The sequence below is a fragment of the Lampetra planeri genome, chromosome 2 (genome assembly GCF_965212315.1).
Source record: "Lampetra planeri chromosome 2, kcLamPlan1.2.h2, whole genome shotgun sequence".
In the NCBI taxonomy this organism is placed as follows: Eukaryota; Metazoa; Chordata; class Hyperoartia; order Petromyzontiformes; family Petromyzontidae; genus Lampetra; species Lampetra planeri.
Window position 1 is genome coordinate 13,044,229 of NC_136108.1, and position 60,225 is coordinate 13,104,453.

The 60,225-nt window shown below is 48.9% G+C and overlaps 2 protein-coding genes across 2 annotated transcripts; one reads left to right on the forward strand and one right to left on the reverse strand.

Moving 5' to 3' along the window:
• Positions 1–7,363: 7,363 nt before the first annotated feature.
• Positions 7,364–15,921, forward strand: LOC144728411 (tubulin alpha chain-like). The gene is made up of 4 exons (XM_078607835.1): positions 7,364–7,569; positions 8,660–8,882; positions 11,221–11,369; positions 14,659–15,921. Exons 1-4 carry the CDS (start codon positions 7,567–7,569, stop codon positions 15,637–15,639), a joined length of 1,356 nt encoding a protein of 451 aa, XP_078463961.1. The 5' UTR covers positions 7,364–7,566; the 3' UTR covers positions 15,640–15,921.
• A 35,729-nt stretch (positions 15,922–51,650) lies between these two features.
• LOC144728416 (inhibin beta B chain-like) lies at positions 51,651–58,635 on the reverse strand. Its single transcript, XM_078607847.1, has 2 exons — positions 57,882–58,635; positions 51,651–53,592 (listed from the first exon to the last, which is right to left on the reverse strand). The coding sequence occupies exons 1-2, from the start codon at positions 58,459–58,461 to the stop codon at positions 52,808–52,810; spliced, it is 1,365 nt and encodes a 454-aa protein (XP_078463973.1). The 5' UTR covers positions 58,462–58,635; the 3' UTR covers positions 51,651–52,807.
• Positions 58,636–60,225: the final 1,590 nt, after the last annotated feature.

Consider the following 60,225-nt stretch of genomic DNA (forward strand, 5'->3'; position numbering starts at 1 on the left):
GGCGCATGCTGGCAACCCAGAACTTTGGAGATGTATGGTGGGTCCTGGAGATGTATGGTGGGTCCTGGAGAAGTCTGGTGGATCCTGGAGATGTATGGTGGGTCCTGGAGATGTATGGTGGGTCCTGGAGATGTCTGGTGGATCCTGGAGAAGTTATGAAACTGCTAAATGCACTGCACTCGTAGGTGGTCAGAAGATGGCAGCACAAGTGGGTTCTCAATCTGTGGAGCATTCAAACACCACGTGACTGGGTGATGGAGGGTGAAGCCTTATAAGGCTTGATATCTCTTATTGAATGCAATTTTATATAGGATTAGGGGTTTTTTTTCGTAACTTTTTTTTACCAAGAATTCGCGTAACAAGTCTTTACAATGTTACATGCTGAATGGTTCCTTCAGATGTGCGTTAGACGTACCATTACCCTGGGATTGTTCATAACATCATGGTGGAACCCCCCAGGGGAGAACAAAGAGTGATGTTGAGTGAGAGAACAAGGGGGAGGGGGTGGGAGAGAAGCGTTCCATGAAGGATAAACGACGCGCGTTTATCTGCCCTATCGTCGACTCCAGCAAAAGTCAGAATCCCCATTCTGTCAGAATACAAGGACGAAATGGGAGTGGAAATGAAAGGGGAAACCAAAATGTGACGATAGTCCTTTGAGCCTTGAGGATTGCATTTGAGACGGAAGAATTGCCTCGTCCGTGGGACGGCTTGAATGTGCGGCCGTGCCTCTGTGAGCAGCAATTAACGCGAGCCAGGCCCCAGCGCGAGTGACGGCGGCAACTGCCCCGTCGCCTTTGTCGACCGCACGGCTGTTGCTCTTTTTGGGAATGCTGAGTAAGCAAACCACAGGCGCTTTAGTCTCGCGGTTGAATCGACAGCTGTTACGGATTATGAACTCTTGGTATTTGAGTGTCGAAGCCGTTCAACTCCCCCCCCCCCCGATGAGGCTCGGAGAGCTGAATTGAGTTCAAAATAACTCGCAAACAAACACTGCTTGTGAAAGACCCAACGCTGAAGATCCTTGGGTTTGAACTGCCACGAAGCTCACGGTCCACCCTGAACCGCATCCACACGCACGCACCGTGGCAGATGCCGATACCTGATGCACAAATGGAAATTTTTTAAAACTCTCCAATGTGCGACTGTGGTCATCCAGAACGGACCATGCAAAACATCTAACGACGCAAGGCCCGATCCACAAATACGGAGACATCACGGCGATACACACCGCTGCTCCTCCTGACACAGTTATCTGGCTTGACCACCTGACTGTGAATGGTGGTTGTTGTTGTTGTTCTGCATCTGCTGCAGCCCGTATGAGTGTCGAAGCTGTGACCTTCAAACCATCGACTTCACAGTTTACATCAGAATATTGTAGACGTGGAAGCACGGGCCAGGCGCTACACTTGAGCACCCGGTTTAAACCGCGCGCCGATTCAAGTGTCGGCTAACTTGCGTGATAAAAATGGTCAGCAATGTGTAAAACTACGAGGTGGGAGTTGGCATGTGGTCAGGATCTGCCTTCGTTAATTGTCAATGACAAGTCAGGTGACTGAGCTCCACAAGAGGGCGTGTGTATTTTGATTATGGCAAGCACAGGCATCGGCACACACCATTGCTAACATCACGGGTGCTACGTTGTCATCGGGAATTGCAAACCAAAATGCATTATTGCACTGTACTATGCTCCAACGTCTGTGCTGCCCGCCTTCAGCAGCGGGCACTGACCAGCGTGGTCACGTGTGGTCAGATAACCACGTGGGTACGTATATCTCAGGGACGGATTGCCTTAGAGTGGGAGTCGTGCGTTTTAAATCTCACAAATCTAAGCCGGATGTACCGGGGCTATGATATAAATAATGCGTACTCTAGTGAACAGTGGACATTCAATCTTGATTTGAAGATTTCGTGACTGCAGGAATCCAGTCACGTAGGTATATTTTATTGTATACCTCCGTGACTTTACCGAAAGAACCAAAGAGTATAGTGGTCATTCAATCGATTTGTTTGTCCCTGCCATAGTAATGCGCCATTCACACCACTGTTAACGAACTTAAGTTGGGAACCACTGAACACTCCTTTGAACTTTGGGGACATTGCACTTTTATTTCTGACTCTGTATAACTTACATGAGTAGATAACGGGTAAGAACCCATCGAGACCAGAAGGCTCTCTCAAGGCGGTACATGGCAGAGGTCGCAACCGGGTACCCGATACCCGTACCCTACCCGATACCCGGCTACCCGTACCCGGCCGGGTACGGTTACGGGTAGCCGTTTGCGACCCTGGTGCGGCCGGATACGGGTAGGCCGTGAGTTACTGGTGAGTAGCCGTTTGTCACTCATTTCGGGTAGGGTACGGGTACAGGTAGGGAACGGCTACCCGTACCCGGCCGGGTACGGGTACGGGTACCCATTTGCGACCCTGGTGCGGCTGGGTACGGGTCCGGGTAAGGAATCAAAACCCGTTTGCGACTTCTGGTACATGACACTGAGGTGGCCAGGAGATGACGGCCCAACATTGGATTCTCCAATTGTACAGGGTGTTTCAAAATTATGGACCCGATTTGAAATCGCTATATCTTTGAAATTGGGTCCATCTTTTTGAAATACCCTGTATATCCGGAGACACATTTGATAGCTACCCCCATGTGTTCTCGTCCATGCCAAACGCACACCGGTGGCCAGGTATCCCGTTACATCACCCTGCTGCTCCGCGAGGTTTCCGAGTGTAAAAGTGTTCTTTGAGAAGGCGTGATCTGAATCTGGTCAGCGATGTAAAGCTGTTTTTTTTTTATATATCGAGTAATCTGATACAAGCACACTTCGGGTACAAGCACGGCTGCCCATGCTCCCGAAGGGCGCGCTTGCGTCCAGTTTCTACCGATTGCCTTCATTTGTCAACTTGCTAACTTTGGCATCTGAGCCTCACTGCAATGGGAGACGACGTTTTGAGCAATGGGCCTTGTTCATCGCAGTTAATATTACCAAGCAAACGTAACAAGTCACCCTCCCCCATTTCTCGAAACATCGCCCATAATGTATGCTCTCATCTTTGGGCAGTTTTACTGACCATTGTGTTGAGTTTATTTACCCCCTCCCCCACACCCCGTTGCGATTGAACGCTGAAAACGAGTAATGGCGAGGCGTGAATGCTGTTCGCTGCGGTCACTCGTGGTTGTGTTAAAGTATCCGTGGCGAGGAGCGCAGCTTCCAAGCCCATACCCCCGGGGTCCCCTGCCGCACTTGCCAGCATCTGCCCGCGTTCTCAGTCCACAGTTGCAACACGAGAACCGCTGAGTGGGGGGCCGAGAGGATGCGGGGAGCGAGGATGAGAGACGTGGGGGTGGTGGTGTTTGATTCATGTGGTCACCGTGAACCCGGTGTCCCGTGGTCACGCGACGCGCGCGTGCTCATTAACTTGTGCCCGTTGTGCAGCGCATCCCGGAGCCCTTCCACTCGGCCAAGTTGTAACTCGGCAGAGTCGGTGACCGAGCTGGAGCCTTTCGCGATGGGGCTGCCCGGAGCTTTGAGATCCCCTTGATGGATTTCTCATGTTCACGTGGCTCGATGGGTCGTCACACATAGCAGGATCTGAGATTTGGCGGAGGTTCGGCAAGGCCTTCAGCCAGCAGTGGAGCGATCATGGAAATATGTTGAACTTCTTTCGCACTGTACGTAGCTAGCCGTGTTGATCGGAGGTGCGGGGGAAGGACAATCTAAACAAAAGCAGTTACATTTTGATTTAAAGCGTTCGTGACTGCAGGGATTCATATTCTTGGTTCTTTCGGTAAAGTCACGTAGAAGGGAAATAAAATATAAATATAAAACAATAAAATTCTCACGACGTTTCGACTGCAACACAAGCAATCATCATCAGGTGTGAAATCCACAGCTGCTGTGGATTTCAACACAAGCAATCATCATCAGGTGTGAAATCCACAGCAGCTGTGTTGCAGTCGAAACGTCGTGAGAATTTTTATTGTTTTATATTTATATAATTTTATTATTTCCCTTCTTCGTGACTTTACCGAAAGAACCAAGAATACAAAAAGCAGTTATGAAGAAATGAATCGAGATTTAAATTTAACAGTCCATAGCTCCAGTGGATTCCTCATTTCGGAAGGACGAGCGTTCCAGATGGCCGCAGAAGCGCCACCATCGTGCCTGTGCGCTGTGAGCACTCGTGTCTGATGGTGGTGGATTCGAAGTGCTGTGTGCAATGTGAGATGATGACGATAATGGAGGCTTGGACGATTATTATTATAATAATAATAATTTAAATTTCATGATATTACTGTTGAATGACAATGGTATTGCGTGGGCGGTCAATGGTGCCGGTCAACAGTGGTATTGGTGAAAAATCTAGACGATGTCGCTTCGACAGTGGTGTTGATGAAAGGCAGTGCTTCACGCTCTTGACAGACAGTGCATGCAACGTCGGTTGGACCTTTGTGTGGGTGACCAATTCTTCTTCTTTCGTTTGGCACTGTGAAAAGCAACAGTTCTTATTTTTTCTTAATGATCGTCATAAATTCATGCAAAGGTTCCTCATCCGGTCCAGTGATGTGGTTGACGCAGCGTGGATTTGAGCGTTGCCGCCAGGATGATGCATGGATGGAGCATTCATTGGTGAACGCTGCGGGTGGCCAATTATGTAGGTGGACGGTTGCTTCGGTGGACATTTTTTTTTTACGTGGACAATTCATTAGGTGGACAATCGTGGAGGGCATCACCGGTGGACAAAGCGCAAATGAGATGGCTCCGCACGGCACTCGGGTTGACCGCGTCGGCCGCGCCAGGCAGACAGCAGCGGGTATTCTAATGAGGCCGCTCCCCCTCCTGCCCCATCATCGTTCTCGCTCGAGGCAACTTGCAGAAGAAGGGAGGCCAGAGAGGCGTTTTTGTGTAACCCTTCCGCCCATTGTGCGCTGTTGTCGGGCGTGTGCGAAAGCGCCCAGCGCGATCACCCAGCCCAGCAATGGTTGTGTCCTCCACAATGGGCAGCAATGGGTGGGGGGGGGGATGATGATAATGATAATCTATCAAAGTCGTCCTCGTCATCATCATCATTACGATCCTTTAAGCATAATCATATCGTGCATTTCAGTCACGGTGATACGGTTTTTAAATATGATACAGTATACGAAATTGTAAATCGAAATCATCCCGTTATGTAACATGGTAGACTTAAAACACACAAAGATGCGCATTGTGTGTACAACAGCACTGGGCTTCATCACGTTATTCTCACATTTGAGCACAACTGGTAGTAATACACACAGTGATGCTATGACCCGAATTACCAAATAACTTATAAGATTTCTCTTAGCGCTACAGTCTTACGCTTCAACTGTTATAAAGCAGTACACCGTAAGTCCTCGTTTAACGCGGCAGATGCGTTCCTGAGAAGTGTCGCGTGAAACGAAAACACATTAAGCGAAAACAATTCACCCATAAAAAATGCAACAATAACGTTTGACAGGATATGATGTGCGCACACGCAGTGAGATGGCGGGACAAATAACTGAGGGTACGCCATCGCGTTACTAGATCATTCCCCGTACGTTATCACTCCGCTCAGCCGTGCAGCTCAAGTACATAGTTGGTCGTCGACTGCTCAGAAACCGCGTTATAACGGGCACGTTCCGTGTTATAACGGGCGCGTTCTGCGTTTTGCCAAAAGTGTTCCCTAAAGAAATATCGCGCTATAGTGAAAACGCGTTGTGTGAACACGAATTAAACCAGGTCTTACGGTATACGCTTTTTTGGCGAGATGGTGGGAGGGTGGAGGGGAGGGGGCTAAAAAAATCCGATGCCCGGGCTGCAGCCTCTACGGCCGCTGCTGCGTTAATCCGACCCCGGTTATCACGTCGAACGAACACCCAGGGGGGGATACCGAGAGACGAGGTTTGGACTGTGCGGCGACAGTGCGCCTGTGCAGTCAGGCTGCTGGGATGCATTTGCTGAAATTACGCTTTTCGAAGCCAAGTCTGCTCGCTAATCTCCTCGCTGAGGGCTGTCTGAGTAGCCCGTCACTCACGTTGTAGACATCGGGTTCTATATAACACTGATTATTTCTAACACTAATTATATATAACACTGGTTATTTCTAACACTGATTATATATAACACTGATTATATGTAACATTGAGTCTCCAGACTCGTTTTTTTTTATCAATTCCTAGAGGACCCTGCCTTAAGTTGTGTAGCCCATGTTTTAATATTGTTCACGTGGACAGATAAATAGTAGCGCACCACATATACGAACCTACTTGCCGTACTGCCAGGGGTGTAGCGTGGTGGTGGACATGGGCCCCCGGTATAGGACATTCAATGGGGGCTTCCTGTGCAATGTGTATCGACCCCTCTTTATAACCCTGCACTGGCACCCTCCGCGTGTCCCAGCGGTGGAGTGTCACCGTCTGCACACTCAACAGCGACGCCGCGGCGAGCGACCATCTGGCCACGTTGCATCCCAGCGGGTTTGAGAAGCGTTCATAGATCGCTACGTTATCCACCAACCCTTTAGGCAAGCACGCCCGGCATGCATTATTGAGCGCGTGCTCTCATTCTGGTACATCTCGCATTGACGAGCCGCACAGTCAATTGCGATCTCTAGCGAGCATGGCTGCGCTTGCAGCTGCCAACCGTGCCGACAGCTGGGTGCTGGGAAGGGCTACATCGCAATCAAAGACAGACCCCCCCCCCCCATTTAGCCTTTAACAGACTGTTAGGGCAAGTGCTGTTAGTGAGCACCTATGAGGACGGATACGGCACACGAGGGGGTGGGTGACCAACACCACGCGCTGACGCCCTTGCCTCCCAGGTGGCGATATTTTACACATCGCACGACGTATTCATTTGAGGCTGAGTCGACCTAGGGTAGGCTCGAGACCGGTTCAGATAATCGTCACTGGGTGCTGGCCGTGTGTGGGAATCGAACTCGGGTCGCCAGGTTTCGTAGCGCAGCGCGCTAACCGTTGCATCACCGCTCCCATACATCAGCAGGAAACAACGATTCCCCGAATAGTCTCAATCGACCCTTGGGACAATCGCTGTTAGCGAGCACCTATTAAGGGCCAGAACGGCGCACGAGGGGGCGGGGGGGGGGGCTGCACCACGCCCAGCCGCCTTTGTCCCCGAGTGGCGATGTCTCCACGCCGCGCCAGGTACTCATTTGACCTCGGAGAAAAACCAGGACCGCTTCAGACATTTCATCACCATCACCACCCCCACCATCATCACACGTTCGTGGAGACAGGGAGGCAGGGAGGGTTGGTGGTCCCGCCAATGAGGGAGACGCTGCCGGTGCGACTCGCGCCGCCCTCCCGGACCGGGGCTACATAAGCAGCCGGTGTCGCACTGCGCCAGATGAACCCAGCGCTCACAGACGCTCATTGCGGCATCTAGTGAGGCAGCAGTGGTAGCGGGTCCAGAGGCGTGACGCCCGCTATTCGCTCTCTCTCTCTCTCGCTCTCTCTCGCGCTCTCCCACAGCCACTCGCTCCCCCCTTTGTTCTCGTGGCCGTTGAAGAAAGAAGAAGAAAGAAGGCAACGCAACAATGGTGAAGTCCGAGGCTTTCGGTTGTCTTCCGTGGTTTTCTTTGTGTCGATGATCGGCGCGCATCTCGGTTTGACTGCGAAGCGGAGCGTGGAATTTGATTTTATTTGACGACGACGACGACGGCGGCGGCGAGGATGATGATTGAGTGGCGTTCGATCAGGCGGCAAGTGTTGCTGTCGGAATGAGAGGAGAGGATAGAGCGGTTGATGACGGTGGCTGTCTGTCGGATGGGACGAATGCAAATGAGGGGCGGTCGAGGATGGAATGACAGACGGTGGGGATGACGATGCTGTTGATGATGTTGATAACTTAGCTTCTTTCTTTTATGGACAGGTGTTGGTTTCGAAATGAGCGTCCATAAAATGATGCTGATGATGATGATTAGGGGACGGTGTAAAAAGCTCACGATTCTTATCACCGGCAGTGGGTACTGGGGATACAATGGGAAACCGTGACAGTGGCGATGATCGTTTTCACTCGTAGGGCAGGAGGAGCCCGGCCTTAAGCCATCTCCGTCATCGGTCTTAGCAGTTCGCTTCCCGTTGAGTGTAGCGCTCACGCCGTTATACATCGTGGCAGGCCAGCTACCGGTGACTAATGCAATGTTCGTGTATGTCGGTCAAAGTGCCACCTATGCGTATCGTCTCATCTGTGCTCTAAGGTGGGCACCAACGTCTCTTCAATGTCTTCTCATCTCTCCCGACTCTATACAACTCAACTAAAACGATATTTTATCTAACCAGGTAAGGCCCACTGAGCTACACTGCCCTTTTTCAGAAATAATCTGGCCACAAATGATAGCTCAACGAAATGGCTTATCAGGTGAGAGATTTAGAGCAGCCAAATACTCTAAACGCACGATTCTAGATGTGGAGGAGAAACCCCGAAGGACCCGGAGAAAAATCCACGCGACCAAGATGAGAACACGCAGACTCCAAATATACAGCAGCAGGCGTCAGGTTCGGGATCGAACCCACGACCTCCTACACACACCAGGCGAGGTAGTTAACATCTCGCCACCGTGGCACCCTCTCACCATCTCCTCCACTTCTAACACATCTCATTCACACCCCCCCCTCCCCGTCCCACAGCGTGAGTGCATCTCCATCCACGTGGGCCAGGCCGGGGTGCAGATCGGCAACGCCTGCTGGGAGCTCTACTGCCTGGAGCACGGCATCCAGCCCGACGGGCAGATGCCCAGCGAGAAGACGATCGGAGGGGGGGACGACTCGTTCAACACCTTCTTCAGCGAGACGGGCGCAGGCAAACACGTGCCCCGAGCCGTGTTCGTGGATCTGGAACCCACGGTAGTCGGTGCGTGAGCGGCTGCGATTTTACATGGTGCACCCAAAAACACACACATATGCTACGCGTATTTCAATCGGCTGCCACAAAATTAAGGGTGGCTGGGAGGGGGGGAGGGGCACCGCCACGCCCTGGAGCGTGCGTGCTGTGAATCTCAGTGGTTTGTAAAGAAAGGCAAAGCTGATTGACGTTTTTTTGCAGAGTGCACCCATGCAGCAGACAGCCACGCCTTGTCGGGGCAGTGCATCGTAAAGTCGACCCATTTATGTAGCGCGAAGCTCGGTGGCGATTTGCAGAGGGCACCCATGAATGAAAAAGCCACGCCCTGGAGCATTTGTCAGAGTGTACCCAGCGATATATCGCCAAGCCTGGTGTGACATTTGTAGAGTGTTATCCAGTAATAAGGGGTCAAACTTCGTAGCGATTTTCAGTGAACCCAGGGGTTTGGAGGAGATTGAGCCCGATTGACATTTTGAAGAGTTTATCGATTTATTAGACATTCACGTCCAGTGCCGTACTTCAGAGGGTACCCATTGACATTTATATATAACCAAGCCTGACAACCGGTTGCAGGCAGGGCCGGATTAAGGCTTTAGGGGCTTTAGGGGCTGTAGCCCAGGGGCCTCCGCCAGCTGGAGGTCCTCCAGAGATGAAGTGAAACGTTATTTCATTCGTGAATGCCGAATTTTATTTGTTGTTAGCCTTGTAAAAGTAAATTGTATTTTCCTTTAACTTTGTTCTCCTTCTGAAAATATTACTGGGGGCCTCACAGTACCTGTAGCCCAAGGGCCTACAACATCTTAATCCGGTAAAGTCACGTAGGTAAAAAATGAAATTAAAATTAATAAAAATAAAATAAAAATCACGACGTTTCGGAGGCAACACAAGTCTCCGTCATCAGGTGGGACCGTCACAGCCAGATTTGCTGCATCTTGAGAGACGGGGACTTGTGTTGCCTCGGAAACGTCGTGATTTTTATTTTATTTTTATTCATTTTAATTTCATTTTTTACCTACGTGACTTTACCGAAAGAACTTAGAGTATGAATCCTTGCAGTCACGAAAGCTTCAAATCTAGAATCTTAATCCGGCCCTGGTTGCAGGGTGAACCCGGAGCTGACAAACGTCGTAGCGTTTTGTACCTAAAAACAGAGTCACGAGGACGTCTGTGAAAAAAGACCTTTACAGCTCATCGGATTCCTCCAGTGTAAATACACGTTCTGATTCGGAGTCGTTCCTGTAACATTTTACACAAGTGCACCCACACAAAAGAAAATCCTCCACGCCCAAGAACATGCGGAGAAATATAAAATTGCCCCACCCAGTCGAACGCGATTGGATGAGGCCCGCGAGGTTGTGCGTTTGGAACATGGCTCCCACGGTTTTGGGTGCACTTTGCAAATTGTAAATCGGACAAGGAAGCCGACACATTAATATCTACAATCATATGTATGATGCAACGTGTACAGCGTGTATAGCACGTTGTGTGTGACAATATACAAGTCGTTCACATGTAAATTCCTCGTGTGTCTGTATCCAACCGGTTCACAGTTGAAGCCACCGCTTTAAGTCGACCGGTTCTGTAATGGTAAACATGCATTGGCAAGATTTAATTATGTACTTTGGTAGACATTGTTCAAATGCAGGATGTTCTTTCACTATTTGTGATTGGTGTGTCTTTGTACATGACCCGGGCCTCTCCTAAGTTGACTTGGCCTCAAATGCGAATGGAATGGTCTGTGTAAATATCGGCATTGGGGGGATACATAGACGATCTGGAATGGTACTGCCACACCACACCCTCATGCATGTGTCAAGCCAGCTCGCTAATGGCACTTGATCTTACAGCATGTTGAAGGCTATATGGGGGATCTTTGTCTTTGTGGGAAGTGTTGGCGCAGTGGCAAGCACAATGCTCACGACATACACCGGTGACGAATATCTGAACCAGCCCTGCATCTCCCCTAGGTCGACTCAGCCTCATATGAGTACCTGATGTGGTGTGTAAACATCGCCAAGAGGGAGACAAAGGTGGCCGGGCGTGGTGTTGGCAACCCACCCTCTCTTGTGCCGTGCCGGCCTTCGTAGGTGCTACTCGCTAACAGCACTTTCCCCATTAGTCTCTCTTTACTTTGACGTGTTCCTGCATGTTGCTTACGGGTGTATATCTGGGCGTCCACCAGCGCGATGGTTGTATGGCGAACTTCTTCCACACCGTACGTAGCCAACCACGCCGATCGGAGGTGTTGCGTGTGTGTGCACGTGTTCCTCCTGCACGCGTGCGTGCGTGTGCAGCACAGTCTGCTAAGGCTATACGGGGTGGGGGTCTTTGTCTTTGTGGCGTACAGACGAGGTGCGCACGGGCACGTACCGCCAGCTGTTCCACCCCGAGCAGCTGATCACGGGCAAGGAGGATGCGGCCAACAACTACGCGCGCGGCCACTACACCATCGGCAAGGAGATCGTCGACCTGGTGGTGGACCGCATCCGCAAGCTGGTGAGCGGGAGCCGCACCATGCAGCGGGTGGGGGGGCAGGGCAGGTGTGGTTGGTGCACCGGCGAGGAGTTGTACACCTGCCAAACCCGCCGGGCTGCAAAGTGGACTTGGAGTGGCCACGCGACGATCTGGCCGAATTTCTCGTCGTAAGATGCCTCCGCCACCCGACAAACGCACTGAATTGTCGCGTGTGGCGGTGCCGATTGTGTAACCTCTCATGCAGCCGCGTGGGATGTTTGCACACAGTCGCCCGGATCCTGCTGCACGTCTTCCGTCCGTCATTTGACCTTCCATCTACGTTGTGAGCAACACATTTACTCATTGGGGATGGGGGGGGGGGCTGGAGCAGTTTTGTCTACGCACTGTGCTGTGAATCTCGCAACCAGATTTTGATTGCTCGCCACAGCTCTAACATAAGTGGCAAGCGTAATCCGAACCAGTTATGGGCCCCTCCATCACTAACTCTCGCTGAGCGGCGCGGTGAGGAATGGTCAAACAATCCCCCCCGTGACTGACACGCTGTGGGGAGGCTTTCATCCGGCAGTGAACATCTGTGTAAAATGAGCTTTACAGTTCATCGGATTCCTCCAGTGTAAATAAATATTCTGATTCAGTAAATTGACGGTGGGCTGTACGGTTTGTAAAAATTCGCAAAGGTGCGCGTTCATATCCCCCGAGTGAGCTGCTCCTGGAAAAAGCGGACGCTTAAAATTCCACATTTCCCCGAGTGCACACAATCCCTCGCCAGATGCCGAGACACATCGGAGCCGTCCGCAGGAACTCGTCGCTGGCTCAGCACAGATGGATGAGACGAAGCGAGTGATGTCCTGCAGCGAACGCACGGAACACAGCTGACGCTACAATGTCTGGAATGTGGGGGAGGGGGCAGGGGGGGTTAATCGCATTGGGGGCTTCGTGACTGATGTCCCAACAAAGGGGTTCAGTGTCCTTCCTGCACCCCTTCGCAGCTGAACGCAGCTAAGCAAGAATTCAGGCACATAGGCACGTGATGTTTTTAGAGCGCTAAATTAAAACATACGAACACAAGAATGATTAGAAACGAGAGGGGGCCCATTCGGTCCATCTAGCTCGTTCGTTTGTGAATAGCAGATCGATTCTGGAATCTCATCGAGGGGTTTCTTGGAGAATCCCGGTTAATCAGCGTCCACGCCATGTTTGGGCAGCTTGTTACACACCCTCCCACCCACCCACCATTCTGCGTGTAAAACACAATCGCCTGCCGGACGTGGTTCCTAAACTTTCCCGCCGGGCAGCTGCCCCCCTTCGGTCTCTGGTTTCTCGTCTCTGACGTTGAGCTCAATCCACTGGTCTTGATCGACTTGGGTCAATAATATTTACGATTTTGTAGACCAGGAATTAATGATCTAACATGCTCAAATGTACCCAAGGGGTAGGCGTTTACCGACGTATTTACTGGACGTTAGTCTTTAACTTTGTCGAATCGTTACAGTTTTGCAGAGAATTATACTCATACAGCCACGGTCTATACCCATAGAGTTACTTATGCATTATTTTAACCAAATGTGTTTTTGGCTTAAATACCAAATTAAAATAGGCACAATAGTTTGTTATATCATGGGGGGGGGGGGGCGTTGACAATGCTTTTGTGAAGCCCTCTTCGTGCAAAATGGACTAATTGTACGGCCTTACCATTGTCTGTCCTCGTGAAGTTTCGCGAAAACCATGGTGTACACCATTCAAAACCACTCGCGCAGAACACACCCACGGTCAAAATCATTGTGGTCGTCGATTGACAAACCCAGCCCCTGTGTAACACTTCCTCTTATATCCGTACACTCTTAACCGTAACCACGCAATAAGGGGGTTGACAGGTACATTCTGTCCCCTGCCAGGGAAGTGTGCGTGTGCGTGCCAAGTAGCCATGGAATTGTGTGTGTGTGCGTGCAGACTCCACACCGCTGACACAGTCGCCGCCGACGCTGCAGCGATGTGGTACATCAATGAGAGTGAACTGTGACGGAATCACCGATCTTGCTGATATTGCCCAATCAAAGGAAGGGGGCGCGTCACACCGTTGCTCGATCCATTGATCTATTGGCGGTGAATCGACCCAGCGATTAACCCGCAAATTACGATTAATCCGGTACTGTATTGTTGATTTTTGTTTACTATGGATCGACTGTGATCGGAATAGGTACAATTACTCTCGATTAACGATCCACAATACCATATATGGGCAATACACGCCCCTACCGCCAAAGCCACGCCCACTTTTCCCATATATGGGCAAATCTCTGATCGGTAATTTTGTCGGGCGAACGCTTTAATGGTTTTGCAACGCGCGCTGCTTGACGTCGCTATGTGACGGCCGCTGCGCAAATGGGACAGCCGATCACGTCACATGACACTGCACGAGATCCAGAGCTTCCTGCGGTGGCATCGTGTCTACGAACCGATCTGGAGAATGGCCACGATGGTTCAGCGGACGTCAATTAGGGAAAGGCATTTGTGTGTGCGCAGAATGTCACAGCTCGCTCGCTCTTGGTTTACGTTGCTGCGAGTTCTCCCTCGAGCGGTGCGATTACTGGTCGCACGCGGCGTCCGCTTGTGCTTTCCGCTTGCCACGCACAGCGCACTTTACACGCGGCTTTTGGAGAACTGAACTTGGTGATGAAAAGCAGCGTGTGCCGGTTGAACGAAGAACGTTTTCAATTGCTCCGCGCAGCCTGCGAGTGACATGTGGATCTGACGTCGTGGACGCGGGCAAAGAGCATGCGACAGAAGCTGAAATGTTGCTCGAATAAGCTTGAAGATGTGCGCACGCTTGGAGAAACACGTGGATCAGAGAACAAATGCATGTGAGAGACATCATACTGACTCTTAGTGAAAGGGGCTTGAGCAAGATGCATCGATTTAAAAACAAGTCTTGATTGAAAACTCATTTCTTTAGAACTGCTCTTTGTGTTAAGTTTGTTGTCCTTTTCCTGCATCTCCGATTATCATGGTTGGCTAAGTATGGTGCGAAATATGTTCGACATTCATACATAGAAGGGATGATGGCCATTGGTCGAGACTGGTGGCAAGGGATGGAACGTGACCTAGAGCTTCAGGAATGAGATGGAATGTGGCCTCACATTATTGTGTGGGATGTCAACGACTTGAGGGGGTGGTTGACCTGCACTAAATAGATGATGACCAATGATGATTATGTCTATCAGAGTGAAAGCGGTTGAGAATCCCAAACGTGTTTGACTTTCTTGTCCTCTGCCCGGTTTTCTTTGTGTGCATGCGTGCACTCGTGATGCAGGCGGACCAGTGCACAGGGCTGCAGGGATTCCTGATTTTCCACAGCTTTGGGGGCGGCACGGGCTCGGGCTTCACGTCCCTGCTCATGGAGCGCCTCTCCGTCGACTACGGCAAGAAGTCCAAGCTGGAGTTCTCCATCTACCCGGCGCCACAGGTGTCCACCGCCGTGGTGGAGCCCTACAACTCCATCCTCACCACCCACACCACCCTGGAGCACTCGGACTGCGCCTTCATGGTGGACAACGAGGCCATCTACGACATCTGCCGCCGCAACCTGGACATCGAGCGCCCCACGTACACCAACCTCAACCGCCTCATCGGCCAGATCGTGTCGTCCATCACGGCCTCGCTGCGCTTCGACGGCGCCCTCAACGTCGACCTTACGGAGTTCCAGACCAACCTGGTGCCCTACCCGCGCATCCACTTCCCGTTGGCCACGTACGCCCCGGTCATCTCGGCCGAGAAGGCCTATCATGAGCAGCTGTCCGTGTCCGAGATCACCAACGCCTGCTTCGAGCCCGCCAACCAGATGGTGAAGTGCGACCCGCGGCACGGCAAGTACATGGCGTGCTGCATGCTGTACCGCGGAGACGTCGTGCCTAAGGACGTCAACGCGGCCATCGCCGCCATCAAGACCAAGCGCAGCATCCAGTTCGTCGACTGGTGCCCTACGGGCTTCAAGGTGGGCATCAACTACCAGCCGCCCACCGCGGTGCCCGGGGGAGACCTGGCCAAGGTGCAGCGCGCTGTCTGCATGCTCAGCAACACGACGGCCATCGCCGAGGCCTGGGCTCGCCTGGACCACAAGTTCGACCTCATGTACGCGAAGCGCGCCTTCGTGCACTGGTACGTGGGCGAGGGCATGGAGGAGGGAGAGTTCTCGGAGGCTCGTGAGGATCTGGCCGCGCTGGAGAAGGATTACGAGGAGGTGGGCGTCGACTCGGTGGATGGCGAGGGCGAGGAGGAAGGAGAGGAGTACTAGAGAGGTGGAGCTCGCATGACGAGCCGGAGGAGGCAAAGGAAAGAAATGCCACATGCCACATTTCTCGGACCGACAGTAAACCTGGCACGAGCGACGTGCCCAGTGGCGCACGTGATCATGTCGCTGTTGTCGGCGCCGCGCCTCCGCGCGGTTTCCGTTGTGCACCGTCGCTTGCCGTATGTCCAGAGTGCCAGGCTGACGTTCGTTAGGCGTGAGAAATTGTCATGTGGCTGGGCTCGACGATGTGAAACGAAGCAAGTGAAATAAAGAGAACCAATCGTTTGTTTGTCTTGTTGCATGCGCGTCCTCCGTTATTTTTCTCGTGGGCATTTTTGGGAAACTGTGGTGATTATTCCAGAATTCGGATTCAGGTCGAGTCCAGGAGCATTTTAAGGACGAGCGGGAAGTACCCGGCGTTGCCCGGACGAGAAAGACACACACACATCGACTTACACACACACAGACATCCACCCACACACACAAACACATGGACTCACACATACATAGACTCACACACATTGACCTACACACACACACATATGCACTTACACACACACACATTGACTAACACACACACACATGGACTTACACACACACATGGACCCACGCACACACATCGACTTGCACACAACAACCGCCATTCGCCACTAAGTAGTGGTGACATCACCACGACGCTTGTGCCAGGCTATGTGCACCTTGAGACCACGTGAAGTGTTGAACGCCCGCTGGCAGGAGGTCACGGGGCAGACCCAGGTGCCACGGGTCGACTGACTGAGATGACTGGCTGATGCACCACCTGTGCCCCCTACTGTGCCAACTTGCTGTGCTTTAGCCACCCGGCGTTCCGCTCGTTGTTGTGAGCGTCGCTCCTCCGCCCCCCGTTGTTGTTGGAGGGCGACTGCCTCCAGCTACCCAGCAGCGTCTTTCACGAGCCTCCTCCACAGAGGCCGATCTTGACACCGCTGGTACCAGTCATCGGCAAGTCCACTCAGCTCCACGTCCTCCTGTACCAGGCGCCGCGTGTCTCAGGCGACATTGACGATCTTCTCGACCGTGAGTTAAACGAAGTTGTTAATAAAGCCGTTGTTTAAAAAAACACTTTTTGAAGGAGTTTATTAATAAAAGTTTTCTCCTACAACATTAGAATGCAGCGCCACATTAAGTACGCACTACAATGACAATCGTTTAAAGTGATTTGAAGCGTGTTTTATTTGCAAAATGGAAATATGGTTTTGGAGGGGGGGGGGGGCAGAGCTTGGTGACGTCATATTTGAGGGGGGTCTGACTTTTTGTGACGCGTGTGACGAGGGGGGGAGGGGGGGGGGGTCAAAAGACGGCCAAAATGGCGTGACGTCATTTATGGACGGCCCCATACGCAACTGCGCACAATTCTGAGTCGCTTATAACTGGACTCAGACTATTGTCCTATCATCGCATAGAGTCCCTGGCACGTAATAATATGCTACTCAGTGGCAGTGGGGGTCGTAAAATGCCGATTTGTTACTAATACACCCCAATGATCCGATCGAAATGAGGGATTTCGAACGCGTGCGACTTGGTAGCCCCCCCCACCGAACGCGTGTCAGTTGGTAGGGTGGAGCATGCGCGAGCTAATAAATAACCAAAACAGCACTGAATCGCTAATTAAACTACTTTAGAGGTGACGGACGCGAAATCGGAATAGCGCTGGTTCAGCACGGGGCTTGTGGCGTGGTACCTGGATACTTCGTTTTAAACCCCGCGGTTTGCGAACCAAATCCCTCGCAAGTTTCGGCCACACAGACACAGGCAGACACACAGACACACACACAGACAGACAGACAGACAAAAAATGCCTTTTGTAGGTAAGATTTAGTTCAATCTTGATTTGAAGCTTTCGTGACTGCAGGAATCCATACCCTTTGGTTCTTTCGGTAAAGTCACGTAGGTAGAAAATAAAATAAATCACGTTTCGGGCGCAACACAAGCATCCGTCATGCTTTCCCACCTGATGACGGACGCTTGTGTTGCGCCCGAAACGTCGTGATTTAATTTATTTTATACCTACGTGACTTTACCGCAAGAACCAAAGAGTAAACATTTAGTTAATCGTTGCATGACTGGCGTTCACGATAAAGAATTCTCTGCTGTGACGTCACAGAGAAAGTTGTGACGTCAGAGCACTGAGCACGCTGTGATGTCATAAGTGAATTGTGCACGCTGTGGCCTCGTTGCAAAGCGCGCGCGCGCTGACACGAATGACGTCGTGCGCGTGCGGGACCAGCAGAGGGCACTCGCTGCCAGCTCACGGGAGATGGGGGCCGTCCATAAATGACGTCACGTACCTAGGGGGGAGGGGGGGGTCAGACATTTGTGACGATGTGTGACGAGGGGGGGGGTAGTTTGAGAAATGTGACGTCACATCAAAATGCGCGACTTTAAATAAATGTAGACAACGCGTTCTACTTAATTAAATAGACTTTTTAATACATGTTTTCTCCTACAACATCAGAGTGCAGCGCCACATTAAACATGCACTACAATGGCAATAGTTTATAGCGATTTGAAGCATGTTTGATTTTTAGGGGGGGGGGCAGAGCTTTGTGACGTCATATTTGAGGGGGGGTCTGTCTTTATGTGACGCCGTGTGACGTGGGGGGGGGGGGTAAAAAAAATCGTCCAAAATCGAGTGACGTCATTTATGTACGGCCCCTTAGCAATAAAAAACACAATGCCTAAGTTCCACATTTCTCTCCTGCAGCACCTTCTAAGCCGCGTTGGCTCAATTGCGCGCAGAGTGTGTGGACTGGCCGTTCATCGTTCAGTGTCTCATTGGGCAGAGTCGGGGCTTTGCTTGAACCCTGCCCGACGTTGGTTGGCGAGGAGCCTTCACCAGGAGGCGGTTTTCATTCACAACTTCACGACGGCGGCGGCAGCAGCAGCAAGACGACGACGAACCTGCAACGGGAGCGCAGGTCGCCCTGGCAGTCAGCCCCCCCCCCTTTGTTGGCGATGGGGGCATCGGCCACGTTTTGGTAAAAAAAAACGTTGAACGAGACGGCGCCATGGATGTCCGACGTTTCGCTTCGCGTGCCGGCAGCTTTTATTCGGCAAAGTGAAAACACATCGGAGAGCTGTGAAGCACAACCGCGATTTAAAAAAAAAACACGATGCAGTCGGGATAATGTGAATCAGGTGCGGTGTCTGATTTCTGAGGAATGCCTTTGTTTTGTGTGCCATCTCATGCGAAGATTGTGCACAGGCAGCAGTCGCATCTGTGAGGGATGGCGATGACTTTGGACGACTCTCGTTCAGCGGTGGGATCGATCAGAAAACCCGCACGAAAGTTTCCCGTTTGCTAAATACAAATTCATGACGAACCACATTTGAGTCGCTCTGCTGCCCGGGTGACGCTAGGAAGTAGGTTCAAGTGCATTCGGTTGGCACCACATGCGTCATCTCTGGCACAATCCCGCAGTTTGCTGTGTCGGTAAACCGCGCCCTTGATGCGGTGTCAGCGATCTGTCTTCTGCACGATTGGTCCACCCCCAACACGAGAAACTCCGAGGGCAGACTGTAGGGGCAAGTGCTGTTAGCGAGCACCTATGAAGGTCGGAACGGTACACGAAGGGGTGGGTGGCAAGCACCACGCCCGAACGCCTTTGTCTCCCCAGTGGCGATGTTTACACACCGACTATTAATTTGAGGCTGAGTCGACCTAGGGGAGGCCCAGGACCGATTCGGATAATCGTCACTGGGTGTTGGCCGTGAGCGGGAATCGAACCCGGGTCGCCGGGTTCATAGCGCGGCGTAGCGTTAACCGCTACACTACAGCTCCCCCAATGCGATAAATTCCGAGGGCAAACACACACACCTGATGATGATTGCTTGTGTTACAATCGAAAGGTCGTATGCTATTATTTAATTACATTTTTCTTTCTACGTGACTTTACCGAAAGAACCAAAGAGTATTTAGTCAGTGTCTGGTGGACAAATTCTTAAACACGGATGGAGGAATCAATGAGTGACGTTCATGGGAACGGTTACCATGGGAGTAGCGATACAAACGTGATCAGGTGGCAGCTAATCGTTGGACTGCTTTACATGACAACGGGATTACAACTTTGGCCAAATGTGTCTTTGGGTGACTTGTATTAAGAGTATGCTTTGAGGCAGAACTCAGGGCTTTGGTTCACTTGGTGGCTGAAAGTCACTTTACAATCACATTTGGTGGAAAACAGCCAAAATCCAGTTTTTTAATTTCGTATTTTCCATCGATTTCTGCCAACACCATCCCAGAATTCTCCAACTGTGCCCGGCACAAAGCATAAAAAGTGTGCGTGACCTGAAAATAACAACGAGGAGAAAAAAATGGTGGTAGTAGTGCTCACATGATGATGGCAATGATGACGATGATGTTGGAAACAACGCTTTCAGCTCCCAGTCGTGAAACGAACCAAAGACAGACGCGAACGATGTTGAGGACTCAGTTCAATCGATGATGCAAGTCTGTCTGGGTTGTTGCAGCAGCCTACCTTCCTGCACAAGGTCACTTAAGGGGAAAATATCTGCCCGTAGTGTTTGCTCATGCGGGGGTATGTTGGCACATTGGCGTGTGGCTCACAGCACACGGTATTTATCAATGTCCTCACAAGAGAGGGCATTTTTTTTTGTGAATTGTGCAAAATCACCGACTGTGCGAATTCAATGATTTTCGAACGCACGTCGGCAGGTGAACGTGTTCCGACATGAACGCGACACGCGCGCGCGGGCAGTCGACGACATGCCCACGGTGCTGTTGGCTCGACACATCCCCTCGCTGCAGGCACGGGCACGAGCCGCCACTCAATTATCTCCGTTCCGGTGGGGCGTTCCAGGGGTTTCGAGGCTCGGCCGAGCCCGCGAACCAACGTGCGCGACGGTGGTGTCACGAGGGGCGATGATGACCGACGGTTAAGAACAAGGGTTGAGCGCCAATGGAGGGCACGCATCGCCTTGGAGGCCGTTCGCCGAGGGAGACGGAGCGATGAAATTGGCTTGTGTGCGGCTGCTAAGATGGATGTTACATCGCAGCATCGTGGGGGGGATGGGGGGGGACGGCTTGGAGAAGCCCTCATCCAGCAGTGGATTGATCATGGCTGATGAAGATTTTCTGTTCGGTGGAAACGGATGAACTTGAGTCGTCTTGCCCCTTGTCATCTCCCTGGCCGCTTAGCACCGTGGCCACATTGAGGGCTTCGTTCGGTCACATTTATTGTTGTTGTTTCGCACGTTGTAGACTTTAAATATGTTTTTTAATGAAGGCCCCACTGAGACGGGAGGGACACGTGCCAGCAGGACACACGTCTGAGTCTCTTGGATAATGACCCATGCTACAGAGAGCACCGTCTGTGTACGGAAACCAGTGCTGCATTCAAATCTGGTGCCAGAGCTTTGTTCACGTTACAGGCACGCTCTGTCTAAATTCTAACTTAAGGAAAGGTGCATTTTGTATGATAATTTGCAAATGGGCTATGAGCATGATATTGAACAGAGAGTTGTACTTTAATAAAAGTTAGGAAAATATGCATTTATAATCTAAAGGTCCCAGACATCTCCATATAAGATATATCGCCAATAAGAACAGTACCGAACATTTTGGTATTGGTTCAAGCAAGCTTGATTGTTGCAACTGGTCTATAGTTTAATTGTGTTGAACCGTGCTCTCAGAAGGTCGTGTGGCTATTGCGACGTGTACCAAACATGTTCTACGTGGAGGGACAGATACGTGATGGAGGCGAATTGCCTGCTCAATAATTTGAATCCATCATTGGGTGATTAACCAGGCCATTGTCATGGATCCACCTCTAACAATCGCAGCAGAACTCTCCCAGCCACTGTGTGCTCTTCCTTCAGATTCCTGGCAAAACCAGAAACAGTAACAACCATCACGATTGTATGGATCGGTATGGGTTGGACTCAGGGATATCATAAGCGCTGCTTAGGACCTTGACAGAGACATCGGCCTCCTGAGTCACTCAGATAATGTGTAACGTTAGCCACGTCTATCTGACCTTCATCTGTTTGGCCTGGTCGTGATGCCACACATCATTTTCACTCATAATCGCAATATTTTGCGTTTGTATATCGAGTCACGGCCACCATCTCTCATCAGATGATAAAGTGAGTGCCACTTTGTGGCAGACTGGATTTCACTACGGCAAAGTTGATTTAAAAATAATACTGTCGTAATGATGCAATATATAACGTGCACAATATTTCACGAACTTAAATGACCATGACTGTGAGTTTGCAGACCACCTCCCAGTGCTTATTAGAGCATGGAGTCGTTTTCACTTAGACTGACGATCTTGATACTATGTATAGAAACACGCAAGGAAGCCACACACACATGAGTCACAGTGAGTGACTCTCTGTATGGTTAAAAATATATCACAGATCAAACAGTGCACTCATATGTTGTACTTTGCAATATCTTTGGTGACATGGGGCGGAGGTGGAGGGGGCAAAATCTAGTTCTTAAAATGAAATCGTCATCCATTTCTCCACTTCAGCAATTGATTTGGGTGTCAACTGAGTGTATCCCACACGCACACAAGATCGCAAATGAATTGCAAGCGTTACATTCATCAGAAAATATGTCATTGGGCCGGGATGGGGGGGGGACTTAAATTGCACTCGCAGTGAAAATGAATCTCATCAGGACCGCTGATAAATTAAAATACCGGCCGCCAGTCAAAGGTTGAAGACCCCACGACACACGATTGGTGACCCCGAGAGACAGGTGGCGGGAGCGTGGCTCTCAGCAAAGCGCGACGCTTCGTGAAACGTTGGGTCGTTATTTTTAGGTTTGTTATTAAATCGTGACCCACGCTCTCCCCCCCCACCCCCCAATGTCACGTTTCTGTGGCAAAGGCAACGGTCACAAACCTCTTCACGTACCTCGCACAAAGCACGCGATATGCCGCGGGCTCTGAGCAAACAGTGATAGCCTGCTGCCTTGCTCTTGGCATGCCCTCGGCGATGGGAACGACTCGTTGCGAGTGCCATGTGGACACTCCGTGTTGCCATGAAACGTGAAAAGTTGCACGTGCACCATTGGAACGTCATTTGCCAGTAGGAAAATATGATAATAGTTTTTTTTACCATTTTTTCTGGCAACAAAACTGACACCTTTTTTTACAAGGAGTCATGTTTGCATAGACCACAATACCTGCAGTCGGAATGCAAACAAAAAACATAACTCTGATAGTGTATGCAGGGTAAAAAACCAATTATCATATTTTTCTACTGGCAAATGAGGTTCCAATGGTGTAAATGCTTACCCCGAGCTCTCATACTCTGATGGTGCATTGTCTTTCAGTTGTGCGCCTTTTGGCGTCATCTGGTCCAACACCATGTGAGACTAGGCTCTAAGGAAAGCTGTCTCGGGTGTGGACTAATCAACGTCAAGGACATTGCATACATTATCAGAGTTATGTTTTTTGTTTGCATTCCGACCGCAGGTATTGTGGTCAATGCAAACATGACTCCTTGTAAAAAAGGTGTCAGTTTTGTTGCCAGATAGAAGGGTAAAAAAAACAATGATCAAGTGGCACGTGGTTTGGAGGCAACTCTGTTGGAGTCCACCCGCTCTTCAACTTGACACACGCACGCACCGACTTTCGAATTTTATTCCCCCCCCCCATACTCAAGTGAAACATCTATTGTTGAAAATGGTATACGTCGATTAACTCATCACAGTTAGCCCTTTGTCATTCCACTGCTGGATGAAGGTTTGTCTGCCTCCCGCCGTGTCGATCTTTCGCGAGTTTTTTTGGTTGGCCATAACTTTTCTGCACGAGGGTTACCGGGACCGTTTCAGGTATCACTCGCCACTGACGTCAGCCGTGGTCCGAAATCAAACTCGGGTCGCTGAGTTGATGTCGTGTGTATGTTGAACTTCTGTCGCACCGTACGTAACCAACAGTGCTCATTGGAGCACTACACCATTCTCACAATAGCGTTGCAATTAAAACACATTCCTGCGGAGGGAGCTGGTAGGAACGTTGGGTTGATCGGTCAATGGCCTGCAGGGTCAACGGCGGCGTGGTGTATTCCGCAAATATGCCCGACTGTGAGGGCGGGCACAAGCCGGCGTGAGTAGGTTAAACGTTGAGTTTTATAAGGGCACCACGGGGTGACCAGCCCCTCCCCACCCCGCCCCGCCCCACCACTCCCACCCCCCACCCAGCCCCTCCCCACCCTCCCCACCCAGCCCCTCCATCCCCACCCAGCCCCTCCCTGCACGACGGACGGACACAATAATCCCCTGTGGGCTGGTGGAACCAGTGGGTTCCTACCAGTACAAAGCATACCTTTAAAAACTGTTTGGCTGAAGACCACTACGCATATAATATTTGAAACACCCCCTGACTTTTTAGAATGCTGAAAATCACTTTCACCTGCGTAAGTGGAATAATTTCTCTTGTAACCCCTCTCAAGCATGGGGATGCGCGAAATCGTCGAACAAGCAAGAAAGTTACGTTCAGCGAGTATTGTCGATTTATAAGGCAACGAGTCTTCTTTAAAACCCTAACACAAGCGTCGCGGTGGGACTGCAGCTATGGTGGCCACATCTGAGGTATGGGGCATATCACGAGAAGCGGAAGATCTCACAGTGGCAGAGGAGGGGTGAACTTCGTGAAAGCGCATTATCTGGAGTGATGGATTGTTACGCAGCTGACCAAAGCCGGAACGTTTCATGTGCCCCGGGAAGACTTACAGATTACCAAGGACAGCTTCCTCAAAGAGAGGACGATCCTGGGAAAACCATGACAGGTAGCAAATCTTAACTGCACATGTGACAATGCCTGAGGCTTGTTTATGGAAACAATTTTGTCTAAAACTCCGTATTTTGCTTTCAACCCGCATTGAGTAGAGCGGGCGGAATGCAGGCAAACACAAGGATGGCTTTGAAACGAGGGCGACCGTGACCTCACCTGACTCGCGACTCTGACAAACCCAGTGTGTCTATGTGCAATAAAGAAGGGCCGTTGCTCCAACCGTCTCCCATTTTATATTGCACATTTTAAGGCGGCGGTGTTTGTTGACGAATCGTCCTTGTGCACCACTGCCAATGCAGCAGCATTAGCAAAATAATAACAGCATATGGAGCAGACGCCACTTTCTGTCTCCGCACCTAGGCCTCACTTCTGGAAGGCAGTCAGCAAGAACATGCAATTCATAATGTATAGAGTGTGCAATAAGCTGGCACACACACGCACAAAGACCCCCAGTATAGCCTGAACAGACTGCTGGGGTCAGCACTGCTAGCGAGCACTGCTGAAGGCTGGTACACGAGGGGGCATCACGCCCGGACGCCTTTATCTCCCCAGTGGCGATGTTTGCACACCTCACCAGGTACTAACTTGAGGCTGAGTCGACCTTGGGGAGGCCCAAGAACGGTTCAGATAATCGTCACCGATGGTGGCCGTGAGCGGGAATCGAACTCGGGTTCCAAGGTTCGCAGTGCAGCGCCCTAAGCGGTTGCACCACCGCTCCGCACGCAGACACACGCACACGCACTCATGTGCACACGGCACACAAAAAGAGCCAAAATAAATAAACATTGAATGTGTCAACAAAAGCCACCTTCAATGGACTGCTTGGACGAGCTTGTTAAACATTTGATGACCTAGAGTCCATAGGATGAGCCAGCACCACTCGTGCAACATTACATCACACCGGCAGGCATTCCTGCTGTGTCAGCAGTCCGATCGGACGCGCTATATATGGAAAAGCTCACTGCTGCTAGCCCAGCCGCCGTGGCCGTCACCACACTGACACCAGCGCTTCACTGCCTCTGCGGGATTAACTTCGATTGTCGCTTGCTTGTCCACGTGGCCTCCGAAACGCGATCACATAAAACCGACCAGGTCTTCGTGCCTTATTTGTATTAATATAAATCAAGAGACCGCTGCGACAGCTTAAATGGGTTTCACGAAATACGTGCGGGTTATTTTAAAACACATTGCATGTAAAAATGTTAAGCAGTTTTAGATTTCTAGATTTTTGTTGCTATGTTGTCATAATTAAGATATTGCTGGGAGACTTGCGACGATAGGCTGATTGGCAGGCCAGTTACTCGACAAGTAACTTTATAAAACACTTATAGGGATCCGTAGGCAAATGTGACTATGCTCAACCGATCCGTACACATTTCCCGTCCCACTCCTCGTGATACAGCAACCACTTCACTCTGATTCACTGCACATGTGGGTGAAAGTTCACTCACTGCGCGAGGAAAGTCGTACATTAATTCCCTTTCATCAGAGCCCAGGGTAGAGCGGCAGATGATCACAAACCACATCTGGTTTAAAGCCTCGCTGAAGTTTTTTTTTCCACTTGATAAGTTATCAATTTCCAGTGTTGGATCGCATGATCGCATCCCACCGTCAGCAGATAACTATGGGGGGTAAGGGTCGCTTAACACGCATTCCGTGAGTGCGGAGGCAGCTCTTGCCAACGCTGTGTTTGGGCCACACACTGACAATGTTATTCATTAATCCATGTATTTATCTAGCTCCTGTCTGTCTATGAAATCTAACAGATTTGGCGGTCGATAATAATTATTTTTACTGTCTCCCCACAGTTGTGGCAGAAGTGTCCCCTTCACTGTGCAATGGGTCATCGAGGATATTATAATATTGCTTACAAAGAGTCAGGCACCATCGTTATCATCATTAACCATAGTCATTCCACCGCTGGATGAAGGCCATCCCAAGCCACACGTCCACCTTTCGTGAACCTGTGACGTGGCAATACATCTTGGCACCTGCACAAGAGCGCTTTGTCAAAGTCCCAAAAATGGTAACAAAAGTCATTACCATCCCGACAGAACGGGTCACGTGTAATTTTGTTTCCAAAGGAGATATTAGTGGGTTCTTGTTTAGTTAAATGATGGATAATAATTTGGCATTGCACATGTGGTCCTCGTGCACTAAACTTGTTCTTTTTTTATTGCAGGATAGAGATGAGCTAAAAGTATCGATATATCGGTAACATAGATGTTTTGGGTCGGATATAAACGGCGTTTTGACATCAATTTTGATCCCTTCGATAAACATCGGAACGTCGATGTTTGCCTTGTGATGTTTTCCATTCGATGTATTTTTCATGCCGTCAAAAAAGTGGAGATATACAAAATATTCCGACGCCAGTCCAGCCAACTTAATGTTCGGCTCTTTGAACGTGAAAAAAGTCCCTCCACAAACGTCGTTGACACGCGCAGTAGGTTATGTACTGCAGATAGATCAACAGTTCATGTTCAGCAGAGTAGACCTACGTTTGCTGTTGGTTTAGTGTCCTGACATTTGGGCCACCCTGTATACACTTGGCAGGTGGGGTTGCCGATGTGGCGATGGGGACGGCGGGGGGTGACCACTTCAGGTCTGTTATGGAACAGGTCACGTTGCAATGCATAAGTTGATCAATCATTCAAGAGAGTTACCTTATCGCATCATTAATTTTGCATTGGCCATATAAATAAATGCATAAATCATGAGCACGATAATTTACCCAGAAAATGTGCACCGTTGGGCCAACATTGGCATGCGATTGAAACCGTTGGACCATCCTTGGCTCCACGATGGCCCAACGCTCCAGCACAGATGGAACTCACAAGTATTGCAACATTAGCTCAAGGATTCAAGGGAGATGCTTGCATTTTGTGTGGGCGGGGTGAGGCGTATGGGAAAGGGGGGGGGGTGTCACCTTGGCGGGGGGGGGTGGGCGATGTCGAGCCCCCCTATTCGCCAGGGGGCAATAGTGAGCTGGTGTCACTACAACGGAGACCGCTCACAAACGCCGCTACCATGGACAGCGCCCAGACGCGAACAGGCCCCATTCGTTGTCGAATCCTGCACCTCAGTACATCATCTCGTCGTCGTTATTTATTTATTCACCAGGCGGCGTTTCGTTGACGCTCGCGACGATTAACCCAAACCTATTCCATATGCAGTGCTAAGTTAAACCAAAGTGACCAATATACCACCGGCTCCTTGCTCAAAACAGCATTGGGGGCAGAGGTTGGGTGGCTGCTCCTCTGAGATGGCGTTCCTGAGCCACTGATGACGACGTCACGTTCGTATAGCGGGGCTAGTAACTTCAATACGTGCTGCGGTTCATTTCTCATTTGCTGCATTGCTGACATTGGCTGAAGTTTATAAGCATCCAGAATTGAAAAGCGATTGGTAAGTAGCATAAAGCGTACATTCACCCGTAACAACGCGTGGGCTACGGTGAAACTATTTAAGGGAATACATGCATACTTACATCTCGAGAACGCACCGATGTAGTGTTGTATTGGTACAATCGCTCATTACGGCAGGGGTATCCAGCCATGGGTCGTTGGACTCTTGTTTGTATTTACGTTGAATGCATTGAACACCGTACTGTAAGTGCTAATCTTAGGTGCGATGGAAAGACATCACATTTAACACAAAAAGCAATTCTAAAGAAATTAGTTTTCAATATAAATGTATACGTGCATAGCTCCAGTGGCTTCCTGATGTCGGAAGGAAGAGCGTTCCAGACGGCCGCAGAAGCACGCAATGCAGCTTCGATGGTTAGCCAAAAGCCACAGCGAGGCTGACCGAAGTTTGCGTGATAGTTGATGCTCATTGGCCAGATCGGCAAGCTATTCTTCATTACGGCTGGGAGTATCCAGACGTGGGTCTTTGAGTAGCGAATACAAGCTTAGATGCACTGTTGAGGGAGTACACTCAGTGGTGAGGGGTCAAGAAATCAATATTATGAAAATGGACCGGTATTTTAATTACAAAAACAGTGGTCGTGGTAAAGACATATTTCACGAGTGGAACAGGCAAAAAGCATCGATCATTAAAAAAACTAAATATTTTAAGATTGTGGCAGTAGGCGTTGGAAAGTGTATCAATGGAAAAGCACGTGCATCTGTCGATGCGATTTTGCGTAAAAGTCATCCAAGGTGGCCCTAAATCAATTCGAGCAGTGCTCTGAGGTTTGCGTCGTAAGTAAGTTCTACGTATTCCCGTACATCGGAAGGGGTCACGATGCATACACATGTTCGGCTTACACCGACCAGGATGGCCTCATTCCCTGTGAACTCTGGTAACATCTCCTGGCCGCCTCACAGCCCTGCAGGTTATCATTCGTGTGTGATGCTCCAACGCCTCCACTCCGACATGCCGCACTACAGACGCATCACCACCGAGACTCCTCCACACCCTGACAGAGTCGACTTTCGTGATTGAGGCGTTCGGGAGGAATATAAGTTTTGATTCTCGATTTAAAGCTTTCGTGACTGCGGGGATTCATCTTCTTGGTTCTTTCGGTAAAGTCACGTAGAAGGGAAGCAATAAAATAATAAAAATAAAACATAATAAAATAATTCTCACGACGTTTCGGCCACAACGCAAGCAGCCGTCCTCAGGTGAAGAAACAGGTCTGTCGAGAAGACAGCATCTTCTCGACAGACCTGTTCATGGTAGCTACCGGGGGTACGATCTAAAAAAAAAACTACAGAGCAGACAGCGTCTTCTCGACAGACCTGTTTCTTCACCTGAGGACGGCTGCTTGCGTTGTGGCCGAAACGTCGTGAGAATTATTTTATTATGTTTTATTTTTATTATTTTATTGCTTCCCTTCTACGTGACTTTACCGAAAGAAACAAGAAGACTTTTAATTCTGTTTCTCTTTGACATTGTTTTTTACCTGAGCTTCATGGTAACTACCGGGGGTACGATCTAAAAAAAAACTACAGAGCAGACAGCACAGTCTCTCCCTGAAGACCACTCGAAATCGTCCACTGGCTGATGCCCATCCAAGATCCAAGGGAAACCTGCGAAGAGCAACCCTCTGAGTGAAAACGCACAAGGACAATCTTGAGGTCATGGTTTGGTCACGGTGTAGCCATCTGTGAAATTTAAAGATCAGAACTGGATTTCATTCCTGTTTGTTCTGCCAATGTGATGTTGACCTTGTGAAGACATCCAGAGGTATATGGATACCTAATTAAGGCTGTAAGTCACCTAAATGTTCGGTCCTTAACATTCTCGATTCACAGCGCAAGTCCAGGAGAGGAAATGAACACAATGCTAATTTGTTTTCCAAATTTAATTTTATTCTCATGTCATAAGTAAGTGGTGCACTTCACCTCCAGATGACCATCGAGATTTGTTTGGACAATTAAACAACTCTGATAGCATTTGCAAAGATCAGGGTTAGATTTGAAAGTGGCACGAGAAAATATTTTACAATCACTGGAATTGAGAAATGAGGGCATAATCATACATTGAGATCGCATTTTCATCTCTGATTTGCTGATGATATAGTCGTTATAGCAACCTATTACATCAATGAAACTTAACCCGAGGACATTATTACACTTTGCGCATTGAAGGTTGCAAAGATGGCCTCAAGATAAATAAGTACAAAAAGACAGTCACGTACAATGAGTTTGCGAAACCAAAATAAATAATTAGTGCAGTGGCACAAGAAGGAATATTTATACCGAGAGGGGGTTAATAGAGGCACTGGGTCTGTACAACAATTGGAAAAGGGTCAAATGACAGCGGGATGGAGTGCTTTTGGAAAACTAATTTTGATTATGAAAAGAAACGTAGCAATGTGCCTAAATAATACACATTTCACTTGCTACATATGACCCTTGGGTTTCGGCAGAAAGAGAGAGAGAGGGATGCACATATTAGAGATATACTGATGACTGTTAACGACATTAAGTGGGCTCGGGTGGGACACATGATAAGGGATGATGAATTATGGACAAACTGGTGACAGAATGACAGCTAAAGGAGAAAAAAAGACAAAGCTCCCCCGTATAGCATTTCCATACGTTTTGGGACAAGAGCTGTTAGCGAGCACCTGTGAACGCCTGCACGGCACACGAGGAGGTGAGTGGCCAGTACCACGCCCGGCTGCCTTTGTCTCCCTAGTGGCGATGTTTACCCATCGCACTCAGTACTCATTTGAGGCTCAGCCGACCTAATCGAGAACGCACCCAAGAGGACACCCACCGTGGAGATGAAGCAATAACATAAGCTGATGTGAAAGATGGTGATGGTGTGGGCAGGCCTTCATCCAGCAGCGGATTGACCATGGCTGATGACGACTCTGAATGATATTTGAGTTGACTTATATTCATTGAAACGTTTCAATGAACTTCACAAGAGCGTGGTTAAGAAAACATGATTCCTATAACAGAGTGGAAGGGTTGTGGAGTGGTTTGGCGGTTATTTATGGTGATGCATTATGGGCCGGGTTAACCTCAGTGGTAACTGGGAAACGAACCGGTCCTGTGCCCCCGCTTCGCCAACACGCACTGACCATTTTGGCAAAGTATGGTTAAACAAACCTCGTGACTAATATAGCGATGTGAGGCCTTCATCCAGCGGTCAATTGACAGATGGCTGAAAATTAAGTACTTGATACAGTTTAACAGAACAATTAAGAACTTAATTATTGCTTTACGCAACAGATCGGATTTTAGCACATTATTAACAATGTACAGTCCATTGACGAACCACTGCTGGCTGAAGGCACATTGGCAACCCAATAGTTGCCGCTGTATTTTGTATTTGGAAGTTTCCTGCTCGCTCTGCCATTTACCCATTTGCCCCGAGTGGAGACTATGATGACACACATGTGGATGTTTAATTTGGCCCGAAAGCAGCATTAAGTGAATACATCGTGTGCCTTAGCCTCCCCATCACTGCGACTGCTGCCTAACCACAGTGACCGTGCTGATCCACGGGCCCATCGAGAGTGAGTTTCAAGACGCAACGTTGGCTGGGCGCACCATCCCTTCCCAACCCCCAACGCAGTCGCCAAAGGGAACTTATCTCCCCTTGGCCCTACAAATATAGATAGTGTTTCTTAAAATTGCGACACAGACTTGACGGAAACTTATTTCATCAGTGAAATAGGTGGCTGAGGTTACAACCAGAATATCACACTTACATGTACCACGGGTACCCGTTCCCTACCCGAAATGAGTGACAAACGGTGACTCACCAGTGACTCACGGCCTACCCGTACCCGGCCGCACCAGGGTCGCAAACGGGTACCCGTACCCGTACCTGGCCGGGTACGGGTAGCCGGGTATCGGGTAGGGTACGGGTATCGGGTTACCCGGTTGCGACCTCTGGGCGTCACTCCCGACAAATCAACAGCAGTCACGTGACCGAATCTAAATACTTTTTTTCGAATAAAAAAAAGCTTAAATTTGCTGCTGGACAGCCCAAGTCACAACCTAGCTACAGATCTACAAAAGAGCTGTACGCGTGTGTCTGTGTTTTTTTTGGAGCTGCTTTCCTCGTGCTCCATAATAGCAGCGACTACAGATGAAGTCGTTTTCAGTATTGTAAGATCTTGCTGCATTTACGCTTCATTTCGTCCAGCCTTTGGATTTACTTCAACACGTTCATTCTTGTCCAAAAACAGAGGCCAAATCCCTCTCATGTGCTTTGGCTGTAGTGCTACGACGATGTTGTTGCTGTTGTTATGTGCACATTGGCTGTCATGACTTCACTGTGAGGGGAAAGATGTTGCGTTCGGACTCGGTATTTGTCATGCATGTAGTTGCTGTTAATAACCATAAAACACAACATGAGCAATTGACGACATGAGTGACAACATGTACGTGCTTACATTTGCAGCAACATCATTATCCTAGTGAAGAATGAGCGTCGTGGTTTTTACAAAAGCTTTCATTGCATCCTCTTCCAAATCACACTCTTTAAATTCTCCCTCGAAAATATCCTTGGCAGAAGGACCTTAAGAATATAAATACAATCCTTACAATCTCCGGAAATGGTTGTGCACGTTGATTTGACATTCGTTTATGTAAAATATGATGGAAAGAGAGATGAACCACTCAAACATATTTGATTATAAACTGCACATGGGCAGAGGACTAATTTTAACTTCAAAGCCCCTCAATTCAGCTCAAACTTGTATGCAGATATCTTCATCAAAGAAGGCGCTGCGACCAATTTTCCACCGGTGTGAAAAATGTCTAAATGTCTGCTTCTTAATGTCAGCTGTCTGGCTAAAAACGAAGATGAATCGGTGATATGCAATAACAAAACATCGTTTCCAGCGCTGCTAGGCATATCATAGTGCACACAAATCATTATCATCATTATCATCATCCATTCACTGCTGGATCAAGCTCATCAAAAGCTGTCACCATGCCGCACGTACTTATTATGCAACAATCCATCTAGCTCCTGTCCACGAGATGATGTCATCGCTGCATCCACCTTCGGTGGGCGTGGTCTCATGCGCGTCCCCTCCTGGGGCTGCCAATCACGACCATCGGACATTGTCCCTTCGAAGTGACGCGCCCTGCCGAAGCCAACTTTTCTCGACAGCCAATGTGATGTGATTGCAGCCGGCTCGTGGGTTCGATCCCGATCCTGACGCCTGTATATTTGGAGGTGGCATGTTCTCCCCGGGGTCGCGTGGATTCTTCTCTGGTCTTTCCCTCCACATTTAGAAAACGTGCGTTTAGAGTATTCGGCTGCTCTAAATATGCACATGATGAAGCCAATAATAATAATAGGGGTTTTCCTCTTTTTTAAAGGTTTCAGTTTTGTTGCCAGAAAAAAGGGAGAAAAAAAGGGGAAAAACCCTATTATTATATTTTGGTACTGGCAAAGGAGGTCTAATGACGATGAAGCCACTTCGTTGAGTTATACTTTTTTGACCAGGTCACTTTTGAACAAGAGCTGTATAGCCGAGTGGGTCCTAGTTTAGTTTTGATTTAGTTTCGTTTAGAGACGTCTCTAACATGTGTTTGTTTTACTTTGTTGTCCTGCCCCCACACCACCGATTAACACGGTTGGCTATGTACGGTGTGACAGAAGTTCAACATATATACATTTGTTAACTGATCCACGTGTTCCTCATTCTATATCCCGATGTAATTCCCGGCATGCAACTGCTCAGTGCTTCTTTGCGCACTCTTCAGCCTTTGTTACATCTTCTCTGCCAATGTCCACACACCACTTCAGGTAATGTACACTGGTTAACAACGAATTTGTTTTGGCAGACCGATGGGTTTTTTTTTTTATCACGATGTTCAGATTCATGGAAACACTCAAACCTTACCTGCCTCGCCGTGAAACGCCGTGATTTATTATTTATTTTCTACCCACGTGACTTGACCGAAAGAACCAAAGAGTATGAATCCCTGCAGTCACGAAAACTTCAAATCAAGATCTTACCTGCCTATTAATTGCACCCTACATGTAATAATCTGGTGTGTTTTTCCAGTTGTGTCCTTCCAAAATAATTCCTTCAATTGTTTTGCTTGTTGTACATGTTGGGTTTGTCTTTTAAATCTATGTTTTTCTGTAGTTCCATGCCGTTCATTTGCATTGGGTTGTCAGACATGGTTCATATTTTCTCTTGTGCTGATGACATTATTTCTCAATATTATGATAGAAAAAGTTGTCTGTCACTGAATGCATCTGGCGAAGGCACGCCTCTTTGTCCCACTCTATGTATCTATTATGCTACTTTCGTCATGAAATCTAAGTAGAGCTGTTCAATTTTTGTGAATTTCTTGTTTCCCCTGTGACTATAATTCCTTCGTTTTTTTTATTCCAACTTCAGATCATAAGAGCTTGGATGACTGCATCCATTTCCACTGAAGTAAAATGCATTTTCTTACCATACAACGTCTAGACCAAATGGTTTTTGATATTCATTTCTGTTTCCCAGAATCCGATTGATGGAATTGTACATTCAAAACAACAAAATATGAAAATAATTATTTAAAATAATTAATAATTATGATATAATCTCATTTGTGCTTGGCAGTTTTGTGCATGGGCTTAATCCCATCACATGTGCTGTGTTAGCAAATGTATTCTTACACTACTCACATGTGTGAGTGTGTGAGTGTGTGTGTATATATAGAGAGACTTGTGCTGTGAAGGACTCTTATAGATCAGCCACCAGGATTATTTTTGCTCATGGCAAAATGCACTTTAATGGGCCTGGCCTTTTGACAGCCCAAGAAGCTGGCAAATATGGTTTTAAATAAGTGTCTATTGCACGGCATGTGGAGCCATCGTTTTATAGATAAAACCAGGGAGAAATTCGAGAGACAACATTTTAAATCAAAGCCTTGACATGCCTTTCACCAGTCTCAATGCGCGTATTACATATATTAGCACTCTCTTGACACACGTTGTGCAACTAACAGTGCCATTTGCCTAAACTGTTAAAGCACCCGTTGCGTAGATCGTAATGGGAAGGGGGTAATTTGCATGTAAGATCGACACGTTCAACAGCGTTGATTCGAGGGAGGCTGATTGCTGGCGAGACGCTGTGTGTGGAAACCGGTCCAAAGTTTGCTTGTCCTGAAGCGATGTTGCTGAGACGACGGCCGTGCCGACGGTGGGTCGTGTCGTGCATATTTGTAATCACGTGGAGAGATGGTTGTGCGAAGTAGACATGTTGTCTGCATATTCTTGGCTCTTTCGGTAAAGTCACGTAGAAGGGAAATAATGAAATAATACAAATAGAAAACAATACAAATTCTCACGACGTTTCGACTGCAACACAAGCAATCGTCATCAGGTGTGAAATCCACAGCAAGAAAATTTGAAAAAAGTGGCGGTGTTTCAAATTTTCTTGCTGTGGATTTCACACCCGATGACGATTGCTTGTGTTGCAGTCGAAACGTCGTGAGAATTTCTATTGTTTTATATTTATATTATTTTATTATTTCCCTTCTACGTGACTTTACTGAAAGAACCAAGAATACGAATCCCTGCAGTCACGAAAGCTTTAAATAAAAATGTTGTCTGCGTGTTTATTTATTTTGCTTCGACGAGGGGCATTGGAATCCAGCGGGGCGCCTCAATATAGATCACCCTGTGTACATCTTGCGAGTGTACCATGGCACCGAAGGATCGTAACCTTATCGTGGTGGTGGGGTTCGCGGCTTCCAATGACCCTCAAAGCTATGTCGCCTGGAGTCTTGTACTCCTGGTAGGGTGTCCCTTGGCGAACAGGTCTGGGGGGAGGTTCCATACAAATGTAATAAAGGTCGTGGAAGAAACTTCTGGAATCAGGTTCTTTATTTCTCTTTCGTTCACAGCTCTCTTCGTATAACTCTATCACTGTCTTACTCCTTCACGCTGTTGACCGACAGCGTGAGAGGGAGGGAGAGAGAGAGAGAGAGAAACTCCTGGACCCCCACTCCCGCGTGGCCTCCTCCTTCGTTCGTTCCAGATCTGACCACGTGTTGCCCGTCTCTACCCCTTTTAATACCCGGGTCACGTGGTACCTTTCCACCAGTCCTGGGTAACCTCCATGGAATCTTCCAGATCCCATCCTACGATCCCAGGACCACGCCCCTAACTCGTCCCCCCATTGGTTGTGGCTAAAGCCAGCAGATCCAATCATCTACTTCCAGGTGTCACCTTCCCATTACGTCAGGGCCACACCCCATTGGCTATGGGCCAGGACCGGTAGAGCCAATCATCATAACGAGGTGTGATCAATCAACCACCCGGATATACCCTCACATTATATAAATAACGGTCCATAAAATAAAATCCCCTCATAAATGGTTCCTAAATACATAAAATCTGAGAAACCTCGCCTGGACAAGGGATACCGGGACACACCCCTGTAGCCAGGCCTTGGGGTGGTGCTCGCCGGAAAGCGCCTGCAGGTGGCCGGGTGACCCGGTCGGGCCCAGCGCGGAATGGTTACGTGGCACCGTCCTGTGTGCCCACCAACCGCAGGACGGAGGGTGAGGGGCGGGTGCAATGCCAGTATGGCAGGGAGAGCGATGGGCTCAGACGGACTGGACCTTGCCGATGGACACTAAGCTAATGGGACGTGGAATGTCACATCACTGGGGGGGGGGGGGGGTGGAAGGAGCCCGAGCTCGTGGAGGAGGTGGAAAGGCACCGACTAGATGTCGTCGGTCTCAGCTCCACGCACAGCATTGGCACTGCACCCAAACTTCTCGATCGGAGGTGGTCTCTCTCCTATTCCTGAGTAACCCCTGGTGAGAGGCCCCTGGTGAGAGGCCCCGGGCGGGTGTGGGAATACAATCCCCGGCTGGGCGCTGGTCAGTTGGAGTTTGTCCCAGTGGATGAAAGGGTCGCCTCAATGAGACTTCGGGTCTCAGAAAGGAAAACTCTGACTGTTGTCTGTGCTTATGCACCAGACAGCAATTCAGAGTATTCGGCCTTCTTGGAGATGGTGGGGTGCATTGCTCGAGGGAGTGCCGCCTACCGACTCCACAGTCTTACTGGGCGACTTCAATGCTCACGTGGGAAACGATGGAAATACTTGGAGAGGTGTGATTGGGAGGAATGACCCCCCCCCCTGATCTGAACCCCAAGGGTGAGATGTTATTGGAAACCTGCGCTTGTCACGTAATGTCAATAACAAACACCGTGTTCGAACACAAGGATGATCATAAGTGTACGTGGTACCAGAGAAACTTTGGCTGAAGGTCAATGATTCACTTTATAGTTGTATCATCGGACCTAAGGCCGGATATTCTGGACACTCGGGTGAAGAGAGGGGCAGATCTGTCAACTGTTCACCACCTGGTGGTAAGTTGGTTCCAACAATTGGGGCACTGACCAGATAGGCGTGGAATGCCCAAAGGAATAGTGCGGGGTTTCTAGGAGCGTTTGGTGGAAGACCCAGTGCAGAAAGATTTCAACTTCCACCTCTGGGAAAACTTCCCCTGCACTCCCAGGGAGGTCGTGGACATTGAATTCGAGTGGACAATGTTCAGGACCTCGATTGTGGATGCAGCTGCGAGAGGCTGTGACCTGAAAGCAGTTGGTGCCTGTCATGGAGGCAACCCTAAGACCCGCTGGTGGACACCAGTGGTTAGGGAGGCTTTCCTCTGAGCTATGCTCGTAAAAAGGTCTCCTGACTCGATTGAGAGGTGCCGGCTTGCCAAGAGGGCGGCAGCTGCAGCAGTCGCTGAAGCGAAAGCCCCCGGGGGGCATGGGAGGAGTTTGGAGAGGTTATGGAGAGGAACTACTGAGCAGCCTCAAAGATGTTCTGGCAAACCATCCGACGCCCTTAGAAGGGGTCGACGGGACCTGGCCCAGGCTGTTCTCAGTAAGGGTGGCATAGCATTGAACTCAACTAAAGAGATACTCGAGACGTGGAAGGAACACTATGAGATGATAGGACAATAGTCTGAGTCCATAATTGGCAATAAGTAACGGCAAAGCGGTTATAAGTGACTCACAGCATTGTGCGCAGTTTCGTATACAGTTCACGACTTCCCTGAAAGCAAACACCTTCAGCGAGCGCGATGCCGATCACACAACGCGGTTCGAATTCGACCCTCGATCGATGGCTGCGCCATTGCCGCACACGCGTCGAATAAAAAGCAAGGGACAAGTCCTTACTTACTAACAACTCCCCCCAACCTGAAAAATCCTGGCTCCGCTATTAATGGAGAGTATCCACTACGGGGGCATGGAGATGCCATCGCTGCTTTTTGCAGACGATGTTGTCCTCTTTGCCTCGTCAGTCTGTGACCTCCAGAGTGCACTTGAAAGGTTTGATGCCGAGCGTGAAGCAGCGAGGATAAGGATCAGCACCTCCAAATCTTAGGTCATGGTCACTCCCGGGAGATGGTGGAATGTTCTCTCCAGGTGAGGGGGGAACAGCTGCCCTCAGGGTTTCTTTCGCGAGTGATGGTAATTGGGAGCCGGAGATCGGCCTGCGGATCGGTGTGGCATTCGCAGTGTTGCAGGCGCTGTACCGATCCGTGGTAGTAAAGCGGGGGCTGAGTTCTCGAACAAAGCTCGCGGTTTACAAGTCGATCTACATTCCCGCCCTCACTTATGGTCATGAGCTTTGGGTAATGACCGAAAGGATGAGATCGTTGGTATAAGGGGTTGAAATGAGGGTTCTCCGCAGGGTTGCTGGGCTCACTCTCCGAGATCGGGTGAGCAGCTCGGGAATCTGGGAGGGCCTCAGAATCAAGTTGCTGCTCCTCCGGTTCGAGAGGAGCCAGTTGAAGTGGTTCGGGCACCTGGCAAGGATGGCCCCCTGTAGACTCCCGGGAATGTCCCTCTGGGCGAAGACCCCGGGGCCGGCCCAGGACACGCTGGCGGGACGATGTCGCTCTGCTGGACTGGGAACGCCTAGGAATTCCCCAGGAAGAGCTAGAGTCTGTCACCAGGGAAAAGAGGTGTGGACCGCCCGACTCAACATGCTGACGCCACGACCCTCACAAGGACATCCGGACTGAGAAACGAACGAACGAGCATTGTATTGCAAATAAATTTAATACTGCTATGTAATGTCTGTTTTGAGAGATGCCTGTTAATTTTGTTTGGAGACATTTATAAACACAGCCTGCTCCATCTCCCCTAATATTCATTCAACACATTCCTAAACTTAATCACATGTCAGTACACTGCTGGATACATCAGAGTACCCCCCCCCCTCCACGTTACGCTGAATTGTTTCGTCCGTTCCTCACCACGCTTACAATCAATCAGGGCGGATCTGGTGAAAGGGGGAAGGGCCAGAAACAGCCCTGAGGGCTCTCGACACTGAAGTTAGCCGTGTCCAAGCATCGAACACCAAACCAGGTTCACCGGGTTCATGATGCACTGCGCGTCATTAGGCTAAGGGGAAATTTAACTAATTGTGTCTTTATGCAGCCATTCTCTCCTTCTGTCTGATCTCTGGAATGGCCAACAGACTCGATACGTGAGGTCGCTTTGCTCAGTATTGCTGAACCGACACGTGTTCCAGCAGATCCAGTTTGCCTATTGCACTGATCCAACACAGCGTGAGCGTGTGCATGTTCTACAGAGTACCCACATTGTGGTTTTCCTCATATGACGTCAACGTCTCGGGAGTACGGTATGTTTAGGAACGTCAATGCATCGTGTTGGACACATGCCTTGTGAAAAGCATGCAGGGATCTTGTTGCAGCCTGAAATTCGCTTTCGATGTGTGTGCAAGGGATCTCATTGGACGAATAACGTATACGGCACTTAATTAAAGCATAATCTTAGGGTTTTTTCGGTAAAGTCACGTAGGTAAAATTTTTTAATTTAAATTAATAAAAGTAAAATAAAAATAAAATAAAAATCACGACGTTTCGGAGGCAACACAAGCTTCCGTCTTCAGGTGGAACCGTCACAGCATGATAGCTGTATCAGCATGACAGCTGTATCACTTGATACTGCTACGTGACTTTAACGAAAAAAACCTAAGAATATGAATCCTTGCAGTCACGAAAGCTTCAAATCTAGAATTAATTAAAGCAGGCGACGTGGTGGTCAATTTCATGTCTCGCAGTGATTCTTGGCCAAGGCGTGATGTAAGCGCTCAAAACTCGCCACGGGGCAAGACTAAATGGCATTAAGCACACGAAGCGACTGTAATTGCCAGTTGTCCGCCTTTTGCAATGACACGGATATCAACGCTTCTTCTGATCAAAATCATTATTAAGCTATACTCAGATTCTTTATTTAGACTGGAGGAATACAATGAGCTAATGCGCTCTCTCACCCGGGTGTCCAGTAAAGTACTGGGCTGATGTACCTGACTCATTCATTACTCCTACTTTGTTTAAGTTCAAAATCTTCCGAATCTTATTATAACATGGTTAGCCGAATTCGCTGTATGTTTTATGCAATCAAGAATTATTGCCTCTTTGGGGAGATGCTTTTTGAATCGCTTTTGCCAACGCACCGCAACAACAGATTGGATCCAGGTGGCATTCCCCATTCACTCCAGGGCCCATTTCTCCCTTCTCTTCTTTCACCCCTAAATTCCATCTTTTTTGGTCCATTCCCAGCAGCCGAACTCCTGACCCCCACCCCCCTCCTCCTCCTCCTCAAGATCTCTGCAGACTCAATCTCTCTCCGCCTTTCCCTCTATTCCTGGCCACTTCATGCACCCCCCCCCACCCTTGCCCTAGCCTGACTCTGCTCTCTCCCCACCCTCTCCTCTCCCCCCTCTCCCCCTTCCAGGCCCGGCCCTCCGCTGGCAATCCTGCAGGGCACGCGGGTGTCACCGCCTGAACACGCGGCGCCGCGTCACGCGCGGCGTGCGCTGCACGCGCCCAGCACGCAGCACGCCCAGCGGCGGAGAAGGCGAGGAGGGCGAGGAGGAGGAGGCGACCCGTCGGAGGCCGTCGGATTGCGAGAAGGGCTGCATGCAGAACGAGAGAGAGCGAGAGAGAGAGAGTGAGCGAGAGGTGGGGGTTTACATAAAGCAAAGTTTAAAAATGTAAAAAAAAAATACGAAATGACGAACGAAGCAAAGTGTCGAATACACCGAGCATCTTCTTGTTTCCACTGATTGTAAAAAAAAGGGAGGCGGGGAGACACTGACGGAGGCCGGGCTAGGGTTAGGGATGGGCCTACGGGTAGGGCAGGGGGTCTTCTAAAGACTGCTTCGTGACGTGAGTCATGAAGACCCGCCGTCTCGTATTCGCCACGTGCATTGCGGCGCTTGAATGTTTTTTTTTTTAAACCGAATCTGGAAAAAATGGATTTTCTTTTTATTTAGTTTGCCGACCCCTTGGCTAGGATTAGGGCTCTGGATGGGGCTACGGTTATGGTCTGATTTGCTTATGTGACCGCTGTAGTGTGGATTTAAAGCTTTCGTGACTGCAGGGATTCATCTTCTTGGTTTTTTCGGTAAAGTCACGTAGAAGGGAAATAATAAAATTAAAAAAATAAAACATCATAAAATACAATTCTCACGACGTTTCGGCCACAACACAAGCAGCCGTCCTTGGTGGTGCTCATTCAGACGCTGTCTTTCCGACAGACCTGTTCTTCACCTGAGGACGGCTGCTTGCGTTGTGGCCGAAACGTCGTGAGAATTGTATTTTATTATGTAGAATTTTTATTATTTCCCTTCTACGTGACTTTACCGAAAGAACCAAGAAGACGCTGTAGTGTGGTTAGCGTTACAAGTCTGGTTGGCTCGTGTTTGTTCGGGTTAAATATAAGGGTTAGGTCAGATAGACTAGTGTGGTCAGTGTTCTGGTTATGGATAGGGTCTACTTTCCCAGTGTCATTATGGTAAGGGATATGCCTATAAGGTCTGGCTAGTGCGGTTAGGGTCAGGGAGTACGGCTAGCGTCTGCTTGGCTAGTACTGAAAATTGGCAATGTTCTCGGCCTTGGTCAAAAATCCGAAGCCAAACAGACCGAAAAAATGCTACCTCTAGAGCAGGGGTGGGGAACGTCCGACCCACGGGCCGTGTGAGGCCCGCGAAATCATTTGGTCTGGCCCTGCCAATGCAACCGCAGGCGGGACTCGAAATTCAATAAATCTAGAAGCAAACCTGGAAAAGCAGTTGCGAGTGGCAGCAACATCATCAACACCAGCTAACATCACACGCCTCGCCAAAGAGAAGCAGTTCCAGCCATCACATTAGGGGTGAGTTAATTAAACGTTTGACCAAATATAGCAGGCAAATCTTTAAGTTGATCATTTTGTATGGCCCGCAGATGATGTTATACATATCCAAATGGCCGTTGGCAGAAGAAATGCTCCTCGCCCCTGCTTTAGAGGCTCTTCTAGTTGCAAGGAGCAAGTGTTTCTACTCTGCCACCCTGCCACTTTTCATAAAGTCAAGTCTTATTTTGGCAGTGTAAGGGAACAGACTGGATACATATAAAATCATTGGCATGAATTTTCAATTCCAACAATATCTTCAGCCTATTCTGTTCACAAAACTCTTCATTTATAAAATAATAAAAATAAAACATAATAAAATAATTGTATTATATTTTTATTATTTTATTATTTCCCTTCTACGTGACTTTACCGAAAGAACCAAGAAGAGGAATCCCTGCAGTCACGAAAGCTTTAAATCGAAAAAAATATTCATTTATAATTATTCCAATGGCAATAGCCATCCACGGTAAGGAAACAGTCACAGAAATAAGTTGTTTTAATCGCTTACATCAGAATATGTCACGATACAGATGACGTCCACATGACAGTTTCCATAACTGGAAAAAACATTCCATAATTGGGAATGTTACCCCTGGCCCCTTAATCACCTCAACACTTAAAACGATTTAAACTATTTTTAAATCCTTTATATTAAGTTCACTTGCTTGCTTGCTTGCGTGCTTGCGTGCTTGCTTACTTGCTTGCTTACGACCGTGCAAATCTTTCGGTAGTTTTTTAACCCACTTCCCGTGATCCAATCGAGCTGACATTTTGCACACAGACTCGTTGTGCGTGACAATTAATTTTCGTGAAAAAAAAATTCCCAAATTTTACACTGTTTAGGAAAAATATAAATTTAATTACCAATTGCTTAATGCTGGCAGACAATCATCTGACCCATAGGTGGCAGCCATCTCAAGCCAGAGGACGAGAGGACTTTAGCCGCCCCGATGCCACGCATATAAAGGATTTATAGTGAAAAACTTTGTTTTTACGGGTTAATTTTTTACTTTACCAGGTAAGGCCCACTGAGTTGTATAGCTTTTTTTCAGAAGCGACCTGGTCACAAATGAAAGCTCAGCAAAGTGGCTTATCACGTGAGACGTTCTAGCAGCCAAATACTCTAAACACATGTTTCTAAATGTGGCGGGAAAAAACGGAGAACTCAGATAAAAATTCACGCAACCACGGGGAGAGAGACACACCAAACTTCGGTTTAATCTCCAAATGATGCAATTTTCTGTGCTGATTATAGACAAAGATGTAACATACCTTGGAGTTCAAATCACTCATAACCTTTTGCAACATAATATTTACGTTCATATTTATATTTCGGGAAACCGAGATTACTCTTTCAGCTCCCCTGATTACATCGTGCCAAGTTCGCAACGACTTCAGATGCAGATTGTCCCAGATGTTCCCAATGGACACAATAAACACATGGCCACGCTTGTTTGCTATACGAGTGTGGTTCAAGTCAAGTCCCAGGCTGTATGCTCACAGACAAGAGTTTTAATCCTGGGATCATACCAGCAGCTCGCCTATTTTTCAACACAGTCTCCATTCACAGCGCATCACTTTCTCTCAGTTATGCACACGTGCCTGAATGCCTGATGCAGCAACAGAAGGTGGTGTGAACCATTTCAGGACACGTCTTAAGGCACTGCGCTTTTTTTGGAAACCCATCTGACAGACGCCTTGTTCAAGTGCAGGTGGGAATGCATCCACAGTTTCAACACTGCCAACGCTCATTGATGTTTCTGCTGCAATGTATTGCAATTCTAGATTTGAAGCTTTCGTGACTGCAAGTATTCATATTCTTAGGTTTTTCGGTAAAGTCACGTAGGTAAATTTTTTAAATTAAAATTCATAAAAGTAAATATATACCCCCCCCCCCCTCAACCAGTATATATACGGGGTAGTACCTCTTGGAATCTCTCATTTACTTGATACAGCAAGCGTGCTGTGACGGTTCCACCTGAAGACGGAAGCTTGTGTTGCCTCCGAAACGTCGTGATTTTTTATTTTTATTTTACTTTTATTAATTTTATTTTTTTACCTACGTGACTTTACCGGAAAAACCTAAGAATTTATTGTAAATTGCACGCACGTCGAACAGCCAGATCCAGGCTTTCCACTCGCTTAATATTGGCATCCGTCAAAAAAAACACTCAGCTCGGACCGGCGGTACTCAACACGTGTCGCATACCAATCAGGCACTGCCGATTGTCTGAACTGCGTCCAAACTGTGAATCCCGGCTGGCTCGATGCCTTTCCCGACAGAGGCGTAGCTAGGGGGGGGGGGCAGGGGGGTACATATGTCCCCGGGCGCCAAGGTAAAGGGGCGCCAAAATGAGGGTTACAACTTTACATTATAACTTATTGCGGCGGGCGCGTCAGCCTGAAACTACTGCACAAATCTACACCTCAACCTAAAAGTTCATATATCCCGCCACACACAGCCTACATGTCATGTAATTACATTTTGGTATGTGATTAAACGGTGGGGGGGGGGGCGCCAATTTTATAGTTCGTCCCCGGGCACAAATGATCCTAGCTACGCCACTGTTTCCCGAGCAAGCAACATCATAGCTCGGCTCTCCGTTGCGCGACTGGGGTAACCCCTCGCCACTCGTCATCCTTTCCCACACGCCACGTCGGTGCTCCAATGGACCTCTGCCGCCCGGTGCCACTTCTCTCCAATGCCCCTTGTGCGCTAGTTATCACTCCAGCCTTTTTGGACGCATCAGCTGCCAAGGAGGTCGTGTGACTCATCGCCCCACTCTGTCGCAAGATCTCCGCGAGGACGCAGCGTGGAGGCGTTTCACTCGCTGCTCTCTGGAAAACCACACCACCACCACCACCGCCGTGCACGGGCTGGCGGGGACGCGGGCAGAGATTGGCATGCCTGCTTGTACGAATGCGCTTATTGGCCCTTACATAATCGCCGTCTAAACTGCGCATGGTGAAATATGAATTCCAATTGCACAATACAATAAGAGAACACATTGCATGTGCTGTGTCTGCAGATGGGTGTCATAAAAACCGCACTGGATTACATTTGTCGGCTATGATTCACGCATTTGTAGCATTTGATAATGATAACAATAACACTGGTCTTTTTATTTGCCCTTACATTTATTCTGAAGGAATGCCTTGATTTGGCTTTTACAGAGGCAGGATTTCCATGTTGCATTTTCAGCACCACGAGCCAAGCAACGATACATCTGCACCACACATCATTTGGGTCACGCTGCAGCCAGCACTTGTTCATATGCGTATGAATACACACATCAGGAAGTGTATTCACTGATTATAAATATCATTTGGTGCTTTGGCCAACTGGTCCACTCAACGTAGGTATTTTGAATTGGCACTTGTGTCACAGCTACGCTGTGGAGGCAGGGTGAGTGAATCACACAGAGGTGATCTCATGCTAACAGGTGGCCAGCATTTCATTAATTAATAACACTGAAATAATAAGCTAATTCCATAATACATTTAAATTGCATTTTATTATACTTCTTATATAATATAACTATATTCAGTAATACTTATTACTGAATAATTATTACCGAATACTTATATGGGTGTTCTCCCATGCGGTGAAAGTTTCTATAAATACATATGCACACACACGTACAATAATACATATAATTCGTATATAACTTTATAACTGCATGGCATGACTGTGTAGCGTGTGTTTCTGTGAGAATGGTTTTCACCTTTGCTCTATTTATGGGCGTCATTCATGATGTGACATTGCCGCTGGGCTGTTCTGCTGTGGTATTTGTGGCTTAATTCGGGAACCCGCACATGCTTCGTGACAGCGCGTCTCCATAATAGATGCCACATGTGAAACACTTCAATGATTGCAGGTTTACCACTTGGCCAGCCCTCTCAGTTGATCACTCAGCCAGCGACTGCATCATTTACCCAGCCAGCTACCCAGTCATTCAGCTAGCCATTCATCCAACCAGCCAGTAGTTCAATTATTCCACCAGCTGTTTAGCCAACCAGCCACCCATCCACTGAGCCAGCCAGCCGGCCACTTAGCCAATTCCACAGCCAGTCAAATCACTCGGTCAGCCACTCAGTAAACTATCCAGCCACCAGCCATGTAGCCCACAATGAGAGTAGAGTTACCGGTGACTGTAAACAAGGCAAGTTAGAGGACAAATCTTCAATTTCGATGTAAAGCTTTCGTGACTGCAGCAGGGATTCATCTTCTTGGTTCTTTCGGTAAAGTCACGTAGAAGGGAAGTAATAAAATAATAAAAATTAAACATAATAAAATAATTCTCACGACGTTTCTGCCACAACGCAAGCAGCCGTCCTCAGGTGACGCTGTCGCCTCGACAGACCTAATTTTCACCTGAGGACGGCTGCTTGCGTTGTGGCCGAAACGTCGTGAGAATTATTTTATTATGTTTTATTTTTATTATTTTATTACTTCCCTTCTACGCGACTTTACCGAAAGAACCAAGAAGACACATATTCAATTGCATATATTTTGTATGAATGGGATTGCCGTGTTCTATTCCAGCTATTTATTTGCATGTGGAAATAGCAATTTTGTATTGGCATATTTAACGTTGTCATAAACAGAAATAGCTAAGTAATAGATAGGTAATTAAACAAAATAGGACTTAGAGTAGGAATGCCTGATGTATTCTGAGAATACTTGAAAGTGTTTATTTGGCAAATAAGATTACAACATTAACTTCAACTAAAATATTTTCACAATTATCTACATTCACACGTAATGCTTTGTGATCTCAGCCAGTGTCTGCTTAAGGGAGCACACAGAGATGACAGGTTGGAGATTCCAGGAGTAGATGACACCAGATGGTTCTTCAACATTGGATCTGGCACGGAAAACTAAAAATATAAATATATAAACGATCGACATACAATTTAACACACGTTACAAGTTTTTTTTTTATTGTATTGTAATGGTTCTCACATATATGACAAATACTTATCCTTTCTATTGCCAATATCTTGCCTTATCAATGAACAAAGCCTAATTACTAACTTTTCCCAATGAGACATGGGTAAACTCGAATTTTCTATTCTCCTGCATCCAGTAGTGGATTGAGAAAGGATACAAAGTATGATTACAGTATTCTTATGTATGTGCGTGTGTGCCTCCACTTTTCGCCCCGCGATGCCTTTTGGTACGACGTCTTGAAACGAATTTTGCATCTATAAGCCACGCGAATCCCAACTGCATTGCAGCTGGATTGATTACTATTATAATTTTAGCAATATATCAATCACGCGGGCAGACGGGCGTGCAGCGGTCGCAGGAGACGGACGGGGTGATGTGGGTTTGTGTGTTTTACGATTTTAGCTCCAGGTGAGCGGCAAAGGGTGGGTGTGAGGAACCCAGCCACCTGTCACGCAGCGCACAGAGCCGCGGGGGAGGCGTCTCGCGAACACGGGAGTCTAACCGGGCACGCCCATGCTTCAGCGACATCTGATGCAATCGTGCAACAGGATTGAGCTATTGCACGATGCGACAAACTGCCCGTCTCGCTTCGGTAAAATCACCCACGCAACTGTCACGCTCGGCCCTTCCCAGCTGCCGGAGTGAACCTGGTGACACCGTCTCATTTCATGTGGTTTATTTTTAAATGTATGTATGTGTTAGTATTATCATCGTCGTCGCTATCATCACCGTTGTCGTCGTCGTCATCATCATAGTCACCTGTATTTCTGATGCACTTCCCCAGCATCGTTTGTGGAGGTATAATTGGCCCTCTGTGCTGGAAAGCGTAGAGGACAGTCTCAAGACTCATTTGAATGAGGGTCCTGCTACGTGATGTTTGGACAATTTAATCGCGAGTATCATCTAATCGCGAGTATAATCAGTCATCCAGAGTGACACTTTGTGGCACAGCAGCAGTTGTCGTATGGATAGACTGTCCACCGGCCATGGGAATGTGGAATTTACATTATTGGCTCAGGGCCGCCTATGGTGATGATTGCCAACCGTGTTGTGTTTCAGCAAGAAGGCCTCTCGAGCTTTGACTTCATCACGTGGCAAAGACACCAGAGTGCCCAGGGAAACCCCACAGACATGACGAGATAGCACTCGAAAGTCCGCTGTACTGCCATGCACTGGGCTACTCATTGGTGTCTCAGATAGATGATGACCTCTTCATGATCCACCAAGCTCTCATCCAAAGTACCGGATGCTGGGTGTGCGCCACCACTGCTGCCTGCGACAATGACCTTGCTTCTCTATTAGTCTGTTATATGACCCCCCCCCCTCCCGAGTTCACGGCCTGCACACTACAAAGACGAAGATACCGCTATAGCCTCAACAGACGTTTTGGGGCAAGTGCTGTGAGCTAGCACCTGTGAAGGCCGGCACATGTGGAAGCCCTATCCCTAAGCCTGAATATCCTTGCAAACGAGTTGGTCCATCTCCAAGGGATCATCCAAGTAAGATGTGTAAATAAATAACTATATATTTGGTAAACGTATCATATCACTTGTTCTATCCAACAGCCACCCTTGGTATGACTCTCTTGTTCAAGAAAATGCCTCTGCAAAATGATGTCTGCGTGTCTTAAACCATCCCATTGTGTTGGTCAACATGGGCACGAAACAACCAAACCAGATCCAGAAGAAGGTCAATTTGGAGCCATTAGAGCAGGATTGGTGATGAATGGGTGATGGATGGGTGATGGACAAGCACCGACAATGGGAATTTCTGGCTAAGTTTAGGCCCTTTTGATCCAGCAGTCCCACCAACAAGAAATTACCACAACTTGGAAGTGAATGTGGCTTCCAGATCAAAATTCTGAACGCGGGATTTTTGTTTTGTCGAGATTCCATATTAATAGATTTGTGGTGGTTTAATTTTTTTTAATAAACGACACAACAGTTATTTGACCTCAATATGACTATATTGACTAAATTACTTTACGTTCTATGTACTATGGTAAAATGAGCGTGACTCAAATGTGTGCCATTTTATAAATGTTGAACTGTTTTGCTTGCTATCAAAGGAAGCTTGCCTGTTAGAGTTTTGAGTTATGGTGCATTTTTAAACCATACTTTACCAGCATTCGCCCTCTAGTGGATAATGCCACATACACCTATTATAAAAGCCTCGCGTTCCGTTCATCCGTTTGTCCATCAACTAAATTGTGAGAGACTTTCAGAAGGCCTGAAACAAAAAGTTATAGAAAGTGGACTGCCCCAGGTGTGCGGGTTAAAAAAGTTGATTCAACAGGTTACCAAAAATCGTCGACCCCCCCCAAAAATGTTTTTTCACTCTCCCAGCCCCCCTAAAATACATTTATTTTGTAGGCAGATATGCCAACATCTGCCCCCCCCCTTCACCACTGTTCAGACATGTCTCAGTATAACTTGTCGGTTACTTTTGGTCAGGGCTGGTGGTAAGCAGGTGTTGCTCTTTTTAAATAGTACTGTGCATAAGTACCAGCGAATAAAAAACTTCACAGAAAATTTAAATTTGCATCAGACGCTTCAAAATTTAAGGAAATCAAGAAGACCCATTTGGTGCTTGGGAGACTGACTAATTCCACAACAAGTACAATCAACCTCATGATTCTTGATTTGAAGCTTTCGTGACTGCAGGAATCCATACTATTTGGTTCTTTCGGTAAAGTCACGTAGGTAGAAAATAAAATAAATCACGACGTTTCGGGCGCAACACAAGTTTTTTCATTTCATTTCATTTATTAGGTATAGCCCTGTGAGCCATTCGGCTCTTGAATCGGGTGCAACCGCAACAAACAAAACAAAAACATGAACAAGAATACATCTTAAAGTGACTACATCTTAAAGTGACTATGTGCAAACGTCCGTCAACCTTTTCAAACAGTCTGCCTCAGCAGCAGGCCGTGCTTTCCCACCTGATGATGGACGCTTGTGTTGCACCCGAAACGTCGTGAATTATTTTATTTTATACCTACGTGACTTTACCGAAAGAACCAAAGAGTATAACCTCATGATTGTTTCATCCATTATCCAGAATTACATATTTGACATTTATTGAGCATTTATTTAGAGTTTTGATAGTTGCGGTCATGGAGGGAGGGTGAAATAAAAACATATCTAATTAACTTTGAGGTACACCCCAATAGTGTGTCTACACACATGGGGGGGGAGGGGGAGAGGACATCAGTGGTGGCGACGGGGGAGCCGTGAAGCGCAGAGAAGCCCTCCGCAAGAGTTAGAATAAGGTGGCCAGAGGCAGCCGTGATTTCAGCTTCATGAAAACGAGACTCTCATCCATACCACTGTGGCTTTCAAAGGAACACGATACAATAGGCAATGTTTTGGGCAATGGTCCTTCTTCATAAAACATGGCCCTTCGTCATAGCACATACAGTAGCACACATCACCGATGTGTATTCTGTTCTGTAAAATCCTTAGCGTTTTGCTGTTTAGCTACAAATATAATGCAGATGTATCAGCCTTAGCATGGCTTCCTTGAATAAGCTTGGTGTCGAACATTAACAGAACTTAAATTCCTGGTTACCCAAGAAATCTAAAAATGTTGATTCCTATGCAAATGACAGAGTGTACATTGCAAGTTTCAAGTTAATTTTGTTTAGGTGAGCACTAAATACACTAGGATGAGTCTCATTTGCAGGCATAACCTATAACAAGCAAAGGATGTGCTGCTCACAAACAGCAGGAAGCGACGACTCCCATCATGCCTTGCGTGTGCATGTCATGTGACCACCGTATTGCATGTACTATGCTCTAAGCCTTGTCTAGATCACCAACTCAAAAAAGAGCTGAGCATTTGGCCATATTATTGCTTAAATCGCCACCCTAAAATAGGTTAAAGGTTGACCGTCGCTTCAGGATTTGCCCTTGTTTGTTACAGGAGGAATATGGGCCTGTGTGGGAGGCATGGTGCGTTTTTATAGGGCTGTGAGCTTGTCAGCAAATGAACACATTCCTGCGGAGGGAGCTGGTAGGAACGTTGGGTTGCTCGGTCAATGACCAGGGTCAACGGCGGCATGGTGTATTCCGCAAATATGCCCGACTGTGAGGGTGGGCACAAGCCGGCGTGAGTAGGTTAAACGTTGAGTTTTATAAGGGCACCACGGGGTGACCTGCCCCTCCCCACCCAGGCCTACCCCTCCCACCCCCCACCCAGCCCCACCCTCCCAACCCAGCCCCTCCGCACCCTCCCCACCCAGCCCCTCCCCACCTCCCCTCCCCACCCAGCCCCACCCCACCCAGCCCCTCCCCACCCAGCCCCTCCCCACCCTCCCCTCCCCACCCAGCCCCACCCTTCCACCCAGCCCCTCCCCACCCTCCCCTCCCCACCCAGCCCCTCCCTCCCCACCCAGCCCCTCCCCACCCTCCCCACCCAGCCCCACCCCTCCCATTTTTGGATGCACGACGGACGGACGGACACAATAATCCCCCGTGGGCTGGTGGAACCAGGAGGTTCCTACCAGTAATATTCAGCATCTGTATCCAAGCAATGAGAAGACGTGTAATATATCTGTGCGTACCAATAAACACAACCTCGCGTGAACAGTACATCTTTCTTTGTTTTTTATTAAAATATTGTGCGATACACGTGATCAAGTATAGACGCTTAAGTGTAAAATGCCCACAAAAGCAAAATAACAAACTTGCATTGTGTAGGCGGGCTTGCTGGTGTGAGCACGTGGTAAGATGTCTTACACATTGTTGTCACGCACAAGTGCCATGGTGTCAACGTTATGAACAAAGTTATTACATATATATAGTTATATAAAAACAATCTTGTACTTACGCATTTGAAGATTGTAATATATACTTAGCAAGAAATACAAAGTAGCGAAGTATGTGTTCATTTTCAATGAACCCAAACATTGCTCTCTTTTAAATACGGCCTGTACAAGGTGGCTTAAGTGAGCTAGCGCTCTGCTATAACGGAACAACTATAGTTACTAGAAGGACAAATGCATAAGTTACAAAAAAATCAACCATCTACAATATTCAACAGTTTCATCGGTGCCAAATGTTGCAAATTGCTTTCAAGTGTTATCAGCTCGAATGTGGCTCAGCCTAGACAGACAACACAACCCAAACAACGCGGCCCTTGGATTTGTTAAACGGCTACCCAAAGGCGACGCGTCGCTGGCTGTTCGACCGTGGCCTGCAACTATATTGATGATCAAAACGTAACTTATGGTAACGTTTACAGAGTGCTCTTCTCGTGTAGTGAATTCTAGACGTTTGATGACCCCACATCACTTCGGCGAAAAACGCTCGAGTGCTGTGAATGTGCTGCCGGAAAGTCACTTTGTCGGAATTTATTTCCGCGAACGAAACTTTGTGCTTGCGCTGGGGATGCGTGGCATGCAGCCTGGGTGTGCACTTGCGTCTACAATATAAGAGCCGTTTGCTTTACAGTTTGCGTCCTTCCTTTAAGTGATGCACGCAGCCAAAAACCCCTCGTTCAAAGCACAGTCCAGGTGCAGTGCCGGTGAGGTGGGGTTCATTCAGCCGGGTTCCACCCATCAGATCCCACCCGTAGGGTCCTAGGAGTAGGGGTCCCTGTTGTGAGATCCCACCCATGGGGGTCACTGCCACGGGGTGCGGGCACGCGTGGGTGCCCCACCACCCAACGTGATGAAGCCGCCGCTTCGCTCTCCACGTGCCCAGAGCGGCGTCGCAGTCTCTCGCGTCAAAGAAAAGAGTCGGCGCCGCTACGCGCAGCCGCATTCTTCCACCACCATGTCGGGCACGTCCTTCTTGATGATGTTGTTCTGCTTGTCCAGGTACAGCATCGACATGGAGGTGAGGCGAGTGGGCACGCAGCACGGGTTCTTGGAGGCCATGGGCTCCACTCCGCGCAGCCTGTACTGGTTGATGATGGCGTTGTGGAAGGACGCGGATGCCCCGGGCGTGCCGGCCATGTAGAGCGGGCACTTGCCCAGGCAGAAGTTGCTCTGGTAGCCGCTCGGCTGGATGATCCAGTCGTTCCAGCCGATCTTGTGGAAGTCCACGAAGAAGCGGTGCAGGCAGCACAGGTCGGAGCGGTCGTCGCACTGCAGGTCCCGCCTGCTCACGCGGTGTGCCGCGTCCGAGCCCATGTGCAGCAGCAGGAAGGGCCGGTAGTCCGAGTCGGGCGAGTCGCCCCACCGCGGACCCAGGGTGGCCCTCACCCCGCCGGCCCCCTCGCAGCCGTCGCACGTCACGCGCACGCTCAGGCCCGCCGCGCCCCGGGACAGCGCCGCCTGCACGGCCTTCGTGAGCGGGAAGGTGGTCCAGTGGCTCCGGCTGGAGACCGCCACGCGACGCTGCACGGCGGCCGTGCCGGCACCGTGGCGCTCCCGCACGTGGAAGGTGGCGGTGCCGTTGCCGCTTGAGCCGCTTGAGCCGCCGCCGTTGCCCGTGTGCACGTAGAGCCACAGGTCTGCGCGCAGCACAGGAGGCCTCTGCTCGCCCGACTTGGAGAGCGCAAAGTGGATCTCCGATGAGTGGCCGCCGTCTGCAGGGAAACGCACATCGCATGAAGTCAGACGCAACGCCGCAACGGAGCCACGTGTTGCTGTGACGTGCGTGTGGCTCGTTCGCCTGCGTGTGTTGTTTTGGTGATATTGCGCTCATGTCTCCATCACAACGGCGGTGTTTCACGGATGTAAGTTTGACCCAGAGCGTCTTTCATGGCTCAAATGAGCAATGGGGAGGCGCTCGTTGACTTTAGTGGTTCTGAATCAGTCGTGAAATGTCCACGTTGCTATGGCTGGGACCGAATCCTATTAAAGGACACCCATTTTCGGCTTCCGACGAAATGAACCTCGGTTTGTCAACCCTAAACAGGAGTTGACTTCGTGGACCTTCAGATTGTCATTCAAGCTGAGCTGGATCCGTCAGTTGAAACACGATGATCGTGGTGGGTGACTTTTGTGCAACGCGACAAATTTCCCAGGGCGATGCCTTTGCTTGCACACAAACACATTACTTGTGCCAGGTGGTGTGTGGTCGAACACCTGACTCGTATTTGGAAAATCGTGATTTCCAATCACACTCAGGGGGTTGAATCAGCTCGTCGGCAGCCTTCCAGGGTGGATATCCTGAGCGGCGCCTTTTCAAGAGCTCACAGTGAGTTTTCTAGGGCCCTTGCCATAGGAATGAGGAATTTCCACCACTGGTTCATGACCGCCATCGGACATGAGCGCCGCGCTATGCTTGTTTGAGTGTGGACACTCTCTGAGTGTGTGTTACGGATTGTTTCTTCTGTCTGTGTTCTCGTTGGTTGAAGGTTTGAAGTCGCTACGTGAATGGTGATCCATGAGGATCGTAATAAAGATGCAAAACATTGTCAGTGTCTCTCAGCGATTCTATAACCTCTAAGAATGTTCCTCGACATTGCACAAGATAAATTATTAAATGTTGCAGTGTTCCACAAAAATGAAGAAAAAGTATTTAAGCAAGAACAAATCTGCTTAAAATACGGCTATTTTAAACGAAAGTCGCACAAAAAATGAACGCCCATTTTTTTGCATGCGGTATATCTTGGATGACTTCGCTCAGCCTCGTCAGAGACCACAGAGACGTCTGTCATCACTGCCACGACTGTGGGTTTATTGCTTACAGTAATGGAATTTGTGTCAGGCCACGTACCATGGGTAACTTTGGTGGAAGTGTATCCCCTAGTCTCACTCCCTTTCTAAAATGTATGCTGACCCTTCATGCAATTGGGGAGGCCTTCAGCCAGCCGTGGATAGATCCAGCACTCACTAATTCACTCCAGCTACTCGTTCACCGGCGGTCAGTTACATTCTATCGTTAATCCCATGGTCAATGCTCCCATGAACTTCACTCATTGACTCCTCCACCCGTGTTGAGGACTGGGTCGAGCAGACTGACTGCTTCATCCCATCCCGACTGTGTTCACACACCACACTGCAGGTCACAATTCCTTCTTTACTTGCACGTCTCGACTTGGCAATTCCCTCCCACTACCATCAGCATCATCATCATCATCATCTCTTTTCTCAAGTTCTCACATTAATCTTCTTGGTTGTTTCGGTAAAGTCACGTAGAAGGGAAATAATAAAATAATAATAATACAACATAATCAAATAATATAATAACAAAATTGTACAATTTATTATATTATTTTATTATGTTTTATTGCTATTATTTTTATTATTTTATTATTTCCCTTCTACGTGACTTTACCGAAAGAACCAAGAAGATGAATCCCTGCAGTCACGAAAGCTTTAAATGGAAATTCTCACATTAACCTTGCTCGATTCAAGAAGCGTATCGACTCTCATCTGTTACAACCTGAATCGTGCTGGTTGTTGCTGGCTGCTTGGCATTCTTGGCCTCAGGTCCTGTTCTCAGCAACCGTGATGAACAAAATAAGATCACGGCTGATTTCTGGTGATGACATGTGATGGGAAGCTGCGCCTGTGCAGTGGATGATTCCTCGAGCCCCCAACCCACGCCCACAGCGGTTTATATGTCAGTCCTGTCGAGATAATTTTATCGTAACTCGTGACCAGGCACCCCAAGGTACAAGGAAGTATGGTAATCGTGTTAATGACCCCAATTAATTAATTGCGAAATAAATACCAGCGTGGAAGTCATTCCACGAAACACACATTCAGCAAAATTAAAACTTCCACGAATGTGCCTTTCTCAGATGTGTCACAATTCGCTGGCATTGTGTAATAGGAAAATGCCACCAGAGAAATGCACAATAATTGCCACCAGGACACCCAGTCACGTCGCACGGGCATTTCCGTCTGTGCTCGTGACATCCGTTACATTGCAATCACACGGGTGTCAAGAGAATGATGTTTCTCTCCAAAATGTGATGTCTATTAGTGTAGCTATGTCAATTCGGGGTAGCTATTGTTCGATGCCGCGGATGCACATTTTTTCAATTAAAATCGTGATACTCAGCCGAGCAATATCATAATGCAGGAATGCAAGGCACATGGAGTTTTTTTTTTGCAATGTAACGCAGATTCTCAAGACTCATTTTCACGAGGGTTCCACTAGAAATGTGTGGCCAATTCATTGAAACTGGAGTGCCCAGAGGAAGAAAAAAGCACTTTCTGAGATTAAAAAAAAACCCTTTAAGGTTAAGGTGCATCCCTGCACTTGCTTGCTCACGTCACTGCCGACAAAAGGGCCTTCGCTTGAGAAAGCTCTACAATGTATATTTTTGGCCTACTCTTCCATGCTGGCCAGACGTCTTGGAAGAGGTTGGAGTCCCCACACTTTGCCGCACCAGCCACCATGTGCCGAACAACTAACTGTGCTATGCCCATTTATACGACCCTGCTGGAGGTGTGGAGGGGGGGGGGGAATTGAAAAACGGATCCTTATGGCGGTACCCCGGGGTAGCAAACAATACAACATGTCCGAGGCAATGAAATCTTGTATTTCTGAGATACTTTTTTTTCCAGGGGTGTAATTAACTCCGCGACTGGGGTAACCAATTAATCCGAAATCAGTGCTACTCCGTGATGTCGAAACGCCAAACGTTCGCATAAAAAATCCGTTATCGAAAATTTCAACTCTGAATAGTCCATCGTGTACAGCTCGTCGAGATGAGTCGATTGCCGCATCGCCGACCATCAGCAGACTAAAAATGACTGCATCACGGACATTATGAGGTTCAACTGTCACAATTGTTTTAACTGCAGCGGCAGAACATCGAACCGGTGACCTCGGAAAAAAATTAGTTTACAGGTGCAGGGTGTTAAACATCACACCACGGCATCATCCCATACTCGAAGATAAAAATCGAGCACGCCTAATCGGCATTCATCCAATGGCCAGACTGGTTCCCGCCATGGTAAGGTGGAATTACAATGTCCTGTTCAGAGTAAACACCATACCCAACCCATTGCTCATATGAGCAGATGCCCACTTGGACATAGCTTGACTTCAGGAGTATTCATCAGGAGTTGCCGAAGGGATAGACTGTCGCGGCTTTCGAAACGTGGAATTTGCAGCCTGCGATGGAAATTTATGAGCATTGCCCAATGAACGTTCGAGCGTGGAGACACTGATCGTGCAAACTAAAAGATGAATTACGTCATGTTTGTTTATTTATTTGCCAACAGCCCGTAATCCGCGGGTGCACGGATGTGAGAGGCGATGTACAGGTGTGAGTGGTCATGGGCAGGGACGAGAGCGCTTGCACGTGCGTGCTTGTGCATGCGCGTGTGGGAGAGTAAGTGTGAGAGCGCATGCACGCGCGTGAGATTACGCGAGAGCGCATGTACGTGCGTGAGAACAAGAGTGAGAGTGTATGAACGTGCGTGGAAGCACATGCACGCGCATGGGAGTAACAGTAAGAGTGCATGCGCGCGCGTGGGAGCGCACGCACGCGCGTGGGAGTAAGAGTAAGAGTGCATGCACGCGCGTGGGAGTAAGTGTGCATGCACGCGCGTGGGAGCGCACGCACGCGCGTGGGAGTAAGAGTGCATGCACGCGCGTGGAAGTAAGAATAAGAGTGCACGCATGTGTGTGGGAGTAAGAGTAAGAGTGCATGCACGCGCGTGGGAGTAAGTGTGCATGGACGCGCGTGGGAGCGCACGCACGCGCGTGGGAGTAAGAGTGCATGCACGCGCGTGGGATTAACAGTAAGAGTGTCTGCATGTGTGTGGGAGTAAGAGTAAGTATGCATGCACGTGCGTGGTAGCGCACGGACGCGCGTCGGAGTAAGCGTGAGAGTGGGTGAAAGCGCGCGCGCGCGCGAGTGAGAGAGAGTGCGCGCGCGAGTGAGTGAGAGAGAGTGCGCGCGCGCACCGAACTCGGCGAAGCTGATGATCTCCGAGGAGTCGTGCGCCGCCCTGTCGCCCTCGTTGCGCCGCTCGTCCCAGTTCTCCTCCTGCAAGCGCAGCCCGTTGAGCGCGGCGAGCAGCGCGGAGCGCGGCACGGGGTGCGTGATGTTGGGCCGCTCCTTGAGCCCCAGCTTGTCCAGGATGTGGCGCTTCACCGCCTCCACGAGGAGCTGCTCCCCTTGCTCCGAGTCGGAGAGGTGCAGCGACGCCGTGGCGCAGGCGGCGCACTCCGCCTTCCTGTGGCGCGCCTCGCCGCTCGACTTGCTCCGGTCGCCCTCGTGGTGCCTCGCGTGCGTTTCGCGTCCCAACCAAAATCTGGCCGGGTGGGATGGCGCTGCCACGGGAGATCCCTCGGCCAACGTGGTGGCCAGTGGCAGTAGCAGCAGCAGCCCCAGAGGCAGTCCCGCCGCGCACACGTGGATGCTCACCGCCCGCATGTCTGCCTGCGTGCTCTGCACGAAGTGTCTCTCTGCGAGGCTGCGGGCACTCTGTACGGCGGTGCGTAATGTGCACAGTTGGCTGCACCGATGAATTGTGCTGGGCATAGAGCGTGTACCCTTGCTGCTGCTGCTGTCTGCTGGAAATATATACTGTCAGAGCATGGGTCCAAATGCATGCTGAGAGAGGAGAGCAGCCCTATAAGTGCGTGCGGTTGTTGCGAAACACTTGGATGGTTTCCCATGTCGCATGCGCTGGCCCCGGTGTGCGCGCGCCGCATGCCGTGTCGGCAATGCGCGCTACGTCCCGACGCGGGTGGGGGCCGGCCTGGGGAAAGCCTACACACACACACCCGCACGCACACACACACACACACGCACACACACGCACACACACACACACACCCACACGCACGCACACACACACACGCACACACACACCCACACGCACGCACCCCCACACGCACACACACGCACACGCTCGCACACACACCCACACGCACACGCACGCACACACACACACGCGCACAGCACTCCCCTGCCGCGGGCCAGGGAGGGGTGGGGCAGGGGGTGGGGGGATGAGGCTCATCTGAGTCCGGCTCCTCTTCCTCTCTGTCCCTGCCCCCCCCAGGCCGTCCAAGAACAGCAAAACCGCTTCGAAGTGCAGGACATTTGTTTGACTTTCAGGATCAAGTCAAATGTCAGTGTGTCTCCCCTGCTCAGGTTAGTCTGGGGGTGTTGTCGTGATCCTTGTGTTTGAAACGCCACGTGTTCTCTATTCCTACAGTCGGGGTCAATTTATCGGCAACACAAGCAAGTCGCATTCGTTTTATTGACCCTCAGTGATCGACTTTAATATGCTGTATGGCCCAGTATATCTTAATTATTGCGCGAGTAATGCAGTTAAACCAGAGGACAATCACTCAGTGCTTTATTTATTTGATCGCCCTCACAAGGATGATGGTCTAAGCCGACCCCTAACCAGATTGCCCTGAGCTCAGAATGTCAAACTCACAGCGCTCTTGAGAACCGTCGATGCAGATGGATGTTTTTGCACAAAGTTCTAAAACGTATTTGTCTATGTGTGTTCGGTACAGTAACAGTGGCGAATAATTGAACCGGACCTGGGCCTCCCCTAGGTCGACTCAGCCTCAAATGAATACTTGGTGGGATGTTTAAACATCACCATGAGGGAGACAAAGGCGTGGCGCTGGCCATCCACCCTCCGTGTGTGACGTGCCGGCCTTCATAGGTGCTCGCAAACAGCACTTGCCCCGACAGTCTTTTAGGCTATACGGGGGATCTTTAATAATAGTGTAGATAGTATGACTGTTGTATGCAATAGCAATTGGTGTGTGCAGGGTGGTTTATTTTACAATTCCCTTCCGAATTTGTGTTTGCTTTGATTGGGAGGGAGCCAGAGCACCTGGAGAAAAGCCACCGTGCATACGAGGGAGGAACACTCAAAGGTTAACACAAATCGGTTCAATTACCAATGTTTCGCACCGCTGTCCTCTGGCCACGTCACAAGTTAGTCGTCAATTCACGTCTGCATTTTTAACTGCGTGTAAGCCTCAAGGTATGGATGACATTCTGACACACTGAGAACCATTTCACCTGCGTAGCGTTCACAGGCTTCGTCACAATGTAGGTCAAAGTTAAGGGTCAATCGATTGGGTGCAGTTTGTGTTTGCCTGCGTGCATTATGCAAAACAACCCACGCCTCATTCTGGTGCCACATGGTAATACAGTACTGTGGTATGTTGTGAAAATGTACACTGGGGAAATAGCAGCAATACTTTTAGCTGCGCTCATTGCACGCTCATTTGTGCCACAGTGGCAAACGGGGCTCCAATACGGTGCGAGGTGATT

What these genes read in the sequence shown, in the direction of transcription:
- LOC144728411 (XM_078607835.1), top strand. An exon ending in TCTGGAACCCACGGTAGTCG is followed by an intron (nt 8,883 to 11,220) that starts GTGCGTGAGCGG and finishes TGTGGCGTACAG; the next exon opens with ACGAGGTGCGCACGGGCACG. An exon ending in TGGACCGCATCCGCAAGCTG is followed by an intron (nt 11,370 to 14,658) that starts GTGAGCGGGAGC and finishes CTCGTGATGCAG; the next exon opens with GCGGACCAGTGCACAGGGCT.
- LOC144728416 (XM_078607847.1), bottom strand. Translation starts at nt 58,461, where the DNA reads ATGCCCAGCACAATTCATCGGTGCAGCCAACTGTGCACATTACGCACC. An exon ending in CATCAGCTTCGCCGAGTTCG is followed by an intron (nt 53,593 to 57,881) that starts GTGCGCGCGCGC and finishes GTTTCCCTGCAG; the next exon opens with ACGGCGGCCACTCATCGGAG.